General features: G+C 31.1%; 3 protein-coding genes across 3 annotated transcripts; 2 read left to right on the top strand and 1 right to left on the bottom strand.

The window, feature by feature from the left end:
• Positions 1-8,250: 8,250 nt before the first annotated feature.
• Positions 8,251-13,105, bottom strand: LOC140446867 (uncharacterized). Its single transcript, XM_072539442.1, has 5 exons — positions 12,965-13,105; positions 12,756-12,848; positions 12,464-12,654; positions 11,532-11,866; positions 8,251-9,982 (listed from the first exon to the last, which is right to left on the bottom strand). Exons 2-5 carry the CDS (start codon positions 12,834-12,836, stop codon positions 9,768-9,770), a joined length of 822 nt encoding a protein of 273 aa, XP_072395543.1. The 5' UTR covers positions 12,837-12,848; positions 12,965-13,105; the 3' UTR covers positions 8,251-9,767.
• Positions 13,106-13,631: 526 nt separating this feature from the next.
• Positions 13,632-15,600, top strand: RpS23 (ribosomal protein S23). The gene is made up of 4 exons (XM_072537797.1): positions 13,632-13,775; positions 14,100-14,259; positions 14,785-14,983; positions 15,424-15,600. Exons 1-4 carry the CDS (start codon positions 13,772-13,774, stop codon positions 15,490-15,492), a joined length of 432 nt encoding a protein of 143 aa, XP_072393898.1. The 5' UTR covers positions 13,632-13,771; the 3' UTR covers positions 15,493-15,600.
• Positions 15,601-29,746: 14,146 nt separating this feature from the next.
• Ctps (CTP synthase) lies at positions 29,747-57,722 on the top strand. Its single transcript, XM_072537796.1, has 8 exons — positions 29,747-29,987; positions 35,972-36,142; positions 41,441-41,823; positions 45,627-46,006; positions 48,491-48,789; positions 52,206-52,313; positions 55,639-55,857; positions 57,524-57,722. The coding sequence occupies exons 1-8, from the start codon at positions 29,822-29,824 to the stop codon at positions 57,613-57,615; spliced, it is 1,818 nt and encodes a 605-aa protein (XP_072393897.1). The 5' UTR covers positions 29,747-29,821; the 3' UTR covers positions 57,616-57,722.
• The last annotated feature ends 675 nt before the right edge of the window (positions 57,723-58,397 follow it).

Raw genomic sequence — 58,397 nt, 5'->3', positions numbered from 1 at the left:
AAGTAATTTGGCACTCTTTGGTTTTTAGTGATCACTAAGTATATATTTAAAATGTTCTAAAAATACTGTTAATGGTAACTATTATATGGAACTTCGCCTTCTAGATGAAGCCAATGTACATTTTTAACATATATCGATATGGCAAGTTATCAACTACCGTATACGTTATTCAGTATGTGGAACAAAGATAACACTTAATTGTTTGAATACGAGTGAGACACAATCCACGCATATTGGAGTAGCGAGTATAACTTTTAAACAGTGTTGCAAAATTTTTGTTACACATATTTAAATCCACTACAGTTCATTGTAGAATTAAAATTAATATTGCCCCAACAAAACTTATATGAAGTAATCATGTAACTGTTATTTTTTAAACGATTATATCATTACTTGATTAATTAATAAAGAACACTGAATTGAGAAATTGATATGTGACAACAGCGTGAGCTAAATAAATAACGCACTTCAGTACACAGACAAGTAGTATAAACGGTGTTTCCCCTCTACGAGTGCATGATTTCTTCTCAAAAGAATAGGCGGTGCTTATCTGTAGAGCAGGTTTATGGCCTATCTATTTGATTTTTAGCTGTGGTGGTAAAAGGTTGAAAACAAATAATTAATATGCCAAGCGTATATTTTCGAGAAGAAAAGATTCAAATTGTGAAATTGTATTATGGGAGCCATTCTATTGTAGAAATAATACAGTTATTTATTGCTGCTTTTGAAAATCGCCCAATTCCGAGAGAGAAAACAGTACGATCAATTGTTAAAAATTTTGGTTTATTAAGAACTTGAAAATTTCGGTTACATAAATACCTGTATGAAATGTCGTCCAACGGATCAACCACGATCGAAACAAATCTCTGTTGAACACGAAGCTCGCGAAATGCAAGTTTGTTTAACTGCTGTAGAAACGCTTGGTTTGAGTAGACAAATTGCGGACAAAGTTGACCTAAAGGAGAGAACTGTAAGGAAAATTTTAAAACGAAATGAATACAATTGCTATACAGTGCATACCACACAAGAACTTTTTCCAGACGATCATTTTAAACGTATGGATTTTTGTGAAACTATGATGGAGAAATCGAATGAGAACAATAACTTTTTAAAAAACGGTTTTTTTTTTCGATGAATCTTCACCCACAATCCATAAACGTCATAATCCATCCTTCGTCCACTATTGGTGCGGATCGTTATAATGAAAACACAATACCCAAAGAAATTAAATGTGTGGACTGGACTTTATAACGATAATATAATTGGTACATTTTTTATTACGGGAAATCTAAATGGACGTAAGTATCTAGATTTATTACGCAATCAGATTATTCCAGAAGTTCGAAACCTTGCGATCAACTTCGATAATGTCTGGTTTCAACAGGATGGTTGCCCAGCACATATGCAATCGAAGTTTGCAAACATTCCTTGGACGATTAATTTCTACACGACGAACAATATAATGACCCCCTTGATCACCAGATTTAGCACCTTTGGATTTTTATTTGTGGGGAATGCTACAATCAAAATTATATCGGCATGAATTCGAACGAGCCAAAAATTAAGCAGAATTGCAAGAAAAAATTGTCAACTCTGTAGTCAGGTACAGCCAAATCAGCTGAATGCAATGAGACTCGCTTTAGTTGATAGATTCGGATTTTGTTTAGCGCAAAATGGTGGTTTGTTCGAACACTTAATTGGTTAGAGATTTTTTTTTAAAATGCATTTTAATTTATTTAGAATAATTTTTTAGTTGGTTTTTTCTTATAAAAATAATATTTATGTTTTGTTAATGTTAAGTTAATTATTGTTTAATTTCCAAGCTACCACAGCTTAAAACCTACAAGAATTGCATTTAAGCCTCGAATATAAGTGTTTGAGTTTTTCTTAAGGTTTACCGACTGAAAGTTGGCGACGAAATAATTTTATGCAAAGAACTACACACTCCTCGGCAGTATCTGATAATTATTGAATGTCGGATTAAAATTGTACGACTCATTAGGGGAATAATGCGTTGTTGCCACACATCAATTCTTTAAATCAATGTTCTTTGTTAACTAATTAAGTAATTGATAGAATCGATTAGAAAATAACAATTACGTGGCTATTTTATTTAAGTTTTTTTTGGGACAATGTTAATTTTCATTCTACAATGAACTGTAGTGGATTTAAATATTATTTTACACTCATGTATCGGACTAAAATTTTAGAAGGAAAGGTAACAGAAATATAGCAACACTGTTTAAAAGTCATACTTACTCCTTCGAGATGGTGACTGCCTCTCACTTCTATTCAAACAATTAAGTGTTATCTTTGTTCTACATACTGAATAACGTATACAGTAGTTGAAAATTTGCATATATATATATATATATATATATATATATATATATACATTTAAGAAATGAAATTACAACAGATACATCTTGCACAAGAGCAAAAATGTTAGTTTTCTAATATCTACCATGGTTTATAGACCGAGAGCTGGTAAATAACTTTTTAGAAAATTGGTGCACAAACCATATTACAACATTCTTAAACTATTCAAATGTGTACTCAAAATTATCTACCTTTAGTCTAGTTCTCGGATTATAAACATTTTGCAGTGAAAAAAATATATCTGCTTAAAAGATATATATATATATATATATATATATATATATATATATATATATATATATATATATATATATATATATGTATATATATATATATATATATATATATGTATATATATATATATATATATATATGTATATATATATATATATATACGCGCGCAACCATACGCCACGCTACTATACACAATTGAGCACATTGAGCTAATATGGTCCTCGATGTTCCCACTTTTTACAATGTTTTATCCCCAATGGTGTGGCAGTGCAGTCAGTTCAGTTACTACCCCAGTCTTTCTGTGAAAAATCATCGATTTCATGTAAAAATCTTATACAGGTTTTTGAAGGTTCTAAAAGGTACATGAGGGATAGCTGATAACAAATCCTTAAAGACGTACAGCTAATTTTGCTTTGTTGTTTTTTAATAACCATAAATAACTCGATATTCAATCGAGGCGGTGGCTAGTATAAGGGCCTATAGACCATGGGCCCTTCTTCCGGTGAACACAGAACTGAACTCTTTATGTTGTACTCTGTCAGTCTACCAATTTTTTCTGCGATATTACGGTTTTTTACGTTGGTACAACACTTTTTTTAGTGGAGTGTTGGCACTGCTGAGAAAGATTTGTGCCTCTAAATCAACTCTGTTTTGGTGAATTTCTCACAATGTGATTGAGGTTATGTTATATTTTATACTGTAACTTTAAATGTATTTTAAACCAATGGCTAGTCGTAAAGCTATTTTAGATAACGCGGTGAAAAAAGGGGCCAAAAAGAAAATTGTTCAGAAAGATCATTGGAAAGAAAACGTGGCAAAATCTAAGAGACAGGGTGGACAGGAGTATGTGTCAAAATTTACGGAAAAAACTATAGAGAGTAAGATATTTTCTGTTGTCCGTAAGTTTTGTGTACAAAAATGTTTTGCAAAAATAACTTCGCAAGATCAAAAGCGTTTATTTTACTCTTTTTATGATACTGGTTTAAAAAAAATAACAAGACACTCTTCTAGCAGGTTGTATGGCATTAGGGAAGCCTCCAGAAAGGTATAGAAAGATAGAAAATCCCAAAATTAGCAGACAGTATCAATGGAAGCTTAAAACTTCTGGTTGTGATGTGCCCGTATGCCGTTCCTTTTTTGTTGACTTATATCAAGTAGGAGTGAAACGTGTAACAATATTACAGAAAAAAATTGTTGAGAAAACTCTACTTGATGAAAAACGTGGAAAACACGGAAACCAAAGAAAAATTTCAGATGATGTTTATTCTATGGCTTTAGAACATTTAAAATCTATTCCACATAAACCAAGTCATTACACACCTGTAAAAACAAACAGATTGTACTTCGAAAACCCAGACCTAACGATTAAGAACATTTTTGAGCAGTCTCAAAAGTTGTTTAAAGACACTACTGGGAATAATCTTACCATGAAATACAAGACCTATTTCTAGTTTTTCAGAGAAATTTTACGTTCAAAAAACCAAAGACTAACACATGTGATTATTGTCGTGAGTGTGAAATCAAACTAGAAAAGAACCGGAAAGATGAATGCCGTGTTGATTACAATCTCCATAAAGAGAGACTCGAGACATATTCCAAGCTAAAAAATGATTACTTTAGAAAAGCAACAGATGATAGTAGCATTCTTGTCCTGGAATTTGATTATGCAGAAAATCTAACGCATAATAAAAAAGACTTTTATGGATGTATGTATTCAATATACAAGTGCATAGTGATGGGTCATTAGATGTATATTCCTTCACAGAATCTCAATGTAAAAAATGAGCAAGTAGTGTTGCTTCATTCATCTTAGGAACTAAGGGATCTTAGGATCTACATCTACTTAAGGATAGGCCATTCTTCTAGCTACCGCCTCAATCATTGTTTTTCAAAACAATGTTTTTTGTAAACAACATTTCTGTACATATAAAGAAATCAGTCAATATTTGCAGAAACCGTGAAAACCCTGTAATTTAAGCCACAAATAAATTTTGCATCTCTCAACTGGTTAGCGCACACAGCTCACGTCTATTGCTATCATTCCCTGTGTCTAATAGCGTGGCGGGTACTATATATATGCTATATATATATATATATATATATATATATATATATATATATATATATATATATATATATAAATACGTTCAAATTATCGGGTATAGGGGTCTATAATAAAAATCTTTCTTTTTTCTAAATTACTCAATATTTCGCTATTTATTTAAAAGCTTCCTCAGGAGTAAACTAAAAACAATTTGAACATTACAAAAAATGGCGTACAAATAAATTTTAAAACACTTACAGAATTTAAAAGATTTCGCAAATAAAAACTGACATTGAAGTATTTGAAATTTTGAATGTCAAAATTAAATTGTCTTAAGCACGTTCGTTACAGCTATACGATGAAAAATTAAAATTATTTCAAATGTAAAAATAAAAATAACAATAAAAGAAAAGTTAGAAGAATAATATTTATTTGATGAATTATGAAGGTTAAATTATTAAATTATTAAATTTTGTTCAATATGTTACAATATATGTTACTTAACTGTCCAGTGTCCGTTTTATAATTTAAAGTGTTTTTATTTTTATTAATGTAATACATTTCAAGAAATAATCTACTTTTGTAGTTATCAGCCTGTGCCAAAATGTGAGCTTTGTTATAGTCTAGCATATGACCAGTGTTTTCATAGTGTTCAACCACTGCGCAAGTATTTTTTCTCAAGCGGCAATCACTTTTATGTTGTGTGATGCGTTGTTTTAGCCATTGTGATGTTTGACCAATATAGCTATTTTGACATCCCAAACAAGGTATTTCATAAACGACATTACTTTTATATAAGGTTGGTACTGGGTAATGTATAATATAAGTACTTTTATAAAAAACAGGATAATGTCCATTGTTGATGACAACTTTTTACAAAAAAATCTGAACATAATATACAAAATTTTTCGTAACAACGGATATCCTAAACAAATTTTAAAAAAACTGATTTACAGCACTAATTTCTATGACGGTCCCGTCCATGATTCTAATAACAAATCAATCAAATATAAAAAACTTCCCTTTATTAATGGTCTAACTCATTCTGTCATATCCATATTCAAAAATGTTCCTAATATTAGTATAGCTAAATATAATACCATGAACAGCAAACAACTATTTTCAAAAATCAAAGACCCAGTACCAACCTTATATAAAAGTAATGTCGTTTATGAAATACCTTGTTTGGGATGTCAAAATAGCTATATTGGTCAAACATCACAATGGCTAAAACAACGCATCACACAACATAAAAGTGATTGCCGCTTGAGAAAAAATACTTGCGCAGTGGTTGAACACTATGAAAACACTGGTCATATGCTAGACTATAACAAAGCTCACATTTTGGCACAGACTGATAACTACAAAAGTAGATTATTTCTTGAAATGTATTACATTAATAAAAATAAAAACACTTTAAATTATAAAACGGACACTGGACAGTTAAGTAACATATATTGTAACATATTGAACAAAATTTAATAATTTAATAATTTAACCTTCATAATTCATCAAATAAATATTATTCTTCTAACTTTTCTTTTATTGTTATTTTTATTTTTACATTTGAAATAATTTTAATTTTTCATCGTATAGCTGTAACGAACGTGCTTAAGACAATTTAATTTTGACATTCAAAATTTCAAATACTTCAATGTCAGTTTTTATTTGCGAAATCTTTTAAATTCTGTAAGTGTTTTAAAATTTATTTGTACGCCATTTTTTGTAATGTTCAAATTGTTTTTAGTTTACTCCTGAGGAAGCTTTTAAATAAATAGCGAAATATTGAGTAATTTAGAAAAAAGAAAGATTTTTATTATAGACCACTATACCCGATAATTTGAACGTTTTTATAAATTATTTTTTTGTCGAAATAATCACTTCTAATATATATATATATATATATATATATATATATATATATATATAGTAAACTTTTAAATATTGGGGAAATCTGCAAGAAAGACTCTAATGAGTAACAATTGTTTCGCAGAACGTTTTCGCCAAAGAGAATTAATTTGGCTTCTTCAGGGCTGAAAGAGAATAAATTATAATTAGCTACCATATATTATATATTAAAACATTATTGCTCTTACCGTAACTTAGAATTGTAGAGTTAGAATATTAAAAAACTTTGCTAGTAACATACTGGTGTTTTTTGTTACTATGTGTAAAAAAAGTTTTTTTTAAGGTTTTGAAATGTATGGTAGCTTTGAACTTAACACGCAAAGGTTTACCCAAGGTTAATCGAAAAACCCAATGTAACTACATTTAAAAGGAGGTAATTCTTTGAATTGTCGGCAATAACTAAATTTTTGATTTTTAGAAAGTTTAAAAGTGAGGTTCTGTTTTAGCCAGAACGCAAGCGCTGACAAATTCAGTAGTTCTTATGAATCTTTATGTCGTTAAGGTTCATTGGTAAAAACGAATGAAATTAAATCCCAGTATAGGGAAATATTATTTTGATTTTCTTTATTTAATTATATGATGTAGGAATTGTTGCATCAGTCAAACATCTCAATTATTGAAATCACGTATTACACTACACAAAAGTGATTCTCGATTTCACCCTGACCGTTGTGCATTAGCCAAACATGTCCATTCCACTGGTCATCTCATGGACTATACGAACAGTACAATTCTCCACCGTGAGAAAAATAAATCTAAAAGAGAGTTCATTGAAATGTCTTATATTTTCCTTAACGATTTCTCCATTAATGTTAAGAGTGACATTAAGAATCTAAGCGATATATACCACTTCTTACTTAAATCAGATACAAAGAACAATACAACATCACAGATAACTAACTTGACTGATATATCCATTAACAACTAACCTACCTTTATAATTAATTTTCATTAACTAAAAAAGATAACATTCCCTTGCTTTTCTTAGATACATCTCAATAAGATATAATAATACATGAACAATAGAATATAATTAAATAAAGAAAATCAAAATAATATTTCCCTATACTGGGATTTAATTTCATTCGTTTTTACCAATGAACCTTAACGACATAAAGATTCATAAGAACTACTGAATTTGTCAGCGCTTGCGTTCTGGCTAAAACAGAACCTCACTTTTAAACTTTCTAAAAATCAAAAATTTAGTTATTGCCGACAATTCAAAGAATTACCTCCTTTTAAATGTAGTTACATTGGGTTTTTCGATTAACCTTGAGTAAACCTTTGCACGTTAAGTTCAAAGCTACCATACATTTCAAAACCTTAAAAAAACTTTTTTTGCACATAGTAACAAAAAACACCACTATGTTACTAGCAAAGTTTTTTTAATATTCTAACTCTACAATTCTAAGTTACGGTAAGATCAATAATGTTTTAATAGATAATATATGGTAGCTAATTATAATTTATTCTCTTTCAGCCCTGAAGAAGCCAAATTAATTCTCTTTGGCGAAAACGTTCGGCGAAACAATTGATACTCATTAGAGTCTTTCTTGCAGATTTCCCCAATATTTAAGAGTTTACTATATATATATATATATATATATATATATATATATATATATATATATATATATATATATATATATATATATATATATATATATATATATATAATTATGTTATAAAAACCACCAATCACAATATTGGAATATCAAGTATAGAAGTATATAATGTATTCTCAAATATGCAGGTAGTTAAATACCATGAAATGATAAATAATTCAGATGTTTATAAATGCACATTAATTGTTGGAAAAACGTTTCCTTACTTTCTTTAAATGTATGACCTAACTAATTTTATCGTTGCGTCTCTTACGCCGGGACACAGTCTCTGATATGCAAATAAATATCATCAGTAAATAAAGATGGTTCTAAGATCAACTAAATTTTTTTTATAACGAAGATAATTCATTTTTAATAACAAAATATAATATATTTAGTTTCTTCTGTTTATTTCTGTGAAAATAAAATTCATGTGTAATATACAATGCAGTACACAATTAAAAATATAAGGAAGTTATCAAGTTATCAGTATATACAAGTAAATTGAAGATTCTGATTCTTTTAATCTGTGCCTTCTAAGAATTGCAAGGCAAAACAGACGTTGATAAAGATGTTAATAGAGACATGGGGAATCTAAAAATTGTATTCCATGTCATGTCTCCTCAACTAAGCAAAAATCCTTAGCGAATTTGGTTTCTAGTACTCGTACAGATTATATCGGAATAAAACGAAAAAGAAAGTCAAGATTTGATTTCACGTACAGTGCGTCTGTGTATCTATCCGCTTATACATATTTCACTCTAATAGGGATCTTCAGAGACAACTATTCACAGTCGCTCTGAAAGTGAAAATAAATCTTTTCTTTCTTAGGAAGCAACTCTAACATGGCTTTGTATAGACGCAAATAGCGACATCTGATATTAAAATCCGTAAACTAATTTTTGCAGGAATTCAAAATAATATCAAAATTTAGACCTTAATAACTATTACAATGTATGAATTAACATATGTAATCAATTTATTGTTGTTTGTTTGTTTATTTTATTATTTGTCTGTCATAATAAATATAATATAATGTCAGACCAATCAAATACACTGCTCAAAATGATCAAATCTTACTAAGAGTTGTATCAGTTTTTTTAGGAACCAGCTGTACAGTTATTTTATGTAATTTTCTCATATATTGTATAGGTCACCATTCTGTTATTATATTGTTGTGTGGACTTTCCAAAGTGGTTCTCCTTGTCCTATAGCAGAATGTTATTTTCAGTAAATTTTATTGTATACATTGAATGAGTCTGAAATTCTCTGTAGTCTCTCTGCTGTGTCACATTATTATGTTATCCACTTATAACAATCTTATCTACTACATTAATACATATCTTTTATAGCAGTTAAAATTTAAAGGGTTGTTTACTCTGTAATTAGTGTCTGCAATAGAATATATTGTGAGCAACAACTGTAAAAGATGAAAATAAGTGCTGTTATTTTCAATAAGCTGTTAAGAAATAACTTACATCAAAGTAAAATAGATATATCTAACATAGATATATTTTTTGATGTTTTGGTAAAAGAATTTTCTTTTGATCGTAAAACCATCATTTTAAAAAATATATATAAAAAGTATATTAAAATAACTACAATACTTGAGCCAAAGAATGGAATGAGACATCATTGACAACTTTATGATTATTCCTAATATGAGAACTAAGATTTCCTGATTGAACGAAAGCTTTGTCACAAAAATGACATTTGAAAGGCTTTTCATCTGTATGGAGACGAATGTGATTGTTGAGATTACCTGATTGCGTAAATGCTCTGTCACAGTGAGGACATTTAAAGGGTTTTTCACCTGAAAACAAAAAATACACTAATTAGTTTGTTTCTCTCCGAGACAATATAATAGATTTGCACGAAATTGGTAATGCAAGGAGTTTGTTAAACTGTATAGGACAAATAAATTAAATATTCTTTCTAGTATGACTAAAGATCACAAACACCATCTCAGTCTCCTAAATTATACAGTTAAGCACAGTTTTAAAATATAGACTTAGAAACTAAGTTAAATTTTAATTTTACGTGAAGTTAGCAGATTTTAAAAAATCCTTCTCATATGACAGGTGGAGAGCTACTACGAAAGCCACTAGTCCAATTGAGTGTATTTGGGAAAAAGAGAAGATGTCAGTAGAATTGACTTGCTGGGCACTTACTTGTTAAGTTATACACAATATTCATTGATTTCAAATAGGCATATGATAGAATTAGGGCCTGCGTAGAGCAAGGGGTAGGATGCTTGCCTCGCATGCCGGTGGTCCGGAGTTCGAATCCTACCGCCGGCAAGAACAACTAGACATTTTTAAAAATGTCTATAGGCCCCAGGTTGACTCAGCCTGAATAAAATGAGTACCTTGGGTAAAACCAGGGGTAATAATAAGCGGTTGAAGTGTAGCACTGGCCATGTTACCTTCCTTGTATACCGTAGGCCCTAGATATAGCAGACTACCCTGCTATACTCCCAAAGCCGCGAGCAGTATAAAACGGGAGACTATTATTATATGATAGAATTAATAGGAAAAAAGAGTTTTAAATGAGTCAGCTGGGTATTCCAAGTATATTGGTAACAAAAATCAGCTAATAAAGCTAAAAGTAACTTGGTAAGCTAACAAAGCTGACCTTAAGCAGAACCAAAAATAAAGATGTGAAATGGTTTACAATAAAAGACACTTTTCAAGTTAAAAGAGAGCTAAGGCAAGAAGTTGGACTACAGATCACTTTGTTCAATTTACTTCTGGAAAGCATGATTTAGAAAGAAATGAAACAATTTTCAGCAAGCAACATCAATGCCTAGCTTTTGCTGATGATTCAACACTACTGGCTAAGGCAAAAATGAAATTAATAAGGCTATTTAAAAAATTATAAAGATAACCAAGTATGGTAGGAAATTAATATTAAAAAATCAAAATAGATGATTATTGGAAGGAGCCACGATATAGAAAGAGTAAATGTGGCCTCTTCAAGGACTATTCTGCACACTATAAATAAATATTTAAAGGTTACTAATTTAAATAAGAATAAAACTACTTTAGATTATAAAAAGATTTTTAACCTTATTCCCTATTTTTGTTACTTTCTTAAATCTCATATAACACAATATAATACAACACAAAATTTTTGACCTATTTGATGTTATAGGAACAATACCTATATCTAAAATGTATCCAAACTACTGCCTTGTCTGCAGCAACATCACAAAATCATACTTAATGCAAATATGGTTTATATAGACAGATCACATTTGTTTCTAAAAGTCTAGTTATGTTCTGATGGGCTTATCTTAGGTAAAACAGAAAAAGAATCATAAATATCCAGTTTGGGTAAAATATAGATTTAAACTCACTTACCTGTATGAACTCTCATATGATTGACTAGATTACAACTTTGTGAAAATGACTTATTGCAAATTTCACAGGTGTGTGGTCTTTCCCCAGAATGAGTTCTCATGTGGATTGCGAGATTGCTTGCAGTATTAAAAGTTTTGTGACACAAGTTACAATAGAGGCTTTCTTCTGGAGCTCTAGTTAAAATATCATGTTTTAGTAAATGGGTTTTCATTCTTCTGAAAAATTTTTTGCATATGGGACATTTTTCTAAAGGACTGGATTTTCTTTTGGTATATGTTTGACCTGCACTTTGAGCTTCATCTTGGGACACTAATCGCACTTTTTCTCTTGGAGATCTAAAAAGGTGTGTTATTTATAACGAAGAATTAATTGAGGTGCAATTTTGTTTTGTAAGATGTAAATATGATTTTTTTTTCAAAATTCAACTGAGTGAAACTTCTAAAATATACTCTAAAAGGTAAGTTTTTAACTATAGATCAAGTCCATATATAATATAGTAGAAAAGTCACTAGAAGAAAAGAAAGTTTGCACCTGTCTTCCTTGTAGTTGTGCAAGCTTTTGATAAGTATAGCACTAAGGACTTAATCAATTAAGCAAGATGTTACAAAAAAAAACACAAACTTATTGAAATTATACATTTCGGATAGTTTTTAGGATTAAATAGAAGAATGTTAAAGGTATATAAAATTCAAAATGGAATTGCTATATTGGAATAAACTGGAACATGTTAATTAGAATAAGCCAATACATATTAATATTATACTAAACCAAAGTCTACTGAAAAACTTTTTAATTTAATTTTAATTTTATATAGGACAGACAAATGGAGAAAATATGCTTAATGTATGTACAAAAATTCATTTTCACAAATCAGGATGCACATTTTTCAATAGAAGTTCCCTATGACTTAATAAAACTAATATTTTCCTTACCTAGTAATGCTGTGCACTTTATTGTTAATATCATCATTTGATGGAGAAAATTCTTTTTGAAACAATCTTATCTTAAACTGTGGTTTTTTCTTTCTAACAGGTATAATTGAAATCTCTGGTCCAATTGAATTTATAATTCTTACATTTTCTATATTACCTCCTCTTAGCGGATCAGAATCACTTCCACAATCCTAGAAAATTAATGTGCGTATAGGTAAAAAATATATAGCACAATCCAATCATGAAAATGCATAAACATTTTTAGACAACAAACAAAAATCTAATTATTTACCTCCTCCAAATCATCCTCATCATTTATTATCACCACAGGTTCCAGAGATGAGTGAAAGTCATCATCATCGCTGATATCCATATTTATATAGAGCTGAAAATTGAATTTATCTTTTAAATTTTAATTTTTTTTTTATTTTTGTTTTCTTGCAATACAAAAATAAACAAACACATTAACCTGAACATTATTACTAAAAATGAAATAAATACCTATAGGAATATTTTATACTCCTGGTGTAATGTTAAAAGGAATGAAAATTTGATTACAGATTAAAAATAAATCCAGAAAATTCGGATCATAAGCCAAAATTCTAACATTTCTTAAAAAATATACAAAAAATCCGCTTTCCTGTCAAAATACTGTCTTTCCTAATCGATTGAGAGCATGATGTATGTTGTACCAACCTTATTTGTCAATTAATATTAAAATTTTATGCAAAGAAGAAGAGTAAAATATTTGTTGAAATTCAAAATCAAATTATTAAAAATAATAATATAGATTTTAAAATTTATGAAATTAGTATTTTGTAGAAATCAGTAATGACTAAATCAATGATTTTATTTTCCAAGTTTCACAGTTTTATACAGTTATTTAAATGATTATTGTTATCATTATAAATCTCAAATTGTTTTAATACACATTTATCATGATCATGGGTACATTTAAATGCTCAAGAAATTATAATAAAACTTAAAAATTTTCTAGAAGTTCACTCTTCCCTAAAGTTTGATTGATATATGCTGTAGCATTCATGAATAGTTAGTTATAGATTATCTTACTCCAATACCAAATCCTATTAAAATTGGTTAACTAGGCAGAATGAAACTATTTTACGAGATTTTTAGATTAATGAGGTCGAAAGAGAAATTTGATATTTTTATTTGTGGTTGTATACGCAACTGAAGTTTTACTTTTTAATATTGGCATTAGTGATTGATGGATTACTAAAACCATTGCAGTTGTTTTGTTGGTAACAGTTATTATTTCTTTCCGGTCAAAGTTTTTGAGCCGTCAACATGGGTGAGTGTCGTTCTGTAAGTTTTTTTCATTTTTAGTGAAATATTTTAAAACTATGGTTTTTTGATAAACTTTTTAAAATTACTAAACGAAAACAAGTCTTCTGTTTCATTAATTCGTTACTGTTTGTAATCGTTTTCGATAAATAAGTTTGTGTTTGTAGTAGCAACGCCTTATGAAATTTGTCAACCAATATTTTTATCCTTCATCATCGGCTTTTCTATAGTATAATTTTTCAAAATGATAGCTTATATACGTTAAGTGAAGTTGCTAAATTTGTTTTGTAGTAATATTATGAGAGATTTGATGATAAATTTATTTATCAAGGTAAGCCCCGTGGATTGAGAACCGCTAGGAAACATGTGAACCACCGTCGTGAACAAAGATGGGCAGATAAAGACTATAAAAAGGCACATTTAGGAACTAGATGGAAGGCCAATCCTTTTGGAGGTGCTTCTCATGCTAAAGGAATTGTATTGGAAAAAGTGTAAGTCCATTTTATATGTACTGTTTTAGTTTTTCAATTAAGACGATGTTAGATTTGTATAGTCACTAAATTTTAACGCAGTAAATCTTAATTAACTCATTATTTTGATTAGTACCTGTGTTTAAGGTTTGATAGTAGTTATTAAAGTATGAAACAGAAAAGAAAAAATGTTCAAATCTAACATCAATTATTGTAGTTTGAATAGCATTGTGAGACCATCAATACTAAATTTTCAGTATATGATGTTAATTATTACAACAATGCAACATTAAAGGCGCTCTGAACCATTGGGTAGATGTTTCAATCAACTATACACTCTGATATGCGCGCTACATCTATTTTCAGGAAAAGATTACATGAAATTCAACCGGCAGAATTTCCTCGTGAATGGGCTTATTGCATTCCAATCACAGGAAAATTCTGTGCGTTGCGTTTCGTACAGGCATCAACTTTGGGTAAGATCTATTATAAATCATTTACAGTTTGGCTAATTGTATATATAATTGATTTTAATGTGTTTTGTAGGGGAGTTGAAGCGAAACAACCAAATTCTGCTATTCGCAAGTGTGTTAGGGTACAGTTAATTAAAAATGGCAAAAAAATCACAGCCTTCGTACCTAGAGATGGTTGCTTAAACCATATAGAAGAAAACGATGAAGTTCTAGTTGCAGGTTTTGGACGTAAAGGTCATGCTGTTGGAGATATTCCCGGAGTTAGATTTAAGGTATATATTTTCTGTTTTATAGATAATCTACCATAAAGCTATTTATATTTTACTTCAATTTAGTGGTTAATTTGCATTTCAATGTTATTATTTCAGCTAAGTTACAATGCTCTTCAAAATTTACTAAAGCCAAGCATGTTACCATAATATATAATTTGTTTTAAGTTAATACTTTATCGATATAAGAAAGAATTCTAAGAACTAAAGTCTGCATTCCTCTAGACTACTTTTATTTTAGTTTATTTCACATAAGTTACAATCCTCTTAAAAAATTAGTAAAGCCAAGCATGTTACCATAATTTATGTTTTAAATGAATCCTTCATCAATATAAGAAAGAATTCTAAGAACTAAAGTCTGCATTCGTCTATACTACTATTAAATATTTTATATTTCATGTTGTTTTGTATAATTGTTGTTAATGTGCCTTTTTTATTTTCAGGTTGTTAAGGTCGCTAATGTGTCACTATTAGCTTTATATAAAGAAAAGAAGGAAAGGCCAAGATCATAATTACAATGTTACTTTTTTATTTATTTGCTTGGCACTTTTAATTTGTAAATAAAGTGTTAAGCATCTAATTTTGTACAGTGTTTTATTTCAATAAACAATTTGATACAACCTGTGCTGGAAATTATTTATGATAAAATGTTTTATCAATCAAAAATGAAACTTAAAAATTGACATCCAAATTACATATTGAATCAACCTGATTAGAGGTTGATCAACAAAGAACACTATCTTATGAATTACAAGTATAAAGTATATTCGTTTACCAAATTCCCATCAGTAAACATGAGCACGTGTTGATATTCGCCGTCTCATTCGTCAAGAGGCTATAAAAATTAATTTATTACCGTAAGCGAGACATATTCTAATGTTACAGATCCAAATTCAAATTGTATCGTGTTGATTTTTAAGTTAATTATATTGTATTGTTCTGAAGCTATTTTCTTGTGGCATTTTAAATTAATTACTATTTAACTGGGAATAAGCCACAATTAAAGGTTAAAATACGTTTATTGACGTTTCAATTTCCACTTCGGAAATCGTTCTCAAAATACAAACATTAGTAAATTTACTAATGTTTGTATTTTGAGAACGATTTCCGAAGTGGAAATTGAAACGTCAATAAACGTATTTTAACCTTTAATTGTGGCTTATTCCCAGTTAAATAGTAATTAATTATATTGTGTTATATTTATGTTATAGTTATTGTTAAGTTATTTACAGGTCGTGTTATTTTTTAGAGTTTAGTTTAATTGTGATATAATGATTAAATTTCAAGAAATTCTTACACTAACAGTTTCAAAAGTAAATATTTTTAAAAATCATATGATACATAGGTCGTACATCAGTACGACCCTGTTTGGCTTACACGTGGTTATGTTGACGATTGGGAATTTGTAGAATGAATAGGGTTTAGGGTTTCTGTGATTTGAATTAAGATGAGATATGAACAATTAAGAATTCTTTGAAATATCTTTGTATAAAAATCTTTTTCATAATCTTAATTAAAAAATGGATTAACCTTTTTCAAGAGATTGGTGCTATTGATTCACATTACTACTATTAGGAGAATTGATTTATCTTCAGAAAATTATTAAATTTAAGGAATTCTGTGATATGTGGGGGAACTTTTTTGACATTGGAGAAACTAAATATTCTAGAACATAGACCTTTTCTTGACTTGATACCTCTCTGGCAGCTTGTTATTTATGTATCCAGTGTTTTGTTATACCTTTGAGGTCTTTGTTTTTTTGTAATACCTTCATTTCCACTAAACTGCTTGTTTTTTTACCAGATCAGAGATGCTTATTGAAAAAAATGTAATTGCTGCCAAAGAAGAAATCTATCTAATGATAAGTATGGTGAGATACTGAACAACTAAGGTTCAGCGGCCATGTTACAACCTTTTTAAAACTATAGTCTGGAACCAATTTTACTCATTTGAGTCTAGTGTAAATGCAGGGGGATTTGCTCACAAGGTGATCTGCCTGGGATTAGTTTAAAAGCAGTTGTAATGGGTGCTTGACCTCAAAATGTAATTCTTATATCTTACAATTCAAAGACTGAACTGGTACCATGATTGTAAGGGGTTTAAAAAGAAGAATAAGTGAATACATGAAAATTACTGATACACTAGCAGTGAAATTGACAATGTGTTCACATTGTTTTAATAATTAAGTTTAAGAACAGACTTGAAATTCCAGGGATTATTAGTAAGATTGAAGGGAACATAGTGAATTATATACCTGTAACTGAGACTATTCTACCAAAGTACTATAGTGAAAGCTAGATTTGGAATCACCTTCAAAAATTCAGAGGACTTTAACAAAAATTGACCTGCATTTTTGGGAAAAAAGTAAAAAAATTAAATTTATTCTGTGGAAGTGATTTTTTACTTGTCTTTATTGTGATTTTCTAGTTTGTCATAACATTGATACTAAAGATCTTAAACTATCTCTAAATAATGGTTGTATTGGATTTGCTAGTACAACCACAAATTTCGATTAGGTACATAACTACAAATTGGTTTGGTTATATATATATATATATATATATATATATATATATATATATATATATATATATATATATATATATATATATATATATAATATATAAACTTAAATTTTGCAAAATAACTGGTATGGTTATTTCGTTTTAAGATTTATTTCTTTTTTTTTTTATTACATGTCACTGTTAATCTACTGTCCATAAGTGTATCTATTTTGTGGAGATATCCAGAATATCAATGAGTGAAGTTTACTTCATTCTAATTTTGTGAAAGCATGTTTGAAAGTTTTCTAAGCAATCCTGTAGGATGTTTGATGCCATTTTGGGATCATATGATACTATAGTATCATAGGGATTATATAATTGCGAGAGAGTGCTCCATTTTACTTATCTGTGGGTTATTATAAAAGAGAAAAGTCAGGACTACTGGGAATTGAATGGCAAAGGGAAATAAAAAATGGGAAGCCTATAACCACTGATAAATTCCAAATATGTATCTAGAAAAACAAAAGGATATATACAACAGTAATCCACAGTGACATAGGTAGTGAAGTATGGACAATGAGAAAAGCAAATATGCAGAAATTTTAAAGAAAAATTCTCAGAGCTCTATATGGAGAGTTGGGTGTGACAAACAAACAGGGTATTACAGGAACTGTATAACGAATCAAGCATAAGTTGCTTTAAAATCACAGAGTGAAATGGATGGGACACATGATGAGAATGGAAAGGAAAAGGATGCCAAAAACGGGGCATAATCACGAAAAGAAGGAAATGGTGACTCCGATTATTTGAAAGTGGGCTTGAAGGTCTCAGAAAAGAGGGAATTGATGGTTGGGAAGCAAGAGCAACAAACAAGGATGAATGGAGGAGAATAGTAAGCCAACTTAGTAGGCAAGGAGCATAATTTGACAATAAGCCACCCCGGGTAGCAGTTGATACAAGTTTTGAAATGTATAAGTGGTATATTGTATCTTTAGCCTTCAAGACCTGTTGAGCTTTGTAAATAATGATACTATAGCATAAAGGTTCTTGTGACTGTAATTGTGATCACAACATAAGATCTGTAGAGCATAATATATAATGGAGTGTACGAAGGTACTTCCATGTTGAATAACAGTTTTTATAGAAAAGCTTGTTGATTGTTAACTTTCTGATATTGTTGTAAGGCTTGAGAACGATTTTCGAAGTGGAAGCCTAAACGGCAAATAAACTTATTTTAAAGTAAAATTTGGCTTATTCCCAATAAAAATAGTAAATCCTAATCCGATATATTAGTGATGTAAGATTTTAATAGTTTAAGAAAAATATTGATGGATATTTTTCTTTATTTTGAAGGACAGACCTGTATGCAGACTGTCAACAGATTTAATAAAACTCATGTGAAGTATTTTTTACTTCCAAATCCGAGTTTATAGTTTATGTAAAGCTTATCATATGCTTAAAAATTTTATTGATTCATGTATCCATATTGTTTCTCTGGGATTAATAATTATTTGTCTAGTTTAGCTTTGATAAACAAGCTTTATTGGTTTACAGGAATCTTTAAATTTAAATAAAACAAAGCATGCGAATGTGAAAGAGGTTACAACATTGAAAATCAACAAAATTTACAACGTCAACTACACAGTGAAGACTCAACAACAGAAGAAATGTCAAATGCCGTCCTAAAACTCGAAAATAAAGCCCCAGAAATCGATGAAATCTGTTCGGAAATGTATAAAAAAGGTGGTAATCAACTTTTTGCACCAATCCATAAACTAATAGTACTTATATGGCAAAATGAATTGCTACCAGAAGAGTGACTAAAGGGAATAATGTCTGTTGCATAAAAAGTGTGATCAACTGGAGTGTAAGAAATATAGAGGCATTACTCTGTTAGCATCTGCGTATAAAATCTTCGGCAATTTATTGTTTGAAAATCCTAAACATTTTACAAAGGATATTGTTGGTCGATATCAATGCGGATTTACTGCTGGAAAGTCAACTACACATAAAATTCAAGCACATAGGCAGATTCTAGTAAAGTCACTAGAATATAACATAGATACACACCATCTCTTCGTCGAGTTCAAAGCAACTTATGACAATGTGAAAAGAACTACATTATATAATGCAGATAGACTTTGGGATCCCACCTAAGTTGAGCCAACTAACAATGCAAAACGTAAGCTCATGCGTTAAAATTGAAGGAGAAAACTCTACGTTCTTTGACATTAATAATGGTCTAAGACAGGGGGACACGCCGGCGTGTCTACCGGCGAAACATTTAAAAAATAAAAAGAGGTTTAAATCTTTGTATGTAGGTATATTTAAAAATAAAATATATCTACATACAAAGATTTAAACCTCTTTTTGTGATACATGGTATACAGCCAGCTGCAGGAATTTATTTTCCTTGTGGATTTTATTTAAAAAATAAAAATATAAAACGTACAATAAAGCTCAATATATACAAGACCTTAATAAGACCGGTTTTGATATATGGGACCGAAAGGTGGACCTTATCTCAAAATAATGAAAGACTTCTTGGTATTTTTTAAAGAAAAATTCTTAGAAAGATTTTTGGGGCCGTAAATGAAAATGGGCTATGGCGTCGAAGATACAACTTTGAACTATGTCAGTTATACACCGATCCAGATATTGTGAAATTCGTTAAGGTGCAGACTTAGATGGGCTGGACACATTGCTAGGATGTCAGATCACAAATACACGAAGAGATTAACATTTTCAAAACCAGAGGGCACAAGAAGCAGAGGACGACCACGAAGGAGATTGATTGATGATGTGGAAGAAGACCTACAGATTCTAAGGGTCAGAAGATGCAGGGAAGTTGGCAGAAATCGACGGGAGTGGCGACTTCTTTGTGAGCAGGCCAAGATCCACAACGGATTGTCGAGCCACTTATGATGAAAGCATGTGAATTTTTTATTCGTTTGAAAGGCTTATATGTATCTTCATTTTTACATTGTGATGGCGGACCCACACTTATGCGCCATATTCAGCCGCACAAGACGAAGTGTGGAGAGTACAGTCGTAAATTATTTGCTTTATTCGTATGCAAAAGCAAATACGCCTATCTGTCATCTTGTCTGTTTTTTGACACACTTCAAAGGACACGAAAAAGTCGACTACCCACCCCACACTTCGGTCGCACCGGTGGATTGTCAATAGACATAACATAATACGTAATACAACACAGACTGATCGTTGCCATACCAGCCCGTTCCAGGGTTGCCAGGTGAAAATTTTTGTTCTCCCTAGATTGAACATTAAAATATCCCTAGAAATCCCTCGATTGAAATAAATGTATATATGGTTGCCTAATTCTGAATAAAATGATGGGATGTATTGATGGTTGCCTAATATAATAACATGGATATAAAAAAATAATTGTTGTTTATTCCTTTGTTTCAAAAACATTAAATTTTTATACGGTACAATAGCGATGATTTGAATAAATTTAACAAAAACAGAATAACGTACTTATTTTTGGCTTTGAATATTCTATTTATTATATTCTTATGTATTATTCACTTAATCTAATTAATACAAAATACGAATTCCCACGAATCCTGTAATTCACCCGATTCCTACTGTAAATCCCCTAATTATTTATTTTATAAAACTTAAGATTTTTGTAAATCCCCTAATTCCTGCTCCAGAATTTGCTTCTCCTTTCTGAAAATATATAGGAATCTATTTTTAGCAGAAATCTATTTGGTAGCATAAAATGAAGATTCCCAGAACGTGGACAGTTGGCGACATCTGATAATAAAATCCTCAATACAAGTAGTTTACTGGTAGCTTAATTATTTGTAATGAAAGTTCGCTTATTTAATACTGTTAATACGAAGTGGTTTTATACCTGAATTAAAGAAAATGTTATTACAATAGGCCTATGTAGGTAAATATTTGAGCCGGTCAAAAATCCCTAGATTATACACTAAATATCAAAAAAATCCCTTTGTCCCTTTTATACTAAAATATCCCTAGATTCGGGATAAATCCCTAGACCTGGCAGCCCTGGCCCGTTCTCCCAGTGCGACAGAGAAAAGTAACGCAATGTAGTCTGTGCATCTCTTTCTAATAGGCCGGGTTTATCGACCACGTGACCTTCTCATTGGTCATTTAGGTCACGTGGTCGATAGACCCTGCAAATTAGAAAGAGATGCACGGACTGCATTGCGTCACATTCGTAGTGGGGGCGGCTGTATAGCAACGCTCAGTTCAGTCTATTTGTACTATATGTCTACGGGTTTGTCTCGCTGTTTATCTTAACCTAACTTTATTGGAATTCTCGTTATTCTTGAACCATAAATTCGACAATTTTGTGTGTTTATATACAACTATCGTACCTATTACGCTTTGATATTTTGTCAATACGTCCACGTCCATTTTAATAACAAATACTATTTGGGCGAATACAGCGAAATGTGCTGCCGCCATAATACTGTAAAATCGCAGTGTCGCACAGATTTGCTAAATGTCAAACTGCTTGTTAAAAATTTCACGCGTATTGAAAAATAAAAAAAAAGGTATTAAACGCGTCCAAAATGCCTAAAATGCATTTCAATGACGCGCAAAAACAACAGCAACTGCCAAACTCAAAGAAGGTTTGTCACTAAGGCAAATCTGCTGTAGATTTGAGTGGGAGCCATATGTGTGTATGGAAAATAAAACAAATATGGCATCATTTTCACTCTATAGTACAGTTGGGTGATTCAAGAGGGCAGAAAATCACAGAGCAACAAAATCAGGTGGTAGTAAATTATCTGAGCGAAGCTCTTTTTGCCACAACTCGAAAAGCTAGCAAAGAGACTGAATTTCCGGGCACCATTCGTACTGCACGTAGAAAGATTAAAGCAAGTGAATTGATATGGATATTTTGACTGAGGATCACAAGAGGAGACGAGTTGCATTTTGTAATGAGTTTATAAAACGTGAAGACAAATTTTGGTCTAATGTTGCATTTTCCGATAAAAGTGTTTATATATATATATATGTGGCTAAACACCCCTTTAGGGGTTACGCCGCTTACGCTCTCTAGATCTATGTTTTGAGGTAGATCAGTCCTCATGTTCCTTATTTAATTTTCTCAGTTATTTTTCTCCATTGTGTCCTATCTCTGGTTTTTCCTTTCCACTGTCGTATGCCCGCCTTGTTGAGATCATTTACAACTTCTTGTAACCATGTAGATCTTGGTCTTCCACGTCTTCTTTTGCCAGCTGGTGTCCATTCCAATATTGAGAATATCGTCGTAGTTGATCCTGATCTCCATACGTGTCCTAGCCATTTTGCTCTTTGTTGTTTTATTTTACACACTATATCTTCCTTAATTTCTTCCAGTAGCTCAAGGTTCGTTCTTTGTCTAAATTCATTTTCATTTATTTTTATTGGTCCCAGTATTGCTCTTAGTATTTTTCTTTCTTGTATTCTAAGGTTTTCCTCTTGTTTTTTTGTCATGCTGAGGGTTTCGGCTGCATACATCATCGTCGGTCGAATTATTGTTTTGTATACCTTCATTTTCGATTTCTTACTCAATAGTTTATTTTTTAGTAATTTCTTATTTGCATGGAAGGTCTTATTTGCTGTAATAATCCTTTCTTTGATTTCTGTTTCTCTTTCTCCATTGTTTGTTATTAATATTCCCAAGTACTTAAATTTTTCGACTTCTTCAAAAATGTATTCGCCTAGTCTAACCTTTTTGTTTTCGAAGTTTTTATCAAATCTCATTATTTTTGTTTTATCTTGGTTTATTTTTAATCCCATTACTTTTCCTTCTGTTACCATTTCATTTAACATTTTTTCCATTGTTTTTCTATTTTTTGTTATTAGCACAATATCGTCAGCGTATGCTATTATTTGTCCTTCTCTAGTTCTAAGGGTACCTTTGTTTATTTTCCTGACGATGTATTCCAGGGCAAGATTAAACAGGGTTGCTGATAACGAATCTCCTTGTCTAACCCCTTTATTTATGACAAATTCTTCTGTGTCTCCTACTTGAGTTTTTATACTCACTACAGTTCTACTCATTGTCATTTTTATTAATCGTCTTAATTTGTTTTGTATTCCCATTTCTTTCAGAGCTACCATTAATTTTGATCTTTTTATTGTATCAAATGCTTGCTGAAAATCTATAAAAAGCAGTTCAATTTCTATTTTATATCCATGAGCTTTTTCCATAATTTGTTTAACTGTATGTATGGCATCTGTTGTAGACTTTCCCTTAATAAATCCGCATTGATAGTGTCCTATGATATTCGTCATAGCGTTGGTCAGTCTTCGATGTATTAAGGTCGACATAATTTTATATGCTGTGTTTAATAGCGTCAGTCCTCTGTAGTTATTACACATTTGTTGGTCTCCTTTTTTATGAATCGTGATAATTTGTCCTTTGTTCCATTCTTCCGGCATTTTTTCTTCGTCCCATATGTCTTTTATTAAATTGTACAGTTTTTCTTTTAATTCTTCACCACCATATTTTATAAGTTCCATATTGATCCCGTCTGATCCTGAAGATTTACCATTACGGCTGCTATTTATAATTTCCTCAACTTCCTCTTTTGTTGGTCTTTCTAGCTGGTTTCCTAACATCATTGTCTCTTCTTCTACGTTTTCATTTAGGTCTTGATCTTCTTGCTCTGTTAATAATTCTTTAAAATAGTGAGTCCAAATTTCTTTATACTCTTCATCATTTTCTGATACTTTTCCATTTTTATCTTTTATGCCTTTTATCTTTCCTTTAAAAGTTTTGTTTTGCTCGCTAATTTTCTTATAAAATGCTTTTGTGTTTCTGTTCTTACTTTCTTTTTCTATTTCTTTTATCTTATCATCTAACCAGGCACGTTTAATTTTCCTTATTTTTTTCTTACATTCATTCCTTATTCTATTGTATTCTTCCCTATAATCCTGTCTATTTGTTCTTATCCACATTTGTCTAATTTCTATCTTCTTTTTTAGCATGTTATGGCATTCTTCATTATACCATTCTTGTTTTTTTTTGTTTCTTTTTATTCCTATGTGTACATCCGCTGTTTCATTTATACATTTTTTTAAATTTCTCCATTCTGTTTCTATATCCTTTGTATATTTACACTGTTCCTTTAGTTTTTTGTTCATGTCATCAGCATACTTATTCCTTATGTCTGGAGCATTCAGTTTTTCTACGTACCATTTGTCTTTCATTGTCGTGTTTTTTAGAGTTCTTTTGACTTTTTGTTTTACCTTTGCAGTCACCATAAAATGATCTGTGTCTGCATGCGCACCTCTGTAAGTTCTCACGTCCGTAACCGATGTTTGTTTCCTTCTTGTAATCAGAATATGGTCTATTTGGGACCATGTTTTTTGGTCTGGGGAAATCCATGTTACTTTATGGTATTTAGGATGTTCGAAATTTGTACTAATGATAATCATATTGGTACTAGCTGCTAGGTTACATAATCTTTGACCATTGTCATTTGTTTTTTCGTGTAATGTGTGTTTACCTGCTACTTGGTTAATGTAGTCTTCCTTACCTACTTGGGCGTTAAAATCTCCCATTACCAGTATTGTGTCTTCTCTAGGTAAATTCTCCATTTCTCGTTCAAGTTCCTCATACATTTTGTCTTTTTCCTCCGCAGCAGCACTTTCAGTTGGAGCATATACGTTTATGATTGATATATTAAATGGTTTGGCGTTAATTCTCAGGTAAGCCATACGTTCATTTATTGGTTTAAATTGCATAATGTTATTTTTTATTTTTCCCATAATTATGAAAGCAACTCCATATTGACCTTGTTTTCCATGTCCCGAATACTGTAGTGTGTAGTTTTTTTTATTTATTTCTCCTTGACCTGCCCATCTAATTTCTTGAATCACTGCAATATCAATTTGGTATCTTTCTAGTTCTGAGACAATCTCCTGCATTTTTCCTGGTTCAAGCATTGTTCTGATGTTCCACGTACTTATTTTTAGTTCATCGCGTTTTTTCATTTTTCTATTATATTTTTTCCTGCTCGTCTGTTTTATCTTATCTAATCTATTCATGTCCTTTTCCTTTGTCATTTTCGTTTCCGTTTTTTGTTGTGTGTACGATATTTGTTGTTTTATCGGTTTTTTGGCGTGTCTTGGTTTGCCTTTTCCAGTTCATTCTTCTCTTTGTTCCATTTCCATATAGCCCCGTCAATATTTAATTTTTGATAACCTACTCTGGTGTTCATACCTTTTTCTTGTTGAAATTTTGCAATTTTCCGTATTTCTTGTTGGATCTTCATCTCTTCTTGCGTTAGATCGTTATTGATGTATATTTCTGGCTTTGATGCCCTTAGTTTGTTTTTGTTCTTCATGATTTTAATTTTTTCATTTCTGTTTTTTAGTTTTACAAGACATGTTTTGTCGCCTATTTTATAAGCATCTTCTATTTCTACTTTAATGCCTAATTCTTTTTCCACGAAATTTGCCATAATCTCGTTGACTACATTTGGGTTATTTGTATCCATCGGTAGACCCTGGACAATAACATTGTTAGCCTTTCTCTCTTTCTCGAGCTGTTCTACCTTCATTTTCACTATCTTTAGTTCCTGCTTCATTTCATCATTTTCCTTTTTTAGTTGTTGGTTACTTTGTTTGAATTCATTTATTTCTTTTTTTAATTCTCTGAGGTCATTTCTATATTCTCGTTGTTCTTCTTTTATTCCTTTTACCTCCGTTGTTAGATGTTTTGTTTGATCTGTTAAATTTTGCATCATTTTTAAAAGCTGATCTATTTTGTTTTCATCTTTCTGTTGTTTGGTTGGTGTTCTGGTAAGTTTCTTGCTCTTGTTGAAAATATCTTCATCATCTTCCTTTCGACTTCTTTTTTTATTGTCTTCTGAGGTGTAGTCATCATCGCTATCCATTATTATTTTTTTTTTTTTTTTTTTTTTTTTTTTTTTTATGTATTTTTTACTCTATATTATAGCAAGCGGTAAGTTCTAGTTCTCCGGTCAACCCGTCAGAAGCTCTAGAACTTCTCAAGCAATAATTGAGTATGAAATTTAAATTTATTAAATATTTTATTTCTTCTAAATTTTGTTTATTTAGTTAATATTATTAATTAGCGGATTTCCTTTCTTGGATTTTTGAAACTTTTTGGATAACCGGCAACCGTTTATATATAGCAATCGTATAATTATATAGCAATGGTCGAATAAGAGTTTATAGGCCGAGAAATCGTAGGTTTTATGAACGGTATACTCATCATTTAAGAAATAATGGAGGATCTCGGTCAACGTTTGAGGATGGATGAGTTCTGAAGGTTCGGGCATTTGTTCTCACAGAGAAGAAAAATAAACAGGATTATATTACAAACATATTCTTGAGAACATAATATTGCCAGCAGCGATCCAGAAATTCCCCAATAACAACTTCATCTATCAACATGATAATTGCCCGGTTCACATGCACGAGTAGAATTGTTCGAGAATGATTGGAAGAAACTCATGTTAATGTTCTTCCTTGACCTTCCCGGAGTCCATACCTTAACGCCATCGAAAATGTGTGGGCAGAGTTGACAAAGAAATTAAATGAAAGAAACCTTAGGCCACGGAATAGAATTGAATATGGGAAGCAATTGAGCAGGCATGGGAGGAGCTTGTTAAATATAACATGAGGAGATTAGTGCTATCTATAAATGAAGATTGCGCAGTTGTATTGACAATAATGACCAAATAATAATCGTTACTCTATCATTATTTTATTATTTAATATAAAATAGATTTAAAATAAAATGTATATTTTTAACACACACTTCTTTATTTTCGTTATTAAGAAAGCATTTATTCAAAAAAGCTGTATATAATTTCCATTTTGTTACATTTTCTAAAATAGATTTATTTTATTTTGATTTTTTAATTGTAATCAATCTATTCTGGGTCCACCCCTGTTAATTAACGTCATTTTGACGTAAAATGTTGTTTAAACGTGGTAAAAATTAAAAAAATCGGCTACTAGCTTCTATAGCTATATTACACTATTCAATGACCACAGCCGTATATTATTGTAAAAATTAATATAATATTAATAGCTATTGGCAAAACATTAGTTTTTCAAAAACTACGCGTTATTTTACGATTTGCGTCATTCCTAATTTTCAAGATTTTAGCTGCAACGTTGTAAAACCTGCAATGATAAAACTGGCATCTTCGCGAAGCTTTTCGGAGAACAAGTGCGGCGCACTTGCCAGAATGTGAAGTATAAAGTATATACAAAGAATATAGACGTATAGCATAATCAATGCGTCTATATTTTTTGGTATAAATATACTAAGTCTCTCATCTAAATACTTTATAAATCACTTCAGACTTTTTTGTGGAAGTCGTTTGTTGTTATAACCTGTGTAAAATACAGGTTGTTATGCTGTTAAATTAAAAATTGAAAAGTCTCTTGTTTTGCGTGTTGGGATCGAACCCGCGCCGCTAAGCCAGTAAGCTATGTATGCCACAAAACACTATGATAATGGATGTAAAAAAAATATTAAATTTTACACCATTTTCGGAAAGTTTATGGCAATAATTCATGAAAAATACATCCATTAGAAATGTGTAATATTATTTTAGTCACTCCTAGAAAGGAAAGTACTTTGTAAAACATAAATACCTATACTTATTAAGGTATTGTTTAATACAACAGGTTTGATACTAAACCAATTAAGCCCGATTAATATAATTTTCCATTTTATTTCTAGAAAAACTTATTCTTCTTGTAGTTCCTTCTCCCATTGGAGGTTGGCTAACATCATAGCTATCGGTTCCTTATTGGCGGCTGCTCTGAAAAGATCTACTATCCACTGAGCTCCAACTATACCACTACCTTAGGTTTCTTAAGGCCGTATGACACTATGCATTTTCTTGTATCATTTCTTATATCGTTTCTGATATAACAAAAAAATGGATAGTGTCATACAAGCGTACAGTTCTTATATCAGAAACGATACAAGAATTTGTGTCCGCTGCAGTTTCTTGTACAAGAAATGCGCCAATTTGTGCACAAAAACGTAAAACTTCTGTCATAATAGCGGCTGGAGGAGAACTTTGATATACAATTAGATCAAGCAGACATTAGAGAAATGTGCCCACCAACAATAACCAAGATTAGAACAGTAGTACCCAAATTGAAAAACAATAAATCACAAGGATTGGATCAATAGCATCGGAACTACTGAAAGTAGGAGGAGATGTATTACTAAAAACAATACATAACCCCTTTAAAAATTCGTGATGAGTTTAAAGATTATTTTATATCTCCAAATAAGAGAGTAGAATTTCAAGAGCATGCCATTCAAACACATTAAATGTAAAAAAAAAACAAATTATTACAACCAAATTATTTATTATTTCTGTCTTCCATTACAGCCTGTTGAATATCTTCAAAATTTGTGGTTTCCAATTTAGTTTTAATATTGAGACATTTTATTTCTTTCATTTTTGAACCACAGTATTTAAAAAAATAATCAGTAGCATCTGGCTTGGGGTCCTCGTCCTCAGTCCTCAGGTACTGCCGTTCTATTTTTATATGTGCCAAAATTTCGACCAATCATGTGCCGAATCACATACAATTTCCGGCAAAAGAACTTGCATAGTGTCATACAGAGCACAAAGCCACAAATGTACGTGTAAGAAACGATACAAGAAAACATAAATAACTTTCTATATCAGAAACGATATAATAAATGATACAAGAAAATGCATAGTGCCATATGGCCTTTAGCCAGGAAATTTTTCGTCTTCCTATGGATCTTTTACCCTTGATTTTACCTTGCATATGAGCCTTAATATTTCATATTTCGCACATGTGGTAATGTGGCCTAAATATTCCAGCTTTCTTGTTTTGATGTGCTTTATGACCTCGCAATCCTTTTGTAGCCTTCTTAACACTTCTGCACTTGTAACTCGTTGTGTTCATGGTATTTTCAAAATCCTATAGCACCACATCTCAATTATTCCATTTGAGATGTGGTGCTATAGAAGGATTTTGTTTTATTCCGCATAGAAAAACTATGCAGTATAAATTTGTAAAATGAAAACGTGAATTAAATTCATGGTTATTTTTCGAATAAAAAAAAAGAATAATAATGTGTTGACACTGTTGACTATATTTCAATAATAAAACTATTTGTTAACCCTTTATTGCAGTGAACACCTTCCTTTCAATCAACGCTTCCTTTAATTTTATTGCAATAAAAAATATTTTCTTTACTAAAATCTGGCAACATGGCCAAGAACAAATAATAATGGCCATTTGTGTTTTGGCGGTAGAGACATTACACACGTGCCATTCCATCCATTCCAATATTTTATAAAATATGAAGTATATTTTAGTTACGGGAGGTGTTATTAGTGGTGTAGGGAAAGGTGTTATATCGAGTTCATTTGGGGCTATATTAAAATGTTGTGGAATTGAAGTGACATCCATAAAAATCGACCCTTACATTAATTTGGATGCTGGAACATTTTCACCTTACGAACATGGTAAAAAATCCTTGTGATAAATTACTTTTGAATAAATTCTCTGCCCTTTTTAGTTTTTATTATAAAACAATTGAATTTATTGCGCGTTGTAGTTGATCTTACAAAAACAAAAAAATATATTATAGTTTTATTACTTGTTTTTCTTTTGTCAAATAGGCATTAGGCGATGTTTACAAACATGACTACAAATACAAAGTTACGGGCAATTCCCAAAGTTACTAACTAGAAATTACGTATTGTTATTAGTAACTGATATATCATTTATATATTTAACATTCATCCTGTGAACATCGTGTGCTAGTGCACTTTAGACTAAGGGACAACTATTACTGATATTAAACTAAAGTAAGGCTTAAAAGGTACATCGTTCTCAATATATCAAATTGGTCAGTAGAAATGGATGGTCTAATCAAAAACCTCTAAAAATATGTAGAATAAAATAAACTTGAAACTACTCAAAAAAGTTTCTTTGTTTTTCTTACCCTGTAAAAATGTCAGTGCTATAAAAATGGATTTCTACATTTTTTTAATAGCAGTCAGAGGTATCTCTCTAAGCAGCCGGATGATTGACTAGGGATATGTCTCTAAAGTATAAATGAAATTCAAAAAAATTCAGATTATTAGCTCAATTTTTTTTTCATCAAATTTATTAAATATTTCTGTATTTTGTATATATAGATGTATCTAGATATATCTTCTAACAAAAACATCAAAAAGCATCATTAATCAAAATAAATATAAATTAGCAACTAGTTTCTTTAGGGGTCTACATTCATATATTAATTAGTGAGAGCGTACAGTGCTACATCAGTTAAGGAGAGCATACAGTGGCAAAGCATTTTAGGTTGAATTATTATTTTTATTAATATTACAATAAACTGTACTTGAGGTGAAATGCAAACAAGCTTAAGTCACAAATAAGTAATTTTTCAGGGAGGGCAAAAACTTGTAGCTTTGCTTTGAAAAAGGATAATGAGTTCTAATCAATGTTATCCAATAGTATTGGTTCCAAACATGAGATTAAAACACTTATTTCAGTTAGGGTAGCTAAAAAATACTTTAAACAATTGATTTTATTTTGGCAATAAGACCTTTTGCACAAACTCAGTGGAAATAAGTCATTTTGCATGTAAAATGTTGTGGACATAAGATTATATCCAATAGTATTGGTTCCAAACATGAGATTAAAACACTTATTTCAGTTAGGGTAGCTAAAAAATACTTTAAACAATTGATTTTATTTTGGCAATAAGACCTTTTGCACAAACTCAGTGGAAATAAGTCATTTTGCATGTAAAATGTTGTGGACATAAGATTATTTGCATGTAAATAAAGTAAAAAAGTATTAAAGTAAAGGAACAATGGTTTTCTGAATGAACTTCTATTTTTGTAAAATAATAATATAGGCCTTTACTATATTATATATTATAAGTGTCAAAATAGGTAGCTACTACAACAAACAAACAGTTTTTTTAATATGGAAGTCACAGTGCTTATCATCGAGACAGTCACTCATTACTTCCTGCTTCTCACCAGCAGCTGCTGTAGTCAGTTCATCAAAAATGAAACTTTTGTACCAACCAAAGTGTGGGTCAGAAAAACATTTTTTTCATGTTTGTGAATATCTTTGTCTTTTCTTTGGTGGGACATGAGGAAGTGGGAGTTCTTCCAATCTCACTTGTCTAAGATTCTTTTTCCCTTTTTTTCTCAAAGGTATAAAAGACCCTTTTCCTGCATACTTGTAGTTTTTTAAGCCTCTTACCAACACAATATTTTTGTAAGACTTCCCTGTTCCCTTTTTTTTTGAAGGTGTTCAATTTGTTCTTGTGATACCTACAATATTTTAATTCTCTTCAGTTCACTAATTGATTGGATGTCCTTCTAGTATTCACTTAGCTTCTTAGTATCAAGAAGTGGCCAATCTTCTCCTAGTGCCTATACCACTGTATGTCATGGTATTCCTGTTAAAAAAATTATGTCTGTGTATAGCAAAATACAATAGAATTCTTTGGATTGATGTTTTGTGTGTTTCGAAAAAATTAATCAGTGTTGTGAGGACAATATTATTTTTATTAAAAAAAAACACAACCATTGCTAAACAACCTTGGTACAGAACAGCCCTAAAAATCAGCTTGTTTCAAATAGTTAAAGAAAGCTGATGATATTTCCACACTACCTTTTCCTGCTTCTCTGTACAAGTGTAGAACATCTGGTTAAGTTTTTAGATCAGTAATACAAAAGTTATAAAACCAAATTTCTCTCACGTAATAAGCTTCTTGAATTGGACTTTTCGGTTGTGGCTGAATTTGTTGAAGATCAAAGCAAAGGCTAACAGAATAAAAAACATCCATTTCCATGTACTCTTAAAACACCTTTGCTCTTCTTGAATGAATCCACTTCTCAACCATTAGCTGCACTTTTTCAGCAGAGTGTGCTGGTTCACTTTTAATTTGTTCTTTGATAAGGCAGCACTTACTGTAAGTATGGGAGGCAGGTGACTTAAAACCTATGTTAATATTTTACTTAGTTTACTAATACTCAACTCACTACTCAGATATAATCTTTTGGACTCCTATCTTCTGTAATGTGATTCTGTTTCTTCTCCAGATAGTTCTTATTTTTGGTAGTCACTTTCTCCTTTCCCTTCAACAGCAAACCCAAAATGCAATGTTTTTTTGGCTATGTTTTCATTGTAGTTTCTCCAATACCAATAACAGTGCGAAAAAGCTTTATACATACAGAAGCTTTAGAGCCAGATACAGTTGCAAACAGTATTGTATTGAGCACTTTCGCTCAGGTCAAAGTTTTTTCTTTTTGTTTACCAACCTATGCCTATGTCTTTTGATTTGTATTATATGAATCAGACTGGCAATTATATTGTCTTGTTTTTTTCGTGTCTGGAACTTTCTAAAACTCTTCTTTGAAAGTGTTGATGTAAATGGGCCTTGTTTTTACGCACATGGAACATTTATTGTTGTACTTAAACAGTACAAAAACTAGGGCTCTTTTAGGAGCTACATACCTGGTAATTTGTTCACTTTTCCTTTTTCCTCCTATAATTTTTTTCTTTCTGGTCCCTTCATTTCCTTCACCAACAATTACACTTCTATCTGCCATTCTTTATTCTTTAATCTTTAAATAATAAAGTAATTACTAATTGTTTTTAAATACTGTGATAATAAACCCTCACGTATCCTCAAATTTGTAAGACTCAGCTGAGTGGCTGTTGCAGAGCTCCTATTGGTTGGTTGGAAATAAGGTGGACCAGTATAGTGGAAATAAGTGGTTTTGCATGTAAAGGTGATTTTTAACATGCTTTTACCATTGGTAATAATTTTTTTGCATGAATCCGATAAAATAAACCACTTTGGCTACAACAGAACAATGCATTAGCACAACTAACTCAACTTTGATTTTTGTGTGACTTAAGGCTGTTTGCAATTATATGTTACCTCCTCACTTATGTAAAAATATATAGCCATAAGAAATACATCACCACTAATATAAATAAAATCTAGTTTAATAAAGTTCTATCTCACACATATACTACAAAGCTGAGTTTAACTGCTATGTTGAGCCACCAAGAAACAGGTATGGTTGAGCCATGCCTTTTATTTTATTTGCATTCTATTGAGTGGTGTTGCCAGCTAATTGTTGTTTTTTTCTAACATATTTAAGATACAGTAGAACCTCTGTAGTTGAACCTTGATAAGTCAAAAACTGCCAAAACTCGAAAAAATGTTTCGTTTCTTTCCTTTCAAGCCTCTATTACTCGAAATCTCAACCCTCTATCAGTTGGAACTTTCAGTTGGAACTTCAGTGAGTTCCTGCAAGCCATTTTGGTACATATTTTCACTCTATAACTCTGAAAAATAAATTGAACTCAAACATAGCAATGTTTTATTTTAAAAACTTTACAACTTGATCATTTGAAAGTTATTACTTACCTCTATAATATTTTCAAGAGAAAGAAGTTAACGTCTTTAAAAACTTACCAACAATGTAAGGATACCATTGTAAAACCTTGTACAACTGGATTATTTTGATTACTTCTATAGCTCGAAGAAAAATAAGTTACCAACTTTAAGAATTTGCTGACAATATAAATAAGCCATTGTCTCTTAGAAAATAATTTGGGATTATACAATAAATAGGATTACCACTTAAGGAATTTAGGATTCACATTAACCAATTATTGGTATCTTCTATTTAACTTTATTATTTTTGATTTCATTTGAACTTGAAGCAAGTCTTTTGTTGTTGATTGAACAATTGTCAGAAGTAGTTTCATTCTACTGCAATACACATCAATTTGTACAATAGTTTACAAATAAAACAAGTGAAACGTAAACTGAAAACTTTAAGTCTTGCTGAAAAGTAAGAAATGCTGTAAGCTGTGATGAGCTGTCAAAAGAAGAAAGATGTTGCTGAACAATTTGGCCTAAAAATGAGTACTCCGCTAATGATAATAAAAAATGAATTAGACATGAAAAAAATTCAAAACAGTCAAAATTTGTACTGTAAAAGATGAATTGCAGAATCTCTGGGCTTGGAGGAGTGCTACTGCATTGGGAGTGGCTAATTTCAGGGCCAGTGATGGATGGTTAGAAAAGTTCAAAAGAAGACATGAACTTTTGAATGGAATGGAAAAGTAAATTAAAAGATTTGTTACATTGTTACGAATCTGATAATATTTTCAATGCTGACAAAACAGGATTGTTTTTTAAATGCCTTAATCAGGCACAGAAAAACTCTCACACTTAGTGATCAGTAAATCTTAAAAACATTGTTTTTAAACATGTCAATCACTACCTTTGAAATATGAAGCATATTTCAAAGGTAGTGATTGACATATGATGACTTATAGTCATATGATGACTTATAAATATTGATAAGTAAATGACCAAAGAAAAATCTTGTTATTTATTGATAATTGTACAGCTCATAATAATATTCCACGAATGATAGCAGTTAAAATCTAATATCTACCCACCAATTTAAAAAACTTCAAATCATTAAATCAAAGAGAAGTTGTCAGGAACATATTGGATAATATAAAAGAAAAAAAGAATTTTACTATATATAGATCTATTGCAAGCCATGAGAATGGCTGATACAGCTTGAGAAATGCAACTATAACTACTATAACAAACTGTTACATTGTGGTTTTCCATCGTCAGCTTCGTCAAGAGAAGAAGCTGAAACCAAAAATGTTTTTTATTTCACCTCCTGAAGAATGGAATACAGCAGTGTCTGAATTAAGAACATCCTTGGAGGACTTTGTTACGTGGGATGATGGAGTTATGGCTGCTGGGACATTATCTGATGATAAAATTATTGATTCAGTAGCTCAGATAACAAATACTAATGATTTAGATAACATTAAAGGCATGAAAAATACGACATGCGTTCTATGGGTTTCCATCAAAGAGGCAAGAATAGTATTGAATGCTGTACGGACTTTTATAGAGCAAACCAGCTCTCTGAAGGACAAGAATTTTTGCTCTGACTGACTGAAAAAATGACTGACTATTTTTAATGTAATATACTTTAAGGATGTTTTGAAATAATGTTGATTTATAATAAATAAAAATATTTGTTACCTATATAACTTAAATTTTTATTTATTTTACCTCTAACTCAAAATTAGTAAAAAATGACTCAACCTCTTTATGTTAAATCACAATCCGCCTTAAGTTGAAATACTCCATAAGTTGAAAACTATATTTACAACATGAACTTTTTATCGTCTCCCTTGAAGTTCAACTAGATGTTTTACTGTAGTTAAAAATTTTAATTAATGTAAATTAAGGCAATTAATTTTATAACCCCTATAACAATGTGTCTTTATAAAAAAGATATTCTTTGTGAACTGTGTTTCTATTGATTTCTATTCCAATTCATTTTGAACAAACATTAACTACTTGGTATAATTTGATCACTATATTACATTTTTATGGAGAATTTTCTTTTTTTTTGTTTAGGTGAAGTATATGTGCTTGATGATGGCGGAGAAGTAGATCTAGATTTAGGAAATTATGAACGTTTTTTGAATGTAACCCTACATAGAGAAAACAATATCACCACAGGAAAAATTTATAAGCATGTGATAGATAAGGAAAGACATGGTGATTATCTTGGAAAAACTGTGCAAGGTAAATTACTATTTTTTTTATAACAGAGAATTGTCATATATTTTTTTTTAAATAATAGATTGAACCCAAGCATTACAGAATTCGGTGTATTTTAGCTACAATTACTAATTTGAGTGTTAATTCTTACATATTCATGCCCAATTTTGATATAATCCTATGTATGGTATATTTACTTATACTACTTTTTCTTAAATACTTTGTATTCATTATATATATATGTATATATATATATATATATATATATATATATATATATATACATATACATACATATATATATATATATATATATATATATATATATATATATATATATATATATATATATATATATATATATATATTATTAATCATAAGAACAGTATATTCACACACATGTGGTGAATAATTTTTAACTGTACTAGAAGCCACAATTAGAATGCAGTGTTAGTCTTACGGCGCGCAGCGATGCCGCTCATCTCGGCATAGTGGTAGGTGTGTGATAGTTTGCCGATATACTGAGAAATCAGGACCGTACGCGCTTCGTTTCAAAAATCTTTACTCAATAATTTAACTGAGATAGTTAAGAGAATATTTCTATAAAAAATGCCTGTATACATAAAATATCTAATACCTCGTATTTATAAGTACTTATATACATATATACAAAAAAAATGCAAGTAGTTTACCCAATACGACACGATAAATTTATATACATAAAATACATAAGAAGAACATAAGTGAAATGTACTGTACGTACAGTACTAAAAAAAGAGCATTAAATCTGAGATATTTCTCGTTAATTAATACTAATCGCAATCATTATCTATATTAATTATCACCGGTTCAATATCTTCCTGCAACTTGTCCACTGCAAACACTTTTTCTTCTACTTTCTTAACGTGGTTCACATAATTATGCCACTGCTCTTTAGATACGCGTTGGTAAGCTTCTTTTACCAACCGTTCTATCGTGTTTTCTTTAAAGTCGACGTTGTTTGAAGCCACATACCATTTCACTTGACTCCACACCATCTCAATCGAGTTCAGCTCGCAGTGATAAGGTGGCAGTCTTAAAATCATAACACCATGATAGTTCAATACATTTAACACCACACGTTTTACTTGCACACTAAGCGTCATACCCTGTTTGAAATTCACAACAGATACTGGCAATGGCTCCATGATGTAGGTACTTTCATCCACTTGCGAAAATGAAATAGAACTGAGCTTTCATAGTTTTTGCCAAGTTGTTGGTCTAATGGCTAGTACCCAAGTCGACAAGGAGACATTTGTGCTTATCCTAATGACTTTATTTCCCAAAGAATGTGTTTACAATGGAAACTATTGAAAATGGATAAATATAGATAAGCTATCGACAATGAGTTTTTGATATATTTTACTTTTTTATTTTATTTTTCTTTTTTTTTTCTTTTTATAGTATGTTATTGTTTAGTTCGGTAATGTAACTCTCTTATTTATACATCGATGATTGAATCATGCTTTAGTTAAAACAAAATGATAGTCCTTTATACAACCGTAGGCAATTGTTATGTGCGCGTATATTCCAGTGCTGTGATTCTTAAATCCGGTTTTAATGCACCGCTCGGGGTAAACCGGCAACGTGGTCGGCCGTTCTCCCGTAAGAAATACATTGCCTATCTTACCTGCACAGCATTCTAGCTGTGGCTTCTATTATAGGTTATGGATTTGGGAAGCTCACAGAGTAAATTTCACATTTTAGTTGCTAAATTCTAATTTTTAAAATGTTAGTTTAATTATATACTCACTAAAATGGCATGGAAAAATAACAGATTATGTGTTCAAGAAAAGGAATTAACATCTTACAGTCATTATGTGGAACAAAATCAGGGTCAGATCCAAATGTACAAATCATACACTAGATCGGTACTGCATTATGATTGTTTTTTATGACAAGGTGTCAAAAAGTCAACCAGAAAACAAAGATCACATAGTAAATAAATGTCTAAGACTATTTGTAGTTCTTTAAAAAGTACACCAATTGAGTGTTTATTTGCAGGAGTGGTAGAAACTCCACTAACATATTGCTGAAATATTTAGCTTCCACTTTTATAGCTAAAAAATATGATGAATCTATAATAGAAAGAAAAAAATAACTAATTGTATATCTTTGTAAAATTAGAGCAGCAATATGATTGTATACGAACCTAACAAACAAGAATGTAAGCAAGGAGCACTCCTTTAGAGTTTCTGCATAAAAAAATACAAAAATAATCCCATAAAGGTAAAATGGACAATGGACATAGACTCCGAAGGCAATAATCCCCAATCACATACTTCTTCTTTAAGTTCCATCTTCTATCGAAGGTTGGAAATCATCATGGCTATGCGGACTCTGTTGACTGCCGCTCTTTCACATACACGTTATAATATATTCAGGAGTGTAAATTATTTTCTTTAGACCTAAGTTTTGACACATGATCTGTCACTGTCATATTAAAATTTCATTAGGTTCCTGGGAATTACTGGTAGGTAGTGTATAGAGATGGGTTACTATTTTAGTCTCTTAGATTTTTTGTCACGGTTTAGTCATTTGAATAACTGTTCTTTTTGGTTTTCATGAATAGTAACATTGAGCGTTGAGCAACTTGACATATTCTTCTGTTTTTTTTTAATTGAGTGTTTTTGCTTGCTATGTTAATATTACTTGTATGTTGTGAGTATAAAAATATGAATTCGATATAAATGGTAGTTTTAGGTTTTAGTTAATTTTTTGACTTCTTGTTGTAAAATCATCTAAATATTTTTGTTTGTTTAAAATGTGAAATTTTGTTAGAGGTAATGGATTTTCTGAAGAGCTATGACGTTGTAAATAGTTGCGTAGATCTAACTGGCAACTATTTACAACGTCGAAGTTGAAAGTTAAAGGTTTGTTAATAGTTTTTTGAGGTGATTTATAGCGTTGATCAGGAGATTTTTTACAGTGTTGAAAAAAAGCATTACAAGCTTTGGCCACTCTTTCACGTAAATTCCTCATGGGGATAGGGATTCTTGCTCGTTTTCTTTTTTCATAAACTGATAGTATAGAATAGAATTTATTTAGTCAATATACAAAAATAGTTTTGTTTTTGACAAGTCAAATTAATAGTTATAATTTACATACATACATATACAATTTTTGCGATTTACACATTACAAACAGGTATTTAATAATAACAATTTAAGAAATTACAAACACACTAAATAAAAATATAAATACAAGAAATATCATCATAATTGGCAAATATCCTGACCAAACTAGAACTATTATGTAAAAGCTGTACTTAGGTACTCCGTTTTTGAATAGAAACAATGTTTTAAAAAGTATGATTTGATTTTAAGCTTAAACGATAACAAGTGAAGACTTTTTACTTCATCTGGCAAAAAGTTATACAAACCAACATCAGTCGAATTTTTTATGCTCTTTGTCAACCTAAAACGTTGTGCTCTAATAGCATCTCTAGATCTTGTATCGTGATCATGGAAGTTGGAGTTTATGTTAAACTTACCTTTGTTGGCACGAATTTCAATCAGTGTCTCATATGTATAGAGTGAAGGTAGTGGCATAATATCTAAATCCAGAAATAAAGGTTTACAGTGTCCCCTATACTCTGCTCTTGCAAGTATCCTCATTCCATACTGTAAATGGCTATGAAATAGTACAAAGTAGCACATTATAAGGTTACTTTTAGGAGTCATATAAACTAACTTGCTTATTAAAAATATACTTGTAGCAAGTCTAGAACTTAAGTAATCTGTATGAGTATTCCAATCCAAATTATTAACTAGAAAGATTCCTAATAGTTTAATACAATTTCTTACTACAAACCAGTTTTTTCCTTTCTGGGTATCACCATCTATTTTAATTTTTAAATTATGCTGGTATCAGTATTAATGAGAGTTGTATCATCTGTGAAGCAAGCACATTTTTGACAGTGTTACTCAGAACTCAGAATAGCTGTTATTAAGAAAAACTGCCTGTTTTCTATTTGTTAGGTATGATCTAAATAGATTGAGTGTTTCCCCTAATACCGTATTTATGCATTTTTTCCAACAGTAATTCATGCGAAACAGTCAAAAGCTTTGGATAGGTCACACAATGTCAAAGACACAAAATGACCTTCCTTCAAGTCATCAACTATATCTCTCACAATTTTCTGTATAGCTAGTGTAGTCCTACACCTTTTTCTAAAGCCATATTGATTACAGTGAAGTATTTTCTGTTTTTCTAGATATTCTATCAAACGAACATTTAGAATATTATCAAAAATTTTGCCGAAAATGGGACTGATTGAGATGGGACGATAATTTCCAATTTCATCTAAGCACCCTTTTTGAACACTGGTAGCACTTTTGTTACTTTTAATACATCTGGGAAAATCCCTTCAGTAAGACAATTATTATAAAGTATAATTAATTTGTCAATAATTCTGTCAGTAGTTTCCACAATTATTTTTTTGTTTAAGAAATAAAAATCCATGCAGTGTGAATTTTTCAATCTGTGCAAAACATTCCTGATTTCAGTATCACTAACAGGTAATAAAAATGAAGAGTCGCAACGAGAGTGTACATCTTACAAAAAATCTATGGCTACATTTTCATTTGTAGAATTAAAAGAATTTCTAATATGTTTAGCTACTGAAGTAAAGTAATTATTGAATTCGTTTGATGTAATCGCGCTTGGACAGACTTTTTTATTGTGAAATTTACACTGTATACAATTTGTCGACCTTTTGTACCATTGTTATTAAATTTAACTAAATACCATAAATCAAATTTTATTTTATTAAAAACGTAATAAAATAAATACCTTACTTTTCAATAAATTATTTCACTGCACAAAATATTTTCAAAAATTATTGTCTATAAAAGTCACTAAACTAACAATTAAAATTAAAAACTATAATAATTAATTAAAAAAGAAGCAAATTTTACTGCACTATTAAAAGGTTAGGAGTAGAAACAACCTGATTGAAGAACTTTTTAGGATGATTAGTAAATTTGTGTTGTGTCGTCATGACTCATTGCTCCGTAGAAAATCCATTACCTCTAACAAATGCAATGGCATTTGTTTTATCGATTACTAAAAAGCTTTTAACAATGTAAGAGACATTGGTCTTGATGGAAAAGATGTGAGGGTAATCCAACAGCTGTACTAGAATCAAAATTCTAGTTTTAGAATTAGAAAAATTATTCCCTTTCAAACATTTAGATTTACTTAACCAAACAAACTTTGTAAATGAGTTTAGTAAACATTATTTTTTGGTTTTATAATGTACTTTTTAACTATTAATTTCAGTTGTCCCTCACATAACTGACGCAATACAGGAATGGGTGGAGCGTGTGGCACAAAAGCCAGTTTCAGAAACTGGAAAAATCCCAGAAGTGTGTATAATAGAATTGGGTGGTATAATAGGTGATATCGAAAGTATGGCATTCGTAGAAGCTTTTAGACAATTCCAATTTAGAGTAAAGAGAGAAAATTTCTGTGTGGCACATGTATCTCTCATTCCACAACCCAGAACTACGGGGGAACATAAAACCAAACCGACTCAATCATCTGTTAGGGAACTCAGAGGATTAGGATTGTCTCCGGACATTATCGTTTGTAGGTCGGAGAAGCCCATTGGACATAGCGTTAAGGAAAAAATATCAAATTTCTGCCATGTAGCACCTGAGCAGGTAAGATATAACGTCCAAACACCAATAATTTTTTGAAATATCAATTGAGGCGGTAGCTAGGAGAAGGGCCCATCTGCTAAAAGTGTATTTTGAGAAACAAGCATTCAAAGATTTAACATCCATGCCTAGGCGAACCAACACTTGCATTGTTTAAGTGTTTTAGTTTTAAGAATTTTCGATCCATTGATAAAATAATAGAGAACACCTTTATAAAATATGTCCTTTTTTTCTTTTCAAATGAAGCTTATTAAAACAAGTTTGCATAAGCCCTTCTTCTGGAGAACACATTTGGCAGATTAAAACGTCTTCTGCAGAAGAAAGGCCTATAACTTTTTACTGTTGTATAATATACTATAGTTATATATTGTACCCGATTATATCTTATCAACTAAAACTACCTCAATCATCGTTACTATAAGTAAAATGTAATGGCATGTCTCGCAAAACAGAAAACCAAAAAGGGTATATCGATGGAAGGCCACCATATATACGTATTTCTGACTATTGGTCGTCTTCAGTACGGTGCAGCCAAGTTAGAAAAGGAGCATGTTAACTTTGGAAATGGTTTATATTAGCAAAAGTGATAATAATTTAAACAAAAGATCAGAAATTCAAAATCTAAGCAAAATTTATAATTAAGTATATTCTTTCTTTATAATTTATATATAAAACTTGTAAAATGTCACATTTTGATTTAATTTTCCATATATCTGTTACATTTTTTCAGACATCTATCAATGGTGAATAAATCTTCTTCTTTTTTGTTACTAAACAAAAAAGAATTTTTAAACAAAATTTTATTTTTGGCAATATAATTGTCAAAAATAAAAATTTTAAGTTGGCATTTATGACATTGAGGCTTATTTGTAATTGGTTGCTATTTTAACTTATTTATAAATTCAATTGTTTTTGTATTAAAAAAAATGTTTTCAAAATTATACTAAAATTTCAGAGAAGCATTTATTAGATTAGGACATTTTTATATTAATTATTTTTGAGATGTATTAGCAGCAATTTTTATTTCTAAACTAATTTTATTTGGTGAGTTAACAAAAATTGTTTTTTCTTTCTAGTTCAACTTTGTAAGATATTTTTCTTTTTTAGCAGCTCTTGATAATAATTGTAAACACAATTGAAAGCTCGAGATAAAAAATAGTTAACCAATAGCCCTTTTATTGACTCCAACCCATCCAAAACAGTTATATATTTTTTCCAAACGAGTCACAAGTACTTCTTTTTTCTTATATATATATATATATATATATATATATATATATATATATATATATATATATATATATATATATATATATATATATAAGTTATTATGTATTAGAATATTCTGGAGTAGCCCACCTCTAATTCGTCTCCTCGAAAGCGCATCGAAGACAGGTGCTATTGAAATGCCAACTTTTGAATTTTCTAGATTTATCCTTCTAAGAATTGTGACGCATCGGAGATGGGCTATTTCGTTACAATATTATAGTATACAATGGTTTAAAATAATAATCAAGGTCTTTGTACAACAAGAAAACTTTTATTTTGTTTACACTACATTATATTTAATATAATTTTATGCTAAATTTCCTCACCATCTGAATCATCAGCACTAGGTACTCTCATTGTCATTTTCAGCCAGTGTGCTTTCTTGAAATAAAAGTTTGTAGAAGTTTCTACTTTCTTCTCTTAAGTACTGAAACAAGTCTCCTACATCTTTTATTTTAGACTTATTAATAGAAACCTGAGGCAAAGGTGTAAGAGTAAGGTCAAGTGGCAACGTTTTGGCATATTTAAAAGGGGTATACATTTCAAAGTAGGTTTTAGAAGCAGCCAGTGTCCCACAAGGTTTATACTTCGGCACGCGATACTGTTGTATTTTAAACTCACAATCTTCATTCACAGGCTTCTTCAAAAAATAAGGAAGAAGTGCTGCATCCCAGTCATATATTATAGAGGAGTCATGTTTGAGGCAGAAAGGAGGAGGGTGTCTGCACTGTACGATTTTTTCTAGGTAGACTTTGTGTTCCTCGACATCGTGAACTCTTTTTAAGGCCTGTCTTATAACCCCAAAATTTCTGTCGCACTGACTAAAAGGGTGGCCACGAACAGGATAAATATGTGTCACTTTTGACTCGATATAGTTTTGATTCCAAGAACAAAACCGTAACAAAGTCTGATTTTTATTTTAGCCTCCAGCTGCATCCGATAGAAGAACAATATGCTTGGTATAAGGATAATCTGCACGTGAATACAGTCAAAGATGAATGAAGCAACACTTCTTGCTCCCTTTTTACATTGAGCTTCTAGGAAGGAATATACATATGATGATCCATCATTATGCACGTGTATATTGAATCTGTACATCCATAAAAGTCTTTTATTGAACTGTTTTGTTATGCTGAGCTTTGGCAACTGTAGATTTTGTAATCAAATTCCAGGACAAGAATGCCACTACCATCTGTTGCCTTTCTCAAATAATCATTTTTTAGCTTGGAATATGCCTCGAGTCTCTCTTCATGGAGATTGTAATCAACGCGGCATTCATCAATCCGGTTCTTTTCTAGTTTGATTTCACACTCACGACAATAATCACATGTGTCAGTCTTCGGTTTTTTGAACATAAAATTAGTTTCTGTGAAAAACTTGAAATAGGTCTTGTATTTCATGGTAAGATTATTCCCAGTAGTGTCTTTAAATAACTTTTGAAACTGCTCAAAAATGTTCTTAATCGTTAGGTCTGGGTTGTCAAAGTACAATCTGTTTGGTTTTACAGGTGTGTAATGACTTGGTTTATGTGGAATAGATTTTAAATGTTCTCAAGGCCATCGAATAAACATCATCTGAAATTTTTCTTTGGTTTCCGTGTGTCCCACGTTTTTCATCAAGTGGAGTTTTCTCAACAATTTTTTTCTGTAATATTCTTACACGTTTCACTCCTACTTGATATGTCAACAAACAAGGAACAGCATACGGGCACATCACAACCAGAAGTTTTAAGCTTGTATTTCCAGTGATACTGTCTGATAATTTTGGGATCTTCCATCTTTCTATATCTTTCTGGAGGCTTCCCTAATTCCATACAACCTGCTAGAAGAGGAGCTTGTTCTTTTTTTATCATTATCATAAAAATAGTAAAATAAACGCTTTTGATCTTGCGAAGTTATTTTTGCAAAACATTATTATACACAACACTTACGGACAACAGAAAATACCTTACTCAGTAGTTTTTCCCTTAAATTTTGACACATACTCCTGTCCACTCTTTCTCTTAGATTTTGCCACGTTTTGTTTAAAATGATCTTTCTGAACAATTTTCTTTTTGGCACCTTTTGACACCGCGTTATCTAAAATAGCTTTACGACTAGCCATTTCTTTAAAATACACTTAAACTTACAGTTTAAAATATAACGTAACCTCAATCACATTGTCAGAAATTTACCAAAACAAAGTTGATTTAGAGGCACAAATATTTCGCAGCTGTGCCAAGACTTCACTAAAAAAGAACGTAAAAAACCGTAATATCGTAGAAAAAATTGGTAGAATGACAGAGAACAACATAAAGAGTTCAATTCTGTGTTCTCCGGAAGAAGGGTCCATAGGCCTGTAGGCCATTATTCTAGCCACCGCCTTAAATAACAATTTTAGTGATCCGTAATCATCAGAATAATAGAAGAAATTGTCTATAATCACAATCTGGCAACATTGTTGTTAAAGCTCAATTATCATTTCTCAGAATTTAGTGTCTACAATTTTGATATTCAACTACATATAATTAACAAAATTTCTATTTGTTATTGTTTCAGATTATTAGTATTCCAGACTTAAAATCAGTATATGAAGTTCCAGTTTTCATGGAAAATCACGGTATGGCAGAATATTTATGTAGAAGACTACACTTAGGAATTACCCCCTTACCTCCAATAAAAAAGTATATGAAACCGTGGATAGATCTTGGAGATAGAATGACCAATCTCAAGAACGAAGTTACGATAGGAATTGTGGGGAAATACACACGATTAGAAGATTCGTATACGTCGATTACTAAAGCTTTAAGACACGCGGGAAATAAAGCTGGATTTAAAGTTAATTTGAAGTTTATTGAAGCTTCCACTTTGGAAACTACTATGCTGAATGACGATCCGGCTTCTTACCATAATGCTTGGCATAATTTATGCGTTTGCGAGTAAGTGACTGTTATTTTATTTATTTTTTGTAATTTTAAACTGGTTTTATTAAAAATAAAAGTATGGTCAATTTACTCCTTACTGCATGATTTTTTATTTTTTATAAAAAAATCTACGATTACAAACTTGACTTCAAGATTACGATGTAAATATAAAAAAAAATCTACTTGGTTAGTTTTTTGTATTTTTTTTGTATGTCAGATATGGCACACTGTGCATTAAAACAAGATTCAACAAGTAAAATTATTAAAAAATGACGTTTATTACTTTTTAATTATAATAATTATTCAGTGTGAAAGTTGTAAAAACAATTTCTATCTTTGTTTAAGCAAAGGAAAACATTACACTTCTCGCATTTTATGAAGATTTTTGAACGACAGGGATATTTGCATATTTGCCTTACACTACACTACAATAGAAGATGACCATATCCATCTGTTCGTACATCTTGCATTGGAATATCGGTGCTGGACCCATTCTTTTGTTTTGTGAATTTTCCGTTGCTCCACACGGACGACCCCTTTTTGTAGTAAAACCAGCTTTATTAACTTTGCATAAACACTCTGCTACTGCCATTTTGAAATCTGCCAGAGCTAAATTATTATGCCCATTACCACTTCTTCTCCAAAGAATCCACGCATCGACAGTCATCAAATCGATAATATGGAAAAATATACACATGTACCATTTTTTGGATCTGAGTTTGATCCCATAATATCCCAACATTGAATCCAGGAGATCTACTCCCCCCATATACTTGTAGATCGTTACAGCTTTTGGACATGGAACCATTATATGTGTCTTATCCTTTTTCGAAAACCGTTTAACTTCAACTGTTGGCATACTCCCAGCATATGTTGATAAAATGTTTACTAACTTGTTGTCATACCAGGTAACAATTGATATTTTTGTACCATCAATTGTGGCGACTTTCTCTACCATAGCTCCTCGGTCGTTCTTTTTTAATTCAGCCTCTTTTGGCATATTACTGTTTGGCACTCTGTTTATTCTAACCGTTACTAGTAGTACTGTTTGTGTTAGCCGAAGAACCACATTTGAACTTATCATTCCTGAATCAGGAAAACCATCGGGTACAACATTAGTTTGGCTTCCTACAAAAATTTCATAATCGTAGGAAAATCCGCTGGCACTACTAAGAACAAACGCCTTATATCCCTATTTGTGGGGTTTTTGCAGATTATATTGTTCTATAGATGAACGCGCCTTTTTTGGAATTATCTGCTCATCTATGGCTAAAAATTCCTTTTTCGAAACTTTGAGTAACTGATTCCTTAGTTTATTTAGTAGCGGTCGAATTTTAAAAAGTTTATCATGACCAGGATTACCGGCAGCAATAGCATCGTTATTGTTCGTAAAATGTAAAAAACCTTTTATTTCTTCCCATCTATTGCATGACATAACATCTAAGATCAATCGATGATTCAGGCTGGAATTCCAATGACTTGACATATAAATACAGGTTCCTAAGAACTGTTCTATCTCATTTTCAGAAAGTTTCAAAGGTTTTTGAGGTCTTTTTTCCACTGAATATAATATAGTTTGATTAACTATATGTATCTTTGATCATCTCATTTGTTAAAAAAATTTAAAAAATGCGTCAGGGGAATCTGCTTGTTGCAACTCAGGTGGCAGGTCAGTAGAACCGAGAAATCTTATATCATCATCTGATGTTACCAAATTTCCTTCTTTCCAAGTTGGATGATTTTTATTTCTATTCTTTATTAGATTACGTCGTAATTGGTCCAAGCAAGGAAATATCATCTTCGCTATCCAAACTGCTTTCTAAATCCATTTCTGGGATAACAATATCTGATTCATTATTATCTATTATATTATCCTCATAGTCTGACTCTGGGGCTAATATAATAGGGGAAATATCATCATCTGATAGTCCTTCGTCTTCACTATCATGTATGTCCACTACCACAAGAGTTTCACCATAAAACTTTTGTTGGATCCATTATCTAAAACAAAAAAAAATAATACCTAGTTCAGAACGCATATTGTGCCTTATATGAAAGAGAGTTTTCCACGACAGTGCATATTGTGGCATATATGGCACAAGCATATTTTTGATCAAAACATACCAAAATATAAAGAAAAACGTGAAAATACTTTCTTGAAGGTATTTCCTTGATGTTGCTATTTTTTTTGTACAAAAATAATCAGTAGAAAATTCGATAATTGAATATCAAATTGCACAATTCTTATAAACAGTTGTCAGACCGCAGCCATTTGCAAATTTTCATACTCAACTTTGCTGCATTGAGATTGCGCTTTATGTCATTTATAGATGTCATGCATACATACTTTAAAATAAGATTCAATCTCTAACGGTTAGGTACAAAACTAAGTATTGTGCCATATATGACCCACTATGCGGTAAGGGATTAACATTCGTAGTGACTTGTCATATTTGAGTCTGAGAAGTACAAAAACTATTATTTGACTTGTATTTTCAGCGGCGTTGTTGTACCTGGAGGCTTTGGAAAACGCGGAGTTGAAGGAAAAATTGAAGCTTGTAAATGGTGCAGGCTGAATGACAAACCCTTTTTAGGTATATGTTTGGGCTTCCAAGCAGCTGTGATAGAGTTTGCGAGAAATGTTCTTAATTTAGCAGGAGCCAATTCTACTGAAGTCAACGAGACCACTCCATATCCTGTGGTTATTGATATGCCAGAACATAATACTGGCGGCAAAGGTGGTACCATGAGGTTAGGAAAAAGAACTACCGTTTTTAATAAAACGACTAGTCTTGTCAGTGAGTATTTTTTTATATATTGTTATTATTTAGACAATATTATGGTTGGTGCATTGTTTTCATGGTTTGTAGACCATATCCTGGAATTATTTCAATGCGAGACTGGGAATTTCAAACTTTTTTTTTGTTCTCCGGTCGTATGTCTTTGGCGATTGCTAAGACACAATATTTTACCAGGTTTTGTTGATTTTTTAGTAACGATTACAAAACTAGAAATTATTCTTTCACTACAGAAATCAATACTTTTAACAAATCAAGAATAACGAATTACCATTAACTCGATAAAAAAATATAAATCTGTACATACTTCCGTAAATAATCTATTTTCTTCTACAATCTTTTTTTTTAAGTCATGTTAAGGTGGTATGTAACAGTGTTAAAATTTATTTACTTTTTAGGTACAGTTATCGTCACTATTTTAAAACAAATCTTCAATTTATAACTGTAAACTTTCTATTTTAATGATATCTATGTAGTTAAAATTTCCAAAGAAAGCAGTACATTTTTCATAACCTATTTAAATAATATACATAATGTACTTAAAAATATTCTAACAGCGCAACCCGTGGGAATGAGAAGACGGGGTAGACCAAAGCTGAGGTGGATGGACGGGGTAACACAAGATGCCGAGAAGATCGGAGTCGGCAACTGGAAAATGCAAGCGAGGGACAGAATAGAATGGCGTAGAAAGCTTGAGAAGGTCGAGGCCCTCTAAGGGCTGTAGCACCAAGATTATGACATAATGTACTTAAATGAATCCATGTCATAACTTCCTTGGTAACCTGCCTAAAATTTGTTATTGTGTAATAATTTTTGAACTTAGGTGCAACATAACTATGTTAAATGATTAACTATCCAAAAAGCTTTATTTTAAGCAAACGTTAATTATCCATAATGCCGTAATTTTTAAATTAACTGTACCTAAAGATAAAATTACAATTAAAATCTGCAAACGAGCGATTTTGTTGATATTACAGTAACAAGTTGTCATTTTGGTAGTGAGAAATTAGTTCGACTGTCACTTAATAGATGGAAAATAAGTTCACGTGTCATTTAATAGAAGGCAGCAGTGATGTATTAAATGGAGACAGATGCACGTTTGCCGAATTTAAGAAAAATCTGCAAAACATTGAAAACGAGTTTTGTGGTTATGCACTAACCATGGAAATACGAATCACGTGGTTTTGTTTAGTAAAGCGGCCGCTCCCAGTAAACATTTTGGCCTCGTTTGATTTTCAATAATAACGTATAACGTCACAGCGTCTTAACAATACAATTATACCATTTTTATCCTTGGCACCGTGACGTTATATAATTATGGTTGAAAATCAAACAAGGCCCAAAATGTCTCGAAATGTTTACTGTGGTATTATACTGGTTTTTTACATAATACATAGATTACATAAGCTCTAGGATGTCACGTGGAGCTTATCTAAAAACAATTCTAGTTTTATTCACTTTCTGGAGAATTTAATTTTTATAGACAAAATAATATTATGTAATCATCGATTAGATTTTGTCAGTACATTTAAATATTTCCGTAAGTGAAAAAAATTATTGGAATTTACTTGAGTAATAATTAGAAATGAGATGAAAATGTGAAATTTTCTGAGGAACAAATTTCCCCTCTTGACATTCGATATGAAAAAAATTGTTATTGTAGTGACGCTGTTTTTCAACTGACTTACATATTTTAGATTTCTAGAAATACTGTTCTCATAAATAAATAGTAACTGAATCTTCATTCACTTGAGAATTAGCATAATCTATTGTTTTTTTATTATTATTTACTTGTATTTCAAACAATTGCAATTTTCTTTATCAGTTTGAAATAAATATTTTTGAGCAGGTAAAGAATTAAGAATTATCGTCTGAATGCTGTCTAAATACAATAAGTAATAAAATATTTCCAAATGAATGAACATTTTGAATCTATTAGTGAGAATTTAACCTTAGGTACATTATCAAAAAGGCTCTTTTGTTGAAGTAGCATGATCATCAAATTATTATAAAAGGTATTTGTTATTGATTAGAGAGATTAGTAAAATTTTTTTTATATTACATTAGCTTTTCCTATTCTCATACTTTTCTACACAAAAAAGAATGAGGAAAAATATAATTATTTTTACTAAATTTTAATTTGAAAAATCAGTAAACGTTTGAAATTAATTAAAAATGTGGTAGAATAAATACACTTTTAAGTGTTTACATTTATTTTCAATACTTAGAATTGTTAAAAAATATTAACTCAATCAATATTAGGAAACAAGACTGGTATACGCCATTTAAAATGTTTATAAAACTAAAAAACAACACTCAAAATCAAACCAGTAACTTAACCTCAAAGGTAAATAAACAACAACACGATACAAAAATTATATTGAATGATCCAATCCAAATGAAAATTAAAATTTGTGAAACTTCAACTAATAACTAATATCAACGTACATTGAAGAATATTGTCGATTGGCCGCGAACTGTACCGATCGTAAGTTCCAGTACTTGGCATCATTGGCTTTCACTGTTCAGAGAATTAAATTTCGGGAAAATTAAAATATTAGAATATGATGTATGTGCTGCCATCTACTCAAAAAATTATTAAATGTTAGTTTATTTAAATCCCATTCATTTTAACTGCGGCGTGAACATATCCCCTTAGCATGTTATTCTAAAAAAAATAAGACCTAACTTCGAGTACTATTCCCAGCTCCGCAATATTTACCTAAAATCTAATTATGAGAAGGATAAAAGCAATCGATAAAGAAATAGTAATAGGTACACATTCAAAGGGTCAAACAATTAAATTTTATAACCTACATCACACCGGGTTTGTGCGTCGTCAGGAAGATCAAAAGAAACACTGGCAGTTGAAGTATATGTGTTACCCGCACGATATGGAAAACAAAGGGAGTGAGTAGGAGTGAGGAAGCGCAGGGGTGGGATGACTGGGATAGGGGCGCACGCGCTTAGGTTGGATATTATGATCATCGGTGCAACATCGCATTAGCTTTGACTACCTCGCGCTCGCAACGCGCTTTTTCAAACGAAAGAACATTATCGCATCACAGTCTTGACAGTTCTCCTTAGACTGTGATCTTTTGAATTGAATCTCCTGCTTCCGCCGGTACCAAACAATAAAGAAAAATAAAAAAAAAAAACTTATTTTTATAAGTGTTTTTGATTAATTCCTGCGGTACGGCCTCATATGGAACAGCCTTTACTTACGCGGGCCGCACCATATTGTCTTACGGTCTAGAAACTCTTATGTTTAGATTTTCAGAGTATTTAGGTAATTTTTCTTGATTATTGGTATTTTGATCCGAAATCTGCCCAGCACTAATTTGTGATCTGATCCTATATTTGACAGTATTAAAGTTTATGAGGCAAATGTCGTTCTTAATTATTTTTGTTTGTAGAAACATTGTATGAAAATAGAGATAAAATTGATGAGAGACACAGGCATAGGTATGAAGTAAATCCCGAATATATTGAGTCTTTTGAGGAAAACGGCATGCAGTTTGTAGGTAAGTGCAAGTATAATTCAAACAATATAATATCAATGTCCGTCATTTATTATTTACGGGCAAATTTTAAATTACAATTATCATGCTTAGTGTTGGAAAATTTTCGAGAATGAAAACTCAGATAATATTCTCGATATGTAGAATTTTCTGAGAATGAACCCTATGACGAGCTTAGGGATATTGTTAAAGATAAAATAGGTTAGTAAGAATCATGAAATTATATACAAAATTATGGGCGAAACAACAGTGTTCATAAAAAAAATACAAAAACAACAGAAAACATAAAATTTATTTGAAAAAAAAATTAAATTTTCATCTTAAAAGCAAATAATGGATGTGGTGAAAAAGATGAGGTCTCAGATTCAGAATCTATTTCTATCATTAGCATGGATTGGTCTACGTCTAACAATTTTAAATTATGAGCAATAAAAGTTACCTTACCAGCCCGTTCAGCAGTAAACCGGTTTTTTTTAGAGAATTGGATAAAACCATAAGTATTGAAACTTCTTTCAGTCGCTGTACTGGATGAAGGCATGCTTAGTATATCCACTGCTATTTTAGTTAATTTTGTTCCGAAACATGTACATTTCCACCATATGATTGGGTCTAGTTTTTCAATTGATTTTACAGCATATAGTTTTCCAAAAAATCCCTACTTAGACCGATAAAGTACCAAATCTGCCATCATTTCAGCCGAGTCATCACCATATTTTAAAGTGACTAAATTATCTATAAACTCAGTTCCCTCAACTTGTTCTTCTCTGCTTAAATGAACACCATTAAACTTAGGATCCAATATATTCGCTGCCAAATGAATTGAATTTATTGCCATTTGTTTCCTTTTAGAGACAAATATGTTTATTGCTTTTTCTTCTTGTTTCCATAATTGACTTGAAGATAGTTCTTTGTCCATATGATTTTCTAAGTTAAAAAAATACTCAGTTACCTGACTTAGTCGAGACTTATCTGACTCGAATTTAGAAATATAGTCAACAACAATAGAATTTATGAGATGATATAATTTTGATACCCTTACCCAAAATACGTCCTCATCCAAAATCAACTTTACAACTCGTTTACTGAGAACATCTTCAACACTCTCACAAACCGCTAACACTTTTAAAGCATACTTTGTATCAAGTACTCTTTAATCTACAAATAATTGATCCTCAACAAGTTTTAACTGGCAGTTTTAAAATAAGTGCTACCTTTGTTTCATTTTTTTCAAGCTGCATTCTTTTAAAAGTGGCTGACAAAATGTGAGAGTTGTTGATTTCTTTAATGATGGCTTTAATTTCTTCTTCTAAAGAAGCCATTGTTTTTGTTTTAAAAATGTCACAAATCAACAAGTTTAAGATGTGAGCAATACACCCATAAACAGATATATGTTTGCACTTCTCATAGATTAGGTTCCTAAACTCAGTTCGCTATTCCCAGTCCGAACTGTCTAGTGAATTTAGTAATTATTTTTTTGCGAAGTTAGTTACTTTTTGACAGACTAAAAGTGGCTGAAAATTACTATACAACCAAGCACACATACTCATAGCCAATATTAATAGTAAACAAACTAAATAGTAAATAAAATAGAACTTTGCTAATTACCGACAATCAATATTTATTTATCTGCACCATATAATAAATAGTTATGTTAAATTATAACAACTAAAATATATTTTTTAAATATATACTACCCAAAATTTGATGGGTTTAGTATACACTTCCACTATTTAGAATAATTCTTCTTTTTTTAAGAAAGAAGTCTGCAATAGTAGCATACTTGAGCTATTAATACTGAGAAGTAGGAATTGTTGTGTTGTAGGTTTCCGACAATGAATCTGTCAAAATGTGCCCGAGCTAAGCGAATGGAGTTTAGCATTAACCATGGCATTAGCATTATCAGTTTCTACAGTTTGAAATTTTTGGGATCCTATTTCTTCTAAAACTTCACATATTTTTTCAGACATATATTCTGCTGTATGTCCATTAGTGTCGGCAGACAAAGGTTTATAAAAAACAGGATATGGGGTGGTGATAATAAAGTTTAGTATTGGCTCATTCCTTCGGTTACTCCAACCATCTAGCTGTAATCCATCTAAGGAGGATCAAGAAAATTTAGATCAGCTTTTCGCTATTTACGCCATTTGCAATTGTCGAAAATAAATACTGGCAATTGTTTTTCAAACAATTAACACCTTTTAAAATGCCAACACGGTATTTACTTTTAAACAAGTTGCTAGATGCAGTTCATGACAGTGTCGATACAAATATTGAAGTGTAGATTCAGCAATTTTCACTTTAATATTTGTTGCATTCTTCACATATTGACTATCACAAAATTTGCAAAACTACATTGTTTTGCCGTTGTTTTATTTGAGCGTAAAATACTTCGCAAAATATTTGGAGCTATAAACGACCAAGGGCAGTGGCGCAGAAGATATAATTTTGAATTGTATCAGCTCTTTGATGAGCCAGATGTCATAACGTTCATTAAAACACAGCGACTTAGATGGGCTGGACACATAATACGAATGCCAGAAAATACGATTGCTAAAAAGCTAACCACAGGAACACCTGTAGGAAGAAGAAGCAAAGGCCGACCGCGAATTAGGTGGTTAGATGGAGTTGAAACCGACTTACGGATATTAAAATCAGAAGATGGCAACATGTTGCCAGAAACCGAACAGAATGGCGACGAATCTTAGAGCAGGCCAAGATCCACAGAGGATTGTCGACCCAAAGAAGATGATGATGATGATGACATTGTTTTACCTTGTACATTTTTAATTTTAAAGTAATTCCAAATATTACTTTCGTGGGATTTCCCCTAAAATCGCGTCAGCGATTCTCCAGCAGGCCAAAGCGAAAAAGCATCTCAGGAGCGGAGCGGCAAGTAGTTGTTTGGGTTTTAAGAATAATAATGTTTGGGATGCAAAAAATATACTAGGTGAATTGGCAAAAACAATATACATATTTTTTAAATTACAATAATTTGACCCATATCTACCTAGTTTTTATTTTGTTTTGATTTTTGTAAATATAGAAAATTCCCACCGAAAATTTTCTGGTCGAGAATTTTTTTGCCAAGAATATTCTTTTGCGAATATTCTCTTCTTACATCACTGCTTGAGACCTGTTATAAGTATATCTAATTAGGTGGTATTATTCGCATCAAAAAAAAGTTCCACGTTTCTCATCTCTGCTCCAAATAATTGCCATTACTACATCTAGAAATATTTTTTCGAGGATTGTTTCTTTTTATTTTGATTATTATATTTGTGTTTTGAATAGTCTTGAATATGTTACAAATTTTATTCTATTTCTATAGGTGTCGACATGGACAAGAAGCGAATGGAAATTTTAGAATTAGACAAACATCCTTATTATGTAGCCGTGCAATACCACCCAGAATATTTATCAAGACCCATGAGACCGTCACCGCCATTTTTAGGTCTTATTTTAGCTGCCAAAGATAGGCTGAAAGCTTATATTTCGCGTGGATGCAAGTTCTCACCTAGAGAACCTCAATCCGATTATTATGACTCAGGTAAGTTTTTTTATTTGGATGTGATATAATTAATCGTGTTTCTTATTTCAGTTTTGAATTCTCAGTTTTTAACATTTTTTTTCTTCCTCTGTATAAGCAATTCTGCTTGTTCATTGGCGAATTAATTCCTCTATGGAAGGTTTGCGTCCATCTTTTGCGAGGTCGTCTGATATTTCTTTTGTTGATTGGTGACTTACCTCTTGCTATTTTGACGGCACGGCTTTCCTCCATTCTGCTTATGTGGTTATTCCATTCTTTTTTCCATTTTGTGTCCATTCATTTATACACTGTATGTTACATTTTCTTCTAATGTCTTCACTTTTCTTTCGTTCTCTCAACATATTTCCTGTAATTCTTTTCAGAACTCTCATCTCTGCCGTTTCCAGTAGCCTTTGCGTTGTGGCTGTGTCGGGTCTTGTTTCTGAGGCATATGTCATTATTGGTCTTACACTGGCTTTATAAATTCTTGACTTGATCTCAGTGTTAATGTGTCTGTTTCGCCATATAGTGTAATTTAGGCATCCTGTCAGTCTATTTGCTTGTTGTACTTGATCTCTCACTTTTTTGTCCAGGTCTCCATAGATGGACAGTGTAATTCCAAGGCATTGTATTTCCATTACTTGTTCAATACTGATGCCATCAATTTCTATTTTACATTTGTTTGGTTCTATGCTGATTACTATTGTTTTAGTTTTCTGAGATGAGATTGTCATTAATATTGTTCTGAAGCTATTTTCTTTTGCTCTTATGTTTCAATGTCTGTGGATCAGTCTTTGCAGACTATCTTCATCTTGGGCTTTCAAAATTGCATCTGCGTAACAGAATATTTTTATTTATTTGTTTTCCATTCTGTATCATGTTCCTTTGTTAACGCTTTTGATGATTTCATCCATGATTAAATTTAAGAGCATAGGGCTCAATGAGTCCCCTTGTCATATTCTGGCCTATTTCTATAGGTTCTGTAAGTTGTCCATCTATTCTGACTTCCATTTTGTTGTTTTGGTAGATGTTTTCGATAGTTCTTATAATATTTAGGGGAACTTCTCTAGTAAATGAGACACATAAACATTTAACATTTTTATCTTTCGAGTTTTCATTACAAGAAGTTTACAATATGGTTTTGGATTTATTTTCTACTTAATATTCCCCTAAATATTGTAGGGTGTCTTAAAGCATGGTAGTTTGTGGAAAGATGTATTTTTCATCTCCTTCACAAAATATACCCTAATCTATATGTGAAAAAATCATCGATTTCACAAAAAAATCTTACACATGTTTTTGAATGTTCTAAAAGGTATATGGGAGATAGCTGATAACAAATCCTTGAAGACATACAGCTGATTTTGCTTTTTTTAACAATCATAAAAACCACATAATTGTTCAGCTTTTTTTCTTTACTGGCCTAGTTACATTTCCTGTGAATCTACTGTCACTACATTTTTTTATGATCTACTTCTTTTTTATTTTATTCTGGCACATTGCTGCTACTGATGCTATGGATTCCTCAAAAAATTTCAGGACTGTTATCACTCAGGAGTCAGTTTCATTGGAGTTACGGGACATAACTTCTCTATTATTTGAGCATTTGTGGGTAGAACAGTATATTGCTTGTGTTGGTGTTTTAAATTTAATATTTTGTAAAACTATATTTGCATATTTTTTTCAGATGAAGATTTAAACGAGTTAACAGTTAAACAGTTAACTGTAAATGACGTTGACGACAACAGCAGTGCTTACAGTAGTTCCAGTTTATCATAATTAAGAACTAAATTTGGTATAAAAAATACCAAAGGATGAACATTTTTAACCTTAATACATTTTACTATTTTTTAAACGATGCACAATAAACTGTTCTTTTTAAAGTTTATTAGTTTTTTATTTGTTACCTTGGTATAAAAATATCTGTTTCATTTTAAAAACAGTATTAATTACAGACCTACCGTAGGGCATAGGTTTGAGCTTGGTACTCTGGCAATAACGGAAAAATAGGGATGTACAGACTGACAAATTTCACTTTGTTGACAGTTTACTGAGGAGCTATATCTTATACCTATATACTCCAAGTCGAACTTTACCACCACGTAGTTTTGTTGATATTGATAACGCACCGTATCATGTACATTCTGAAAAATCTATTACAGCCGTGTCTTAAAAATAAGATATAAAACAGTGGTTACGAAATAAAAACATTTTCAGATAAGTTAAAATTGCATTTGTACATTATAAAAATGTTTAACTGAAGTTTAAAAAAAACATAAATGAAGTTGATAAAATCCTATAACAGTCACAATTTTTTAAGGTTACCATCCTGTCACCCAGATCTTAATCCAATTGAGTTTGTTTTGGCGTCGCTTAACCCATGCAATGCTTAGGGTTTTTGAAGGACATTCAAAATAGCTTATCATGTTTCTTTGTTAATAATAACTAGAAAACTTCCCTATGGTAAAAAATATACAGTTGCTTGCAGTAAAAGGTTGAGACAAGGTATGGGCATTGGGCATGCGAAACATTTTTAAAAATTTTGCTTATTGAAATAAATG

This window comes from Diabrotica undecimpunctata, chromosome 7, assembly GCF_040954645.1.
Source record: "Diabrotica undecimpunctata isolate CICGRU chromosome 7, icDiaUnde3, whole genome shotgun sequence".
Lineage (NCBI taxonomy): Eukaryota > Metazoa > Arthropoda > Insecta > Coleoptera > Chrysomelidae > Diabrotica > Diabrotica undecimpunctata.
The sequence above is the reverse complement of the archived record's forward strand: the minus strand, read 5'-3'. Positions and strand labels throughout refer to the sequence as shown.

What these genes read in the sequence shown, in the direction of transcription:
- LOC140446867 (XM_072539442.1), bottom strand. Translation starts at nt 12,836, where the DNA reads ATGGATATCAGCGATGATGATGACTTTCACTCATCTCTGGAACCTGTG. An exon ending in AAAGTGCACAGCATTACTAG is followed by an intron (nt 11,867 to 12,463) that starts GTAAGGAAAATA and finishes ACACCTTTTTAG; the next exon opens with ATCTCCAAGAGAAAAAGTGC. An exon ending in TCATATGAGAGTTCATACAG is followed by an intron (nt 9,983 to 11,531) that starts GTAAGTGAGTTT and finishes TTTTGTTTTCAG; the next exon opens with GTGAAAAACCCTTTAAATGT.
- RpS23 (XM_072537797.1), top strand. An exon ending in GGAATTGTATTGGAAAAAGT is followed by an intron (nt 14,260 to 14,784) that starts GTAAGTCCATTT and finishes TGTGTTTTGTAG; the next exon opens with GGGAGTTGAAGCGAAACAAC. An exon ending in TTCCCGGAGTTAGATTTAAG is followed by an intron (nt 14,984 to 15,423) that starts GTATATATTTTC and finishes TTTTATTTTCAG; the next exon opens with GTTGTTAAGGTCGCTAATGT.
- Ctps (XM_072537796.1), top strand. Translation starts at nt 29,822, where the DNA reads ATGAAGTATATTTTAGTTACGGGAGGTGTTATTAGTGGTGTAGGGAAA. An exon ending in GCCATGTAGCACCTGAGCAG is followed by an intron (nt 41,824 to 45,626) that starts GTAAGATATAAC and finishes TTATTGTTTCAG; the next exon opens with ATTATTAGTATTCCAGACTT. An exon ending in ATCCGATTATTATGACTCAG is followed by an intron (nt 55,858 to 57,523) that starts GTAAGTTTTTTT and finishes TATTTTTTTCAG; the next exon opens with ATGAAGATTTAAACGAGTTA.